General features: G+C 51.8%; 1 protein-coding gene across 2 annotated transcripts; it reads left to right on the top strand.

Moving 5' to 3' along the window:
• The first annotated feature begins 12,040 nt into the window (after nucleotides 1–12,040).
• On the top strand, nucleotides 12,041–60,138 carry RAMP1 (receptor activity modifying protein 1). 2 transcript variants are annotated; one of them, XM_030862314.3, is made up of 3 exons: nucleotides 12,041–12,409; nucleotides 28,652–28,790; nucleotides 59,525–60,138. In XM_030862314.3, the coding sequence occupies exons 1-3, from the start codon at nucleotides 12,358–12,360 to the stop codon at nucleotides 59,778–59,780; spliced, it is 447 nt and encodes a 148-aa protein (XP_030718174.1). In that variant the 5' UTR covers nucleotides 12,041–12,357; the 3' UTR covers nucleotides 59,781–60,138. The 2 variants fall into 2 exon arrangements, with proteins under 2 accessions (XP_030718174.1, XP_060157412.1); XM_060301429.1 differs by lacking the exon at nucleotides 12,041–12,409 and adding an exon at nucleotides 25,563–25,651.
• The last annotated feature ends 10,162 nt before the right edge of the window (nucleotides 60,139–70,300 follow it).

The raw sequence follows: 70,300 nt of genomic DNA, 5'->3' as shown, positions 1-70,300 counted from the left end.
CTTTTATTTTTAATAAATTTAATTATTTTATTTACTTAGTTTTGGCCATGTTGGGTCTTCGTTGCTGCGCGTGGGCTTTCTTTTGTCGCGGTGCGCAGGCTTCTCATTGCGGTGGCTTCTCATTGTGGCGCACGGGCTTCAGTAGCTGTGGCGCACGGGCTTAGTTGCTCCATAGCACGTGGGATCTTCCCGGACCAGGGCTCGAACTCGTGTCCCCTGCATTGGCAGGCGGATTCTTAAACTGTGCCACCAGGGAATCCCCCAGACACACTTTTAAAAACCATACTTGTATGTGATAGATTGTTTGCAAAAACAGCCACAATTATTCCTTTCCCTATAACCATGCCCCTTTGCAGTGTGACTTGGAAGCTCCTCTGATCAAGAAGTGGAGTCTGTTTTCCCACCCCCTGAATCTGGGCTGACCTTTTCACTTGCTTTGACAAGTTATGCCATTCCCAAGCCTGGTCCTCAAGAGCCCTTGATCATTCTACTCTCTCGGAAATTTGCTGCAGCCACATAGAGACACCCAGGGTGCCTGCTAGAGGATAAGAGGCTACAGTCACCCCTCAGCATCCGTGGGGGATTGGTTTCAGGACCTCCCCCCACACCCACCCACCGCGGGTACCAAAATTTGAGGTTGCCCAAATATCTTATGTAGTATGGCTTAATATTTGCATATAACCCACACACATCCTCCCGTATACTTCAGATCATCTCTAGGTTATTTGTAATACCTAATACAATTGTAAATACTATGTGAATAGTTGTAAATACAATATAAATGCTGTAAACAGTTGCCAGAACACAGCAAATTCAAGTTTTGCCTTTTGGAATTTTTTTTTTTCAAATATTTTCAATCCAAGGTTGGTTGAATCTGCAGATGCAGAACTCACGGATATGGAGGACCAGCTGTACATGGAGGATAGCTAAGACACTCCAGCCTACAGCCAGCTGCCCTTAAATATGGGACAGAATCTAGCATAGATCAGCAGATAACATACCCAACCTGGCAGCTGCCCACAGATGCATGAGTGAGCCCAACCAAGATAAGACAAATCACCAAAATGAGTCCAGCCCATTGCTAACTGGCAGAACTAGAGGCTAAATAGTAGGTGGTCATTGTTTCAAGCTACTAAGTTTTGAAGGTGATTTGTTACACAGCAAAAGCTAATTAATTCAGATGTATTATGCTCAAGGAGACAAAAGACAGGCTTGAGAATTCTAGTATAGAACTGGAAATATTTTTAAAATGGAAATTCCATTAATAAAAAATAGAATTACTTAAATGAATAACTCAGTTAATAGGTTCTACAGCATATTAGACAAATTAGAGAATTAGAAAGGTCAGAAAAATTATGGAATGACACACAGAGGTAAAAGGATGGAAAACACAAAAGAGAATGCAAGAAACATAAAGACATACCAAGAAAGCCTAATTATTTGTGCAACTGGAGTTTTAACCAAAAAAAGAAGAGGGAGAAAATTGGTCAGATACAATATTTGAAAAAAAATTTTTAATGATGAAAAAAATTAAGCCAGAAATGTAGTAAAGCCCTTTCAAATCCCAAGCAGGGAAAGTAAGACTTCAGTGCATCAGGAAAACTGCCTGAATATGGTCCTTGTGACCACCATGCACAGCTGCTGAAAGTCAATCAAAACCATGTATTGAGCCCCAAAGCTTTATGAATAAGGGATACACAAGAGAAATAAAAGGCAATACACACACACACACACACACACACACACACACACACTTCTTGAAAACGCAAAGCAAAAAGAAAATCTATAAAGCAGCTAGAGGGAAAAAATTACGTTAAGAGTGCAACAATTAAACTGACATCTGATTCTCAACAGAAGCCACCAAATAATTCTACCAACTAGGATTCTATACTCAGGAAAAGAGCCTTCAAGAATAAATGAAATAAATACATTTTTACCCAATTAAAAACTAAGATAATTTGTTACTTAGAAGACCCATTGTATTAAAGAAGATACTAAACAGTGTTTTCTAGGAAGAAGGAAAGTGATTTTAGATGAAAGGTCAGAGATGCAGATGTACTGAAGATCAAAATGTTTATATCAACTAATACTGTATAAAACAAGAATAATGGTATTTTATAGGGTCTAATATAATTAACATGTATGACAATAGTAGCATATAAATTGACCACCCCCTAGGCTTAGTGATTCATTAGGAGAACTCACATGACTCAGTATATAGTTGTACTCATGGCTATGACTTATGGCAATGAAAGGATACAGAGCAAAACCAGCAAAGGGAAGAGGCACATAGGGTGATGTCTGGAGGAAATCAGGCACAAGCTTCGAAGAGTCCTCCCCCGAGTAGAGTCACATAAGACCTGCTTGTTTCCTCAAGTAATGAGTTATGACAACTCATAAGAAATGTTGTCTACCCTCATTAGAGATTCAGTGCCTAATATTTTTGTTGGAGGCTGGGCACATAGGTACCCAACATCTAGCATGTACCAAAGGTTCCAGACTCTCAGAAGGAAAGCAGCTGTTCAGCACAAACTACACTGTTTCTACATTTTGGCACAGTGAGCCACTCTTGTCACTACTAGGATTGGTGGGAACTAAGTTCCTAGACACCAGGGCCAGCCTTGCAAGCAGGGCTTTCTACGGATGACTGTCATCTCAGGCCTGCTATGTTAATTCTTTTCTACACATACCAGTTGATATCAGACTATGATAAATATAGTTGTAATCTCTGGGGTAGAGTTGGGCCCTTATCTTACACCAGGGTTCCCCAACCCCCGGGGACCAGTATCGGTCCATGGCCTGTTAGGAGCCAGGCCGCACAGCAGGAGGTGAGCCTCTTGCTAGCTTAGCAGAACTTCGTCTGCTGCTCCCCATTGCTTGCATTACTCCCTAAACCATCACTCACATTACCGCCTAAACCATCCCACTCCCTCCCCCACCCCACCCCCGTGGGAAAACTGTCTTCCATGAAACCAATCCCTGGTGCCAGAAAGGTTGGGGACTCCTGCCTTACACTGTATACAAAAACTAACTCAAAATGGATCAAATTACCTAAACGTAAGACCTAAAACTGTAAAACTCTTAGAAGAAAACACAGGAAAAACTTCACAACATTGGATTTGGCATTGATTTCTTGGATATGACACCAAAAACAGACAACAAAAGAAAAGATAGATAAATTAAACTTCATCAAAATTTAAAACTTTTGTGCATTAAAGGACATTATCAGCAGTGAAAAGGCAACCCACAGAATAAGAGGAAATATTTGTAAACCATATTATCTGATAAGGATACTAAGAATATAGCTATATATCTATCATGTATCTGTATCTACCTATCTATATATCTTATCTGTACAGATATATAAAGAATACCTACAACTCAACAACGAAAGCCCAATTTAAAAATGGACAAAGGATTTGAATAGACATTTCTCCAAAGAAGATATGCAAATGGCCAATAAGCACATGAAAATAGGCGCATTATCACTAGTCACTAAGGAAATGCAATCAGAACCACAATGGGGGGGACTTCCCTGGTGGCGCAGTGGTTGAAAATCCGCCTGCCAATGCAGGGGACATGGGTTCGAGCCCAGGTCCGGGAAGATCCCACATGCTGTGGAGGAACTAGGCCTGTACGCCACAACTACTCAGTCTGCGCTCTAGAGCCTGCGAGCCACAACTACTGAGCCCACATGCCACAACTACTGAAGCCTGTGTGCCTCGCAACAAGAGAAGCCACTGCAATGAGAAACCCGCGCACCGCAACAAAGAGTAGCCCCTGCTCGCCGCAACTAGAGAAAGCCCACACGTGACAACGAAGACCCAACACAGCCAAAAATAAATTTATTAAAAAAAAAAACAAAAAAACCCCAATGGGATACCCACTTCATACCCATTAGGATGGCTGGTATCCCCGCAAAAAACCAGAAAATAATAAATGTTGGTGAGGATGTGGAGAAATTGGGAACTTTGTGCATTGCTGATGGGAATGTAAAATAGTGCAGCCACTGTGGAAAATGGTATGACACTTCCTCAAAATATTAAACTACAATTATCACATGATCCAACAGTTCCACTTCTGAGTATTTACTGAGTTTAGTGATACGCTTAGTCAAGGGGTAGAACTTAATGGTAAATAAGTATATATGATGTTTGTTTATATATAAATCAGTTTAATTACAATGGTTGGTTTAGTAGTAGAATGTACTGATAACTATATACTTTTCTGGAATTTTAGATTTAGCATAGCACATTCTATTGTTGATTTCTTCCTTCTTTTCTTCACCTATAGAATTTCTTTGGAAAGCATGAGTTCCCTCCTGCAGAGAATGTTCTACAGCACTTAGGGAAAAATTGTGGTAACAGCAAAATTATGCAATTAAATAGGCTTGGTAAATGGGTTTAGCTGTTTATAATATTCTACTTTATATAGCCCTCTCTTAAAATCTAGCAACTGTTGTTTCTACAATATAAAGATCTCTCTATATATAATTAAAAGATAATTTTTAATGTTTATAAACTTTGTATTTCAAACTTGTTACTTAGAGACTTAAAGCAGTATGTTTTGGATCAGAAACAGAAATGGTGTCATTTTTAAAACTCTGTGTTAAATCAGTTTTTTAAGTATTGACCAAGAAAAGGTTTATTATTATTTCATACATGAAAAATATAATTTACCTGAAGTTCTTAGTTCCACTTTTCAGTTGTCTTAAGACTCTTATATTGGACCGTAGGATAGCAAATACACTGAGTCTACAGGTGTACATTTTGGAATATGTATATTTTTAAGTTTCCAAAATGATTAAATTACTGTTGTGATACATTTAATGCATTTTTATGACTTTAGTATTAAACATTTAGATGTATTTTCCCTGCTTTCACTAGGAAGAGTGAACTTTGGTAAAGTACTTAAATTTAAATGGTCACCATGTTATGTTCATTTTGTAATAAGTTCTGTTATATTAGGTTAGAGTGTAAATTGGAACACTTTTCAAGACCTAATTTTATGCTTTCTCTGTTAACAAATTTCTTTAATTGCTTACTTTTAAAAGTAACATACTGTTTAAAGTTGCAGTTTTACTAGTAGTAAGATGAACAAATGTGCATTTTCTTCTTCAGATGTTTACAATGTTTAGAGCATTCAATATTTAGTTGGTATTGCTTGATTAAAAGTTACCCATTTAACATTTATATTTGGTGTACTTATATTTAATAAAGGTAGAATCTATAGTAAAATTTAATACTTTCTGCAGGTTTGGTGGCATTTTCTAAGTGTAAATTACCTACCAGTGTTTATATGGAATACGAATGGACAGTAAGGCTATAGATCAAACTATTGCATTTCAAATTTTTCCTCTTTCATGGACTTTTTAGGCTTATTTCGTATATTAATTTGTCTCCGGTTATTACCAGACCCAGTCCAAACGTCTACCAGAAATTGGGTTCCAGGATGTTAAAAAAAAATTGAGGGGGGACTTCCCTGGTGGCACAGTGGTTAAGAATCCACCTGCCAATGCAGGGAACATGGGTTCAAGCCCTGGTCCTGGAAGATCCCACATGCCGCGGAGCAACTAAGTCCATGCACCACAACTACTGAGCACACGCGCCTAGAGCCTGTGCTCCGCAACAAGAGAAGCCACCGCAATGAGAAGCCCGGGCACCACAACGAAGAGTAGCCCCCGCTCACCACAACTAGGGAAAGCCCGTGTGCAGCAACAAAGACTCAGGGCAGCCAAAAATTAATTAATTAATTAAAAAAAGTTTTTTTAAAGGACTCGATTAAATGAAACTTGAAAATCATCAAGTTAGTAGATGATTCTCTAGTTTTGGCCATACATGAAGTTAGTAGAATCCTAGACTTATGGAGGTTGCTTCCTATCTGTTCAATCATACGCTTATTTATATTAAAAGGCTACATTCAGAGTAACCTTTTTTAATAAAGTTGAAACATGGATTAGACATTATTTTTAACATACTAGCAGCCATGAGAAGTATACCTCTAGTCGTTTGTTTCTAAAAGGATTTTAATTCAATGGAATTCTCCTTTAGAATACATGGAGACCAAATTACTGAATTCAATTTAGTAATTGAAAATATAGAAAGGATCATTTGAAATTATAACTGAGGTTTTTTGAAATAAAGGTGTCCTCTTCAAAACCTAAAGGTATGTAAAGATCAGGCAACTTTTAGATCAAAAGGCTTTTAGCCATGACCATGTAAATGGATCACTGTTATTAAGCTTCCCAAGTAAAATGTAGAAACTGGAGAAATTCATGAATCTTTGGAACTGCAAGTGAAAAAGCAATATTTATCTTATTCTCTAAGATCTCTAATTTGACATTGGTTAATTATATTAAATCGTTAGAGAATTTAAAAGACTGGTCAAATTATCCAGGTTTCCAAATATCTTCAACCAGCAAAGTTTCAGATAATTTTAGCAGACTTAATTATTGCTCAGAAGCATTTTTCTATCATACTGTATTACTAGGACACCAAAGAGCACTTTAGCTGTACCAAATAGAATATACAGGTAATTGTGTTTGCAGATAACCAGAGACCTGGAATGTTGTAGAATACCCTGAGACTATCACCAAAAAAGTGGGACTAAAAATTCCCAGTTGGCTCTGCCTAATGCCAATGTTAATTCTAGTCCAAAGAGATAAATATGTGTAACTGAGAAGCTCAATATTACAGGTAGTTTCTTTTTTAAAAAAATAGTTCTTCAGCCAGAGTTCTGCATATATTGACTTAACTTTTTTTCATTATTGATCATTGTTACTTATTGCAAAGTATCTATCTGGCATATAGTAAAATGTTTAATAAGTGTTAGCTCCTGTGGTCAGCAAAGCAGTGGCCCTCCAAGCTGACCAGTCTTCATGCCCACACCTGTGAATGCGTCACATGGCAAAAGGGAGTTAAGGGTACAGAAGCAAGTAAGGTTGCTAATCAGCTGACCTTGAGATGGGAAGATGATCCTGGATTATCTGGGTGGGCAGAAGACAGAACCAGAGAAATGGCATTTCGAGAAGGGCTTCACCCACTGTTACTGGCTTTGAAGATGGAGGAAGGTGGCTAGGAGCCAAGGATTGCAAGTGGACTCTAGCAGCTGGAAAAGGCAAGGGAACATTGTCCCCTAGAGCTACCAGCAGCAGTGCAGCCCTGCCGACATGTTGATTTTAGCCTGGTGAAACCTGTCTCTGACTTCTGACTTACAGAAGTATGAGATAATAAATCTGTATTGTTTAAGCCGCCAAGCTAGTGGTGATCTGTTACATCAGCAATAGAAAACTAATAAAGCTATAATTGTTACCTCTAGAGAACTGCTAGGAACAGTATAAGACTGCTTATAGGTTCAGTGTATCTTTGCCTGAATTTTGATTCTTGGGGATAAGGTAGGTGTGAGCTATGAGTATTAAATAAACCACCACCTCTTCGTATTTATATAGAACTTTTATCTTAATAACATCGTGATACTTAGGGTTGATAGCGATAGTCCCCTGACAGATCAGAGAATGTCATTGTTATGTATATTATGGACATCGTTATAAACAACTTCGGTGTTCCTGCGAGGAAGCTGAGAGTCAGACTTGCGCATCATTTCTAACAGTTTACTGTTTAAGAAGGCAGGTTCTGACGCCAGATTTTCTTGATTCAGATTCCTGCCCCAAGTTTGTCTGCTGTGTTTAGCCTTGGACAAGTTATATAATTTCCCTGTGCCTCAGTTGTCTGGTGTGTAAAATGGAGATACAAGAAGTATCTGCCCTCCTGGGCATGGAGTAAAGTAAAGCGTTTGCCACAGTACTTGTTACAATATAAGAGCGTGTCAAGGGTTGCTGCTTCCGGCAGCGCGGTCATCAAGCAGTGTGCAGCGATGCATCTTTCTGTGTTGTAACTTTACCCTGACTTTGTTGTAGTATCTTGCTGTTTTGCTTTCATTCTCCTTTCTTGATTATCTTTTTTTTCTCTTCTATGAACGTCTATAACCTGCCTGAAAATTTCTTAGAATGAAGCAGGCCGTAAGTTGCTGTGTTAGGGGGTACTTGATTACAAATGATAGAAACAGAAATCAAACTAGCCAAAGCACAAAAAAAGTAAACTTAACTCACATAAGTGACACTTCCAGAAATTAATTCAGATATAACTGGATCAAGAGCCTTTTCTTCTTTTTCTCTTTCTCTCTTTTTTTTCTCTCTTCCTACCTCTCCCTCCCTGATTCCCTCCCCCGCCAAACACACACACACACACACACACACACACACTGCTAAGTAGGGATGGTTACAGTGTTCACTGAACTTCTGGGAAATAGGCACACAAGCAGTGTTCAAATTAAGTGTTTGTTATACGCTCTTAACTTTTTACTTAGCAACAATTTTAGATTTACAGAAAAGTTGCAAAAATAGTACAGAGAGTTCTTGTATGCCCTTGGTTGGGCTTCCTGTAATGTTAACAGTTTACATAACCACAGTAAAATGATCAAAACTGGGAAATTAACATGGGTGCGATACTACTCACCACAGATCTTATTAAGATTTCACCAATTTTAACCCCTAATGTTCCTTTTCTGCTTCAGGACCCACTCCAGTGTCCCACATTGTATTTAGTTATTGTGTTTTCTCCATCCCCTCCAGTCTGGGACAGTTCCTAAGTTATTTTCCTGTCTTCCATGACCTTGACACTTCTGATGAGTATTTGATTAGCTATTTTTATAAAATGCCTGTCAATTTTGATTTATCAGCTGTTTTCTCCTGATGAGATTGAGGTTATGCATTTTTTGATAAAGAAGACCACAGAAGAGGCCTTCAGTACTTCATATCTGGGGGACATGATCCGTCTCCTGCAGGTGATACTATCCTTCATCACTTGGTTATGGCGGCCTCTGTTGGGTTCCTCCACTGTATTTTGTTTGTATTACTATTTTTCCTTCGTAATTGAGAGAGATCTTTGATGGTATGTAAGTATCTGTTTCTCCTAAAACTTTTGCTCACTGGTTTAGCATCCATCAGCCAATCTTGCCTGAAACAGTTATTCTTGTGGTGTTTGTCTAATGATGATTTTGTATGTCTTTCTTTCCTTCTACATTTATTACTTAGAATTGTTCCGTAAGGAAAACCTGTCCTTTCTCCCCCATGTATTTATTCAGTTATTTATTTCAATATGGACTCAGTGATGTTCATTTTGTTCTGTGAGTTATAACACTATCATTGCTTATTTTGTCGCTCAGATGATTCCAGCTGTAGGCATTAGGAGCTTCTTTGGGTTGGGTTCTTTGTCTTTGAAAATCACCATCCTTTTCCAAGTACTTGCTTATTTTCTGGCACCACAGAATATTTTAGGCTCATCTTATATGTTCCCTGCCCCAGCCCTGGAATCAGCCACTTCTCCAACAAGCTGTGTTTCCTTTTCTTTGAGAATGATGTTTAGAAACCAAGATCTGGTCAGTAGATGTGCTCACTGCTGTTGGAGTTGGTCGTAGGCCCTCTCAGCAGAGAGAACTAGGAAATGTATGCATTTCTGTCAATCTGTGCACCCAGACACACCTGTAGTTGTTTATTCAGACCTAGCATACACACCAAGTCATGACAGCATTGCTAAATCAGACCCTGGGAGAAACATTTACTACCTGGAGTACAGCATTTGTGTGAAGTTCTTTTTGTCTTTATCCTTAGAGTGTGCAGTCAGAATATCATTCTCTAAACTTACTTAGGTTCTGTCTTTTATTCCTGATCCCCTTCAGTGTGGTTGTGTTATGTATTTGTAATAGAGCTGTTTCCCATCTCTTAGGGATCCCTCTCCTGTGGTCCAGTGTGACGATCGGTTTGGTCCAGTTTTTTAGTTGAAGTGGGGAGGGTAGATCCAGTCCCTCTTGTTTCATCATGGCTGGAAACAGAAGCCTTCTTTTAATTTTGAATTTTTAGTGAAGTTGACCAGGTCTTTTTGAACTATCTAGATTGTGTCCTTATTAACCCTACTGTGCATACAGTAAAGCACTTGGCCGTTTTCTCAACTCTTCCATTGTTTAACCTAACATCCATATAGATGGAGGTGCCCAGGGAGAGGAATGATTTTCCATGCTACCAGCTAGAAATACAGATACATCAGACAAAATCTAGCCAGGGCAAAATTGTCAACTCCTAGATATGTGTCACAGCTACAGGAACAAGTGTTGAAGAGTTTGTCCCACTTTCCTACCTCTGCAGAAGGGAAAACCCATCGTAATTACTGGGGCATCTCTTACCCAGACCCGAGGTACAGAAAAGAAAACCATTAGGGGAGAAAGTGCCATGGTGTGCATACCTCTTGGCTTTGGCATTCCCAAGAGAACTGTGAACTTCCTAAGTACATGAACTTGAGAAATAACACTTTGTCTTGCTAGGCACATGTGTCTGTTAGGGTGGTGAGTGTGAGAAAATGGAGGAGAAAAGGCAGAGGGCTTCCCCTGCTCAGCCCATGCCTCCTGTTGCAGTTGAGCCTCAAAGAACATGTTGCAAAGAATGGTTCCTGCTGACCCCAGTGGGGTCCCAGGTTAATGAAGGTACCTGGGGTAATGAAGAAGGAGCTGACCAGAAGATGATGCAAGGAGGCCCGCAGGCCAAGGGTGGAAAGGGTGACTCAAAAGGGTGAGCGGAGGGCGAGTCTGAGAGCAGCAGAGACGCCCGCTCTTTTCCCTAACCAGCGACTGGCTGTCCCCAGTATAGGGTTCACAGGCTTGGGCCGGGCCCCACTCATCTCCCGTAACAGTGCCTTTCCCACCTGGCCTGGTCCCCGGTCACTGGCTCTTTACTCTGGCCTGCAGCCCCTCACACACTCCTCCACCCAGCCCTCAAGGCTCCTTACACTGCAGCTGAGCCAGGCGCACCAGGCCCCATACGTGTGGTTCCTGTGTCACAGCATTCATGTTACTTAGATCTGGACGTTCCTCACTAGATCCACCATCTGAAGTGCAGGACCTGCCTTGTTTATGCAGCACAGTCTTGCACACAGTTGGGGCTCAGATGTTTCTTAAATGAATAAAGAGAGGCCAGGCCACCCGCTGGGGTGTATCTTCCTAAGGTCTGGGAAGAGGGGCTACTCAAGAGCGCATGTGGCCTCCGCCACCATCTGACACAGACCCCTATCAGGACACTTGGGACCCCCAGGTTGTAGGCATGCTGGCCCTGAGTGCCCTCCCAACCACCTGGCTGTCAGCTGCTGCCTGTTCTCTGAGCCGACAGCAGGTGGCCCTGTTCGCTTTCATTCAGCAGAGGGAAGTGTTGAGTCAGCCCACATGGACTGACCGCAGAATCCTGCTCGAGGCACTCTGCTACGTGTATGAGGCTTCAGCCACAAAGATGTGAGTTGCTCTCGGGCTAGTGATTCTTCCTCCTCCCTAGGGCAGTGGCTGATTCCTTAGCGTGAGCGTAAGTTTACTCAATTGCTCAGAGTTCTTGGAAGAGTTTGTTACAAGAAGGAACCACTGCAAGGTGAATTCCAGCCACCAGAAGAGCTTAGAGAGCCCAGGTGAGCTCAGCTATGCTGGGCCGATGCCTCCCAGTTCAGGTGTGAGCAAGCAAGCTGGGGAAGTCTGCGCTCCCTCAGGCTTCCCGGGGCCCTCATGTGCCCTTTCTTTCTACACAAGTTCAGAGTCAGAATGAGGCCTTCGCAGCCGCCTCTGCCTCTCGCCACCCATTCTCGGCAGCAAGTCCACCAGGGCCACCTTTCTGTCCCCTCAAACAGCCCTCTTCCCTCCAGTCCCAGGACCTTCGTGCACCTCCTCCCCTGCGCCCGCACCCTGTTCCTCGTCTTGTCTTTCCAGTTCCTCATTGGACCTATGGGTCCTTTTTTGGTTGCTGAGTCTCCTCAGGCCCCGGGACTGGTTTTGTCCTCTCAGGATCCCCAGTGCCTGCACCTTGGCCTTTTGCAGAGCACACCCCCGAGGTAGGAGTGGGCGGTTGTAACCCAGGGAGAGGAGGAGGGATGGTGCCCGGGTTGACATGGAGATGCCCTGTCTAGAAGAGCCGCCCTAGTTAAACAAGCGTCTGTTTGTCAAACACTTCAGGAGCGTTCCCCGGAGCCCGAGTGTGCGCTCGCCCGGGAAGGGTCCCGGCCCCGCGCTCGCTCCGCGCGCTCAGGGCTACTCGCCGAGGGCCGGGCCGCCTCGCAGGTTCAGCCTCTGCCCCGGCGCCCCGCTGGCAGGTGCTGGCCAGCACGGCTCCGCCGCTGTCGGCCTTCCCTTTGGGTCCCGGCGCCCCCGCGCCATCCCCGGCGGGCCGCACTGCCGCCGCCTCCCGCCCGCTCCGCTCCCGCCCCCGCCCTCGGCGCGCCGCCCGGCGGGCTCACTCCTCGGCGGGGCGCGCGACGGGCGGACTCGGCTGCGGACATGGCCCGGGGCCTGCGCGGCCTCCCGCGGCGCGGCCTCTGGCTGCTCCTGGGTGAGTAGGGCGGGGGTCCCGGTCACCCCGGGTCCGGCTCGGGACGGGGCCGCGGGCGGCGCCTCCCTCAGGGGAAGGGGCGGCTTCGGAGGCGTCGCGGGCTCTGGAGGGGCGGGCGCTTCCCCTCCCACCCCGGCCCCACGGGAGCTCTCGGCTCAGGAGGAAACAGCGGCCGCGCGGCCCCCCTTCCCGCACCTCTGCTCCCGGCTCTGCCCTGCGGGTGCGGCCGTTTCAGGGTTTCGGAATCAGACCACGGGCCATTTACCTAGAAACTTAGTTAAAACTGAGAATCTGACTGTCACAGGCAGCAGTTGCTGATTTGCCAGTAAAGCCTCCTTTGCAGATGTTCTCTGTCCTCTTCGGGGACATCGCCACAGCTTGTTGTTGTTTGTCGTTGACTTGTCACTTCTGGCTAATAGAAGTTCAAAGAGGGACCCTTGGTGAGGGGGCGGGACGCGCTCGGCTTTCTGTTTTGAGGGACTAGATGGAAACCCAGTGGTGACAGGAACCTGCACCAGCCTTAGCAAAATTTCACAAGAAATTGTCATCTTCACTTCCCTGTCCAAAATGTTCTCACAAAATGCTAAGAAACCTTCCTAAACTGCTTTAACTGCTGGACTCATTTCGTGTATTTAGTTAGTTACCTTTTAATAAAAACTAAATAGATCTTTTAAAGTGAAAGAATCCAGTGGCCCTGGGAAACCTGTGTCCTGGCTGCCGAACAGATGATGCTGGTCTGAAGCACCTGCTGCGAGGTGCCTCTCGGTGAAGGGGTGACACCACACTGCCTTGTAGCTGCTGGAGAAGCAGCTTGGGGCCGTGGGGCTTGGCTGGGACGAGAGGGGCTGCAATTCCAATCTCTCTATTCGCACACCTCGCCAAGGCGTGTTGGATCTGCCTAAAACCCTTAGTATCTGCTTTAGTAGAGTGTAATCTGAAAGCTGATCTTGCCACCTAAGTGTTTTGGCTGAAGCTATGTGAAAAGCCCAGTCTTATAATAATATTATTCTCTTCTTTTGCATTAGGCTCTATGGGCTTGATGTGGAACTCACTGTTTTAGTTTCCTAAGAAATGAACATTTCTGTTTTAGCAAGTTAGAGAGCCGGGTTGGCTCATTTCTTAAACATAAATAAATAAATGTTCTTTACAGCTGTCCAGAAACTGCACCCTCTAAAGCTTGTATAAATAAAACACTATTTCACGGTCACATATAAAGACCTTCCTTGCTTACCAAGAAAATAATACATGTTCTGGTGGAAGTTTAAAATCCTAGAATCTTAACATTATTCTGAGAGGTCTGGCTAATGTTACATCTTGGAAAAAGAAACACAGGCTTTATGAGGTTATCCGTTAATTAGTGTCATTGGAGCCCAGCGGTAATTAGAAGAATTACAGGAGCACACAGTTTTCTTCCCGAGTGGTGACGTGAGCTAGATCTCCATGGTGATGAAGATTTTGCTACCCAGAAAAGCAAGGTGGCATTTCTTGTTTTTCATCAATCTGAAAAGAAGGGCGTTTCCAGAGGACCCAGAGTTAGTCTATGATGACTTCATTGTAAGCTCCTGTTTTTATGAGTCCACCTTTACTCAGGAGGGCTGGCTGACACTGTCCTCTATGAACTCATCTGTCGTCTGTCCTGGGAAACACGCAACTTCCCTGGCATGCTGGGGGCGGTTGGGGGTTTTCTTGCAAGGCTGCTATATTTATTGAAATATGTGACTCTGTATAAATGCAAGTATAACTGTTGGGAACCGACCGGGGCGTCACAGGAAATGCAGTCAATGTGACAACTGCAGATTACCGTGCTGTTTGACGTCTGGAGGCGGTTCTAATCCTGGAGTCCAAATCGGAAGGATTCTTTTTTGCTAATCGACCTGGTGTGTTTGTTTATTACCCTCTCTATTCTATTTAGGTGCAGGGAGAAGTTTCTGGGTTTTGTCTTCCTTCCATAGGTGCATGCCAGTCGGTGTGCGTAGTGTCAGTCCCAGGCCAGGGCTGTTGAGAGATGTTTATGCCCTCATTGGAAGTGGTGATAGCAACACGTCAAGGAAATGTTGTAGGTGGAATCCTTACTTAAGGCAAATAGCTAATTCGGAAAGTCTGTTCCTCCTGATTTTTTTCTCCCGGGATGAAGCAGTTTCACAGCTTCTACTCAGACGTGCTGTCTGGCAGAGTGTGCGATGTGGGCGCCCCATGCGGTGTGAATTCCAGTGAAGATGCTGAGCTGCCGACCGTGCAGCCCCGCGGGTTTGCCCACCAGCATCCCACTCCTTTGGGCACAGAGCCCGTCTTTCCCAAGGTCCACCTGGCACGGAGGGCTCCCCACTCAGAGGGCACCGGCCCCAGCCCGCCCCCCCAGGCTCATCTCAGGGAGGAGCACGGGACCCAGACTGAGCGATCCGTCTTCTCCTGGAGCCTTCTGACTCTCTCCTCTTGGCTGGATGTGAGTGCCGGGTGCCAGATCGCATCCCAGGAACCTCGGGGGGACTGGGCGTAGGGCACCTGTCCAAGCTGACAGACGCAGGCAGGACCTCTCCTCATTGAGCCTAGATTGAGCCCCGAGAGGTGAACTTTTCAATCCTGTAACCCCATCACATCTGAGCCAGCCGTGTCCCTTGCAGAACAGTGCCTGATATGTGGCAGAGGCTCACGGGGCTCTAAGAAGGGCACACGCCTGAGGGCTGCGGGATCCCTGCCCAAGAGCCTCTTGCTCTGCTGGGGACTCCGGGAAGACCCGAGGAGGAGACGCTGCAGCCTTAGGAGGGGTGAAGGGGAGATGGGGCGGCTGCTCTGGCCTTAGCGCCTACCCTGGCCCTGTGCCCGCCCGCCCCTGGCTCTTCACTTTCTTCCTGGCAGATGGAGAAAAACACGATGCTGCTGGGGCTCTGTCCTGTCCCCAGGCCCAGCCACCAGCCCTCCACACACACACACACACACACACACACAACACACACGGAGCCCCTACAGGGATGTCCTTGGCACCAGCCCTCCCTGCTCCAGGATGGATGACCTTGGGTCTGGGTAACATTTCTAGAGAATGCGTTTGTTCTTAGCGAGGAGGGTTATGTCAACACAGCGGCAGGAGGAGGCTCCCAACCTAAACAAGACCTTATTCTTTGTAACATAATGACGGTATTGTTGTCGGTGGAGAAGGAAGTTTTTTCCCTAAGATTGTTCTATTTTAGTGTTTTCTAAGACATCACTTCAGTCATCATTCAAAACACAGACGCTAAGCAGCTTCATTCACGCAGGATCAACTGCCAAGTCCCGGCAGGGGAGCAGGGGACCCCGTGGGCCCGAGCGGCGCATCACAGCCAAGCCGTTCTTATTTATTCCTCGTTAGGCCTCACAGTGTCTCCTTTATTTCCCTCCACGATGGCGCCCTCCCTCCCGGGTGCAGTTCCCACGGTCGATTCTGTGGGACCAGAGACCTGGCCCGCATCCCTCTGCCCTCCACGGCCCAGCCGGGCAGTGCCCACCCTGCTCCCTGGGGCTCTGCACCCCGACACCCGACAGGCTCACCAGGAAGGGTTCTCCTGAGCCAGACCTCACCTGAGAGGCCCAAGGGCAGCAGTTTACCCAGCAAATGACTGAATGATAACGCTTGCCTTACTGTCACAGACTCAGGCCAGTTGTCGGCTGGAATGAAAGCAGTTCATGTATCACATAGCAAATCCATGTTACGGGGGAAGAGGCCTGAACGGCGTAGTCAGGTAACAGAAACTTGGTGACACTGACACCCCAGGTTGGTGCTCTCTGCATATGCCTGTATTGCCTCCAGAAGATTCCAGGGTCCATTTGCGAGAGGAAGGATGGCTGCGGGCTGGGTGGAGGGACAGATAAGGGAGCATCGGGGAAGCACCAATTTCTCCTGGTAACTTCTACCTGGTGCAGAACACAAGTGGGCCCCAGGGTGTCAGGCCTGGAAGGGGCTTCTAGTAGGTAGAAGCCAGGGGTGCTGCTACACAGCCTACTGCTGGGGGCTGCCTGCTGCAGCCCCACACGAAGAAACGTCCAGCACAAAACACCGACGGTGCCAAGGCTGAGAAGCCGCGCGCCCGTTGAGCCACGTACGCGAAGGTGCCATCTGTGCAGGAAGAAGTAAAAGCCGCGGGCGGTGGGGCCCCAGATCTCCAGCCCCCGGGAGTCGGGAAGAGCGCTCCAGAGCACAGGGACAGTTATGCAAAGGCCTTGGAACTTTCCAGAAGCCTTTGTGATGGAAGCATGAGGGGAAGAGGGCTTTGAGCCAAGCTACAGGAGGACCCGATCCTCCAGGCCAAGGGGAGCAGTTCAGATTTCGTTGCGAGGGCAATGGGCAGACCTGGAGGATATTAAATGCGGTGACGAGATGGAACAAATGGTTTAAAGAGCCCTGGGCTGCTGTGCCGGAGCCCAGCGGGAGCTGGGCGGGGGCTGGAGGTGGGAGACAGGGCGCGGGAAGGTGGGGCTGAGCTGGAAGGAGTGGAGAGGCTCCAGAGGGTTCCACAGGTGGACAGAGGGCTCGGCTGTGGGAAGGGAGGGAGCAGCGAGGAATGCAGAAGAGCTGGGCACCTAGCAGGCAGCGGCCAGAGAGCTGGCGTATCACAGCTGAGGCTTCCAGGAAGTCATAAGGCCCCCGCTTAAATTCAGTGTCAGTGAAGCGACAAATTGTTTTAGTATAAGAGTGTCTCAAGCAATATTTGGGACATACTTATACTAAAAAGAACTCGTTTACCTGCCATTCCAGTTTAACTGGGCGTCCTGTAGTTTTATTTGCTAAAGCTGGCGGCCCTATCCACAGCAGCCACATTGGGTGACACGTCCCCTTGGACACTCAGGGATGGTGGCAAGTAGGCAGGTGTCTGCAGGGCACAGAAGAAGTGTGGCTGGGAGAGACGCCTGGGGCGGCATCCGTGTCAAGATGGTGTGAGAGCCTCGGATAGAAGGGATGGCCCCGGGGGTGTGGATGCAGGTGGGGCGCAGGCTCCCGATGGAGGCCGGGGAGGGGAGGCCGAGGCCGAGGAGAGGCTGAGACAGAGACTGGGGAAGGCAGTTGGCAGGGGCGAGTGTGGAAGAGGTGACAGCTAGTGCAGCCCGGAGAAGGTCAGGTCCTCTGAGAAGGTGCAGAGAGGGCTCACCCGGAGTGCTGCCTACTGAGGGTGTCCTCCCGTGCCGGGGGTTTTAGACATGCAGATCTCTGATTCATCTGGAATGTCTGCTGGTTTTCTAGCTAAGTGGCTGTTGGGATTTGAATGGTGATTGCCCTGATTTGTTGACTGATCTGGGAGGATTTTAACAAGACCACCTGTTCAGGAAACAGCAGTCTGTCCTCCACCCCACCCACAGGATTCCTTTTCTCCTGCAGATTACTTCTTCAATTTCTAGAAATCTTGTGGTTTCTGGCTGCTCTATGACTGGGATATCTCCCCCAATTTATCTTCTATCTGGTCTTTGCTGGGACATAAGCTCCTTTTTTGTGCGGTTGTTGTACACTTGGCGGTCTTTGTGCACGTGGTTTCTAACAGTGCCAGCTTCTTGTTTTGTTTTCGTTCTTCTCCCCCTTGGCTTTTTCAGATAGATCATTAGATCATCTGTAAGGAAGGGTGTCACCTCCTCCCCACGTTGACACTCTTGGTTCCCCGCTCCACCTGGGTTGGAGGGTGACTCTGCTGAGTAGGGGGTGTGGCCGCAGCTGCCTTCCTTCATTCCTGACTGAGGGCAACAGTGCCTCAAACCTTCAGTCTTTCTCCTTTGGGCAAGATGCTTTTTTAATTTTATTTTATGTTTGCTAGAGACAGGGAGGGGAAGGGATAGAGAATGAGTCTTCTTTCCATGTGTGAAATACTCTTTTATGACGTTAAGGAAGAATCATTTCTTCCTTGGCAGTGTGCAGAGCTCTGAGTTCCCTCCTTGAGGGGCGGGCTGCTGGCACTGGTGAAATGAGGCCCCAGGTGGAGAAGGGGTTCACCAGTGTGAACCTTCCTGCATTTCTGGGATGAATGGAATGTTCCTTGGGTCCCTGTGCTGGCTTTCAGCAGACTTGGGAGTCTGCTGCCCACTGCTTATTCTGAGTTATGCTTTGCTATTCCTAAGTGAGAGTGCTCTGCACTTTCTTTGGTGGGTTTTATTAGCAGCACTGGGGTTTCTTCCCAGAAGAGGTTTGTGAACGTTCACTCTTTCTGTCTGCGTCAGGGCAGTTGGGATGATGTGAATGACCAGCTCCTCCAGGACCTGAAGGACCTTCATTTTCACTTGCAAAACCATCGAGTGGGGCCCTGTTTGGCAGGAAAGATAACCGAGAACGTTTTCAGTGTCTTTCGTGGGTCTTGGTCCTCTTGGGTTTCCTATTTCTTATAGTGATGATGTTTCACATTTTCCTGTGAACTTGTCCATTTTATCCAATATATCATTAATATAGGCATCTTATTTTTCTATTTCCCACTGTATCTGTGGACATATGTTTGCCATGTCTGGTCTGAATTGGCATTTTCCTGTCATATCTCGATCAGAAGAGACAGTGATTTATCTCTGTTATTAGACCCCTCCCGTCCCCCCAGAAGAACCAGTTCATTTCCCTTGAATGCCAAATCCATTTGTTTTTGTTCTGTCTTTTTCAGGAATGAAACTTGTTCTTTGGCATCATGGCTGCAGCCCCTGAATTTCTTTCTGTCTTGTGCCCGTTGCTAACGTTTTCTTGATTTTCTGTCTTTGTGGGTTTTATATCTTCTTAAAATATGACTTATTTGGAAGCAAGTTTTGAACAATCCCAGTGACTCAGCCTTTTGGTTTCTCCCCCGACACTCCGTGGTCAGGAAGCCGTCGTAGACCACCGCCACGGCTTAGTGCGAGTGAAGGCATCGTTCTGGGCCTTGCAGAATTTCCCTTTTGTAAAAGGCCCCTAAACCCACAAAAAGAGTGTGGAGTTTTGTTTGTTTGTTTGTTTTTTGGCCGTGCTGAGCAGCTTGCAGGATCCTAGTTCCTCAACCAGGGATCAAACCCCGGGACCTCAGCAGTGCAAGCACCGAGTCCTAACTACTGGACGGCCAGGGAATTTCCGAGTGTGGAGTTTTTATGTGTTGATTCTAGTCATCATCTTAAACTATGTTACTTACGTATCCTTACTTATTGTAGTCCCCCAGCTGTGTCAGGGCTGTGAGAACTGTGTTTCAACCCCACGCTGCTTCTCTGATTCACTTTTCTGTCGCTGAGTTCCTGCACGTCTGTGCCACTGGGACAGTGGGGAATTCACACACCTAATCTCTGCCAGTCACATCCACGTGAGGAGTTCTTATAGCGTAACCTTCTGTGTCCTCTTTATTGTTGTTTTGTTTTGTTTTGTTTTGTTTTTGCGGTACGCGGGCCTCTCACTGTTGTGGCCTCTCCCGTTGCGGAGCACAGGCTCCGGACGCACAGGCTCAGCAGCCATGGCTCACGGGCCCAGCTGCTCTGCGGCATGTGGGATCTTCCCGGACCGGGACATGAACCTGCGTCCCCCACATCGGCAGGCGTACTCTCAACCACTGCGCCACCAGGGAAGCCCCTCTTTATTGTTTTTTCATTTTATTTTTTTTTACTTTTAATTGTGGTAGAATACATATAAAATTTACCATCTTAACCATTTTAAGATGGTTACAGTTCTGTGGCATTGAGGCTATTCACATTGTCCTGCAATCATTGTCACCACCCACCTCCAGAACTTTTGCATCTTCCCAAAATGTTACTCTACCCACGAAGCACTAACTCCCCATCCCCTTCCCCCAGCCCCTGGCAACCACCTTTCCACTTTCTGTCTCTTTGATTCTGACTACTGTAGGTACCTCACATGAATTGGAATCATATAGTGTTTGTCTTTTTGTGAGTGGCTTATTTCAGTTAGCATTATGTCTTCATTCATGCTATGGCATGTGTCACAATTTCCTTCTTTTTTAAGGCTGAATAATGTTCCCTCCTATGTATATACCACATTCTGTTTATCCATTCATCTATCGATGACACTGGATTGCGTCCACCTTCTGGCGATTGTGAATAACGCTGCTATGAACACAGGTGTGCAAGTTATCTCTTAGAGACCCTGTTTTCAATTTTCTTGAGTAAATACCCAGAAGTGGAATTGCTGGATCGTATGGTAGTTCTATGTTTACTATTTTGAGGAACTGCTCTACTGTTTTCCACAGTAGCTGCACCATTTTCCATTCCCACCAGCAGTGCACAAGGGTTCCGATGTCACCACATCCTCAGCAGCACTGTTCTTTCCTGGTTTTTTGACGGTAGCTGTCCTGCTGGGTGTAGGATGCCCTTTCTTTCTTTCCAGGTGGAATTTGACTTCGTCAGGGATGATACTGTGCTTTATTATTTTTTGGTCTTACCTTTGTCTGACTCCACTGCCCACGTTTTGGGTGTTACTCTGCATCACTTAGGCGTTTGATCTCATTTAGCATCCTATTTTCTTGTGGATTCAGGGCACACATCGACAGGTCCTCCCACAACCAGCACAGAGCAGGCACTTCAAGGAGGGGAGGGAGAAGGGGAAGCAGCATCGCTGGGCCAGAGCAAGGGGACGGTGGGTCTGCAGGCTGACGGCAAGGATGAAAATCAGGTGACAGGAGAATCTTCTAGGTGAGGGCTTCATTGGAGCAAGTTGCTGCTTGAGGGGGAAGTGGAAGGGCCCCTGGGCCGGGAGGAGGGGACTCTTCCTGCGCTCTCTCAGACCTTGACTAGCTGCTCAGAGGGTGGCAAGGGCGGAAATTCCTCTTGCCAGGCATGGAGAGCATCCTGGGACAGGGGGCGAGCTGGACCAGCTGACCTCCTGCAGAGAGAGGGCATTAGATGGAACAGAGACGGGAGAGGAAGAGCTCAGGGGAAGCCGAGGGGCTTTTGCCCTAGAGGAAGTTCAGTCTGACGGAGCCTGGCAGTGGGGAGATGCCCAGGGGCCACGTGGGGAATGCTGGAGGGACCATGGCACCCACTCAGGGGCTGGCACAGGGACCCTCTGGCCCACCAACGACGGAGCGTGGTGACCGATGGAGCCAGTTCAGGAGACCCCGACTCGCGGGCGGCAGGAATGGGCACTCAGATGGGCTGGGGAGCTCCTCCCTTGGGCCCCAGGCTCTCCATCCTCTGGAGAGGTCGTCTCCAGGCTCTCTTGGCCCAGCCCCTGTCAGTAAGTTCGCTGGGATGTGCTTCTCCAGTCGCTGTGCAGTGATTCATCTGCGTGTCAGAAAAGCATGCAAAGATAGACTCCCTTAACAAGTGAGACGTTGAAATTAGTTCCTAAAACCATGAAAATCCTTTTGCTTTCCTCTGAGGGCACCACGTGTTCCTTAAGGACACCAGTGATTTTAGTGGGAGCAATGGGCTTGAGTCGGCTGTACCTGCTCAGGTGGAAAATGCTGGTCCCCTGGGATTAGGTGGACCCGGTGCCGGGAGGAGGCAGCTCGGCCGCTGGCTCTTGGCTTGACCTCATGTCCTTCGGGGCGCCTGCATGCGGCCAGGCATCCATCTCATGGGACTCCCACCTCTCCAGTGAGACCCCTCCAGGCCGCTCATGGGGAGGTGGCCCTGGGGAAGCCCACCTGCAGAGGTGACTTGGTTCGAGGCCCTCAAAGCCTCAGCAGACATGGATCATCTATAGCCTTTGGGGCTGCTTTCAGGGTCCCTGGCGTCGAGGTGGCCGCCCTCAGCCTCTCTCCCACGTGGTCTGAGATGAGCATGCCAGGGGTTGCACCCCAGCTCCACCACTCCTGGGCTGTGTGGCTCTGAGCAGGTTACCTAGCCTCTCAGGGCCCCTCTGTCCCCATGTGTAAAATGAGAGAATAATACCTGCCCTGTTTGTTACTTGCAAGGATTTAATAAGCTGATGCCCGTAGAGGGCTTAGGACAGGAGCTGGCCACGTGAACTGCAGCTGTCACCACCTTCGATGGGGCCTTCCCAGCATGTGGCAGTGGGAGGGGAAGTAGCAGGCCTTTTGCAGTTGATGTGTAACCCATCTAGAGCCTGATCTGCATTCTATCCGTTTATACCAACTCGCTTCCAAAGAGAAGACGGACAGTGGCTCTTGACAGACACACAGGCACCTTGAGGCACGAAGTATGACCTGGTATCACATTGCGCAGTCCCCGGAACCCTCCAGAAGGGGGTGAAATCAACAGAGTATTTAAGCAGGGAGGAGAGAGAAGCATCTCACAAGTTGCTGGCTGAGGACAGGTTGAGGCCCAAACCGCTCTGCGCTTTCTAGAAGCCAGAACAGACCGTGAAAGTTAAGAGAGCTGCCCCTGGCCAGCAGTGCGGTGTGCCCCAGCACATCTGCTCCTTCAGTGAGTGTGCCGTCAGCCAGAAGCCTGCTGAGGGCCGGCGCTGGGTGTGCAGGAGACGCAGTCTCCGAGGCCCCTCGGTGGCTAACCAAGGGTTAGAAGACGGCGCGATGCACGGTCAGAGAGGGCTCTGTGCTGAGCAGGGCAGAGGAGGTGATGGTTCACTGGGCCTTGAGGGTTGAGTAGGAGTTTTTACTGGACACACAGAGTTCCTGTTTTTTCATTTTGTCGTTTGGGTTTTTGTTTTCTTTTTCCAGAGTAGACTGAGAAAGGCTGAAGGTAACATGTTCAAACCAAGTTCTGTTTACATCGTCCTCTGGGGCATTCAGTGACAGGCCAGGCATGTAGCTGCCTGGGCATTTGGCTCCCAAGTGGCTGTACCCAGGAGAGTCCTGGAAGTGGGTGTTTTTCACCTTGCTGGCCCTAGCTGGGTGAGCAAAAAGTGATTCAGCAAGAACATGCCTAGCAAGGATTTTTCCGATAGCTATTAGGAAAAGGTCTGGACAGAATACAGGGAGAATGTTTTAGAAATTATACTCTTAACCTGTGGAAAACGTAGAAGAGCATAAAGCAGAAAATAAAGGTCATCTGTGATTACACCACTCAGAGGTAACCCACTCGGCATGCCCTTCAGATTTACTGTTTTTATTGAGGTGTAACTGACGGAGAATAAACTGAATGTTTAAAGTGTAGCATTTGGAAGGTTCTGGCATAGGTACCCACCCACGTGGACCCAAGACCGTGAGCATGTATATCCGTCACCTCCAGAAGTGTCCCGTGCCTTTGTCCCCTCCCCCTCCTGCCCCCTCCCATCACCCCTGCTGGGCCCTGGGGTCAGGCTCGCACTTCCTGTGAGTCGCTAAGGGCCACTCAGTTTGCAAATCCACAGGGAGGGCCACTCGTCTTGAGGTGGGGTTGGTTCTGTGAACATGTCTTCTGGAAGCCAGGCCTGTTTGCCCACCTGGTGTGGGACGTTCCCATTTCACAGAGAAAGAAACTGTGGCCGAGAGGTGGTGAGGCCTCCTCTGGGCCTGGCCTGGGGGTGGGGGTGGGCAGTGTGCTGGGGGCCCTGGAGGCTCACGGGCTCTGAATTCAGCCCCCAGCCGGTCACTCTGACGAGCAGGCCCCCCAGCAGGTGCCCTTCCCTCGGCTCACCTCCCACCAGTCACCCCAGCCCTGGGAGGACCGTGTGAGTCTGCGGCTCCATCTCTACAAACGTGGGGTGGGACGAGTGGCAGCAGGATGGGGCCGTCCTGCAGACGTGCGGCCACAGGCCAAGGGCACAGGCATGAAACAACACCTATCAGGTCCTCACTTCTGAGCCCTCATCTCTCGTTAGAAAACCCAAATGCCCCAGAGCCCCGAGGTCCCCCGTGGGGAGGCTGCCGCCCCATCTTTCTGGCCCCAGGCACGTGGCCGTAGGGATCTCACTGCCATTTCTCCTCGCGTCGGGGACATTTTCCAGCTGTTTCTCGAGGCGCCGCCAGGCTCGCTGGACTGAACGATGCAGACACCAGGGAAAGTCCTGCCTCGACTCGCTGCTGTCCGCCCGGCAGCCTTGCACTCGGCCTTTTAAAGACATGAGTTATGAATGATTAAATTTGCAGTGACACAGGATTGGAACCCATCTGGCCCCAAACAGCTGGTTTTAAAACTTTGGGCAATTTTATTCCATGTTAAAACCATAACGTTTCCTCTCTTCCCAATGAAAGAAACCACATCAGGCTCTTTTAGTTTATAAATCTAAGTGTCATTCTCCTCTACTTAAAAATGAAACTGGTTTCCAGATTCACACAAACAGCTTGCCCAGCCTCATCCCAGGTGTAGGAACGACGGCAAAGAGAACAGCGGCTCTGGGCTCCCCCAGGGCAGGAGAGAAGGGGCAGCGGGGTAGGGGTGTCTGTTTCCAGGGAGCAGAGGTCCCACCCTCGGGAGACAGACAGTGGCTCACAGAGAGGTGGGAGCTGCCGCCCAGGGACCAGCCCAGAGCCAGGCCGGGTCAAGGCCACAGGGCAGGCCCTGCAGCCAGCCCAGGGCAGGGCGGCGCACAGACAGTGCGGGCTAGAGTGTGACCACTGAGGCCGAAGGGCAGGGTGGCCACCCAGGCCCTGAGCCGGCCGGGCGGCGGCAGGGGGCTGCTGGATGTGTGCAGCCCAGAGGAGGGGGCAGCAGGAAGAGGCCGACCCGAGCGTCAGGGAGGGACCCCCTCACAGGGGGGACTGTGGCCTGAGGACACGTCCCTCGGAACCCATTCCAACCAGGCCCTCGGCCTCTGGCCCCCCACCCACCCCCCACACTAACTCTGGGGCTTGTGGGCCCCTGCTTCCCTGACATTCCAGGGACTCGGGAGCCACCCAGCACCCTTAGATCAGATCCCTCCAGCGCTCACATCAGCCCATGGCTTTCTGTCGTGAGCACCCAGTGCCCTGAGATGCGCGTTCATCTTCATTCGCCGTAAACCAGCCCTTGCAGAGCAGAAGGGGAGCCCGCCGCACTTCCTGAACCTCCTTGAGACAGTCCGAGACACCATGCTCCACTCCCACGTAGAATGTCCACTGGTAAACTGGGCGTCACCATCTGGTTCACCTGACAAATATTAACATGCAGAGCCGCTGGGTACCAGGGAGGACATCCGCGTGAGTCAGAAAGAGTGGGCGAGGAGAGGACAGCAAAGCGGTTCTGAGAAAAGAAAGAACCGTCCGCCCGCCCTAAACAAGGCACTAGATGTAGAGGTGGGGCGGGGGGTGCTGGGACCTTAGGGAGGAGGACGGGCGACATTTGAGCCTGAGCTTTGCCAGGAAGGGCGGTCCAGGTGGGGAGTGCAGAGCGGATGCCACGAGCAGTGAGGAGCGGGGGACACATGGAGGGGCGACCGACCTTCAGAATGAGGCTGCAGCTCCTCCCTGAGTCTGTGTCTAAGACTTCCTGAGCTCCCTGCGACCCCCGGCGCAGGTGGGCTTTCTCGGGGTGTGCTGAGAGGGCAGGGGTGGGGAGCTGCCCCGTCCCCACGGCTGGCCCTCGGGCGCACGTGCGCGCCGTGTGGACCCTGAGGGGGCCACACCTGGGCTGTTGGGAAGCAGCGTGAACTCGGGCTTTCAGAGGCTCCCGCGTCTCCCTCCCCGGCCCCCTGAGCGCCCCGGGGGCCTCACTCCTTCACACCCAGCCGGGCGCCCCTTCCCAGGGTGTCGAGAGCAGGTCAGCCCTGCGCCCGCCCCCCCGTCCTCTCCTGGGGGCTCCTCCGAAGGGCTTTCCCTCTTGCCAGCCTTTCATCTTCCCCGTTCCCCCCCCATTACTCCCGGCTTCTCGAGCTAAAACCCCCGGGGGTCCTCCCCATCTGAGCGGCTTCCAGGCCCCCGGCCTGCCTGTCCAGACCTGGGGGACAGTGGGACCCTCCAGGCGGCGGGTGCGGAAGCAGGCACCTCAGCGTGCAGGCAGGTGCAGCCCAAGGCTGCTTCCAGCTCCTGCCACTGGCCTCATCTCCACTTCCATGTGCCGTGGGTTCCCTGCGTTTGCGGTTTTATTTGTAATTAATCACAGAGTTGTACTTTTACTGCTAGGAAATGTCACTTTGTTAGCTTGGCCCCCTTGCCGAGATGTGTCCAGCCTGGAGTCTGTCACTTAAATTAGGTAAATGGGCTCGTTAGCCTCCCACCCCGTCACATGTCGGGGGACGTGGAATCCAGGGACGCGGGGTCGTCATAGGGATCCTGGGGAGGCGTGTGGAGCCCCCGCCATCGCGTCCCCCGGGAGAGCGGAGAGGCCTTGTCGCGGCTCCCTCTGACCACAGCCCTCCCCGACCCCAAGTCTCCGACCCTGCCGGACACGGCGTGCTTGTCACTGGCCACCAGTCCCCGCCGTGCTGAGAACCAGCCGTGCCGGGAGGGGACGGCTCTTGTGCACTTTGGCCCGGCTTCCAGGCGCACAGGCTCTGGCAGGAGGTCAGTGCCCTGCACAGGCTCCGGGGCCCCCCGCCAGCTCCCTCGCCTCAGACTCTCGGCGGGGCAGGGACGGAGCATGCTCTTCCTGCCTGTGTGGGGCCCCTGTGCCCGGCCTGCCCTTCACTTCTGTTTAAGGCAGCCCGTCGCTGTTACCTGTAACCAGCACCACTGTCCACCTGCCCCTCTCCCAAGTCCACAGGCTTCCTCTGAGAACCTGTCCTCCCCTCTGCCCCGGCCGGGCCTTCAGCTTCCCGTTCGTCTCTCCGTTCTGCCCACCGTGGGCCGGTCAGAGCCCCGTCTGTGGTGTGTGAACTCCTTCATCTACCCTCCTGTCCACCTGCCCAGCCGCTCAGCCATCCACCCACCCAGCCATTTACCCATCCCCCCACCCGCCTACCTACCCATCCCCCCGCCTCGTCCCCCCCACGCAGTAACTCTTGAGCCCCCAGAGTCGCACACTAGAATGGCTCTTCCCAGCCCCCTGCCGTCACCACCCCTCTGGCCACGCCCCACCTTCCTCACCTACCCCCTCCCCGAGATCTGCAGCAGAGGACAGGTCAGGCCTGCTGCCCCACTTCCTGCTTCCGGCCCGAGCCTCGAGGTCTGGGAGTCGGCTGGGTGCAGGCCCCGACGGGGGCAGGGCTGGTTCAGTCTAGTCTACACCGCTTCCAGTGCTCGGACCTTGGGCCTGCTTCTGAGCCCCGAATCCCCAGTTCCCATCTGTAAGGCGATGATCACCATAGGACCCCACCTCAGGGTAGTCGTAAAGAGCTTTGAGCAGCGCCCGAATATTGTAGGGGCTGGAGAACCAGCTCCTCTGCATTTTACTCTGGGAAGACAGAGGTGGAGGGTGAGGAGTCCGAGGGGCCAGGGGCTCCCACCTGAGCGCACACCCCTACCAGGCCCGAGTGCCTCAAGTGACAGCTTGCCGTCCACCCATGTCCCTGAGTCCAAGAATTCCCAGCGCAGCCCCTCCCCCCAGGGATTTGGAAGGGCCTGCCGGCGGGGCCGGGCGGGTGGGTGCCTGCAGGCAGAGGACGCAGCATGGCCTGGGGGCGGGTGGGTGCCCTGCAGGCAGAGCCCAAGCAGGGAATGCAAGGACCCCGACCCCACCCCAAAGAGCAGCAAGAAGGTGGACAGTGGACGTTCAGCCTGAAGAGGGGAGGGGGAGGAGGCCTGGCGGGGGGAGGACCCAGTGGAGAAGCTTCCTCACCTGCCTGGCGTCCACGGGAGCCAGGCTTGGGCTTGGGGGAAATGAGTGAAGTTTGCTTCGTGCAGGGCACTGCTTGGCCGTTTGTAATTTCTGACTGTACCTTCATCAAGGCGGGAGGGTAGAAACATTTCACGTGACAGTGTGTCTGCTTGGTGGTTTCTAATTGGTGAACATCCAGACACAGAGGATGTGAGCTCGGTGCTGGGTGCTGCAGCGCAGCCCACAGGTGCCGCAGGAAGAGGGGCGGGCGGCGGGCTCCAGGACCCTGTGCCTCTGGCCCTCCCTGGGGCGGGCTGATTCCTCCTCACTCCCCGGCAGGGGCCTGGTGGCCTCGCGGGTGATGAACCAGGGTCCCGTCCCAGCAAGCTGTTCTCGCAGCTGCAGTTTCCATGTCAGTGAAGGGCAGGCCTTGGGAACCATGTCGGGAGTGGTGTGAGGATGAAACAGTATGTGAGAGTCAGACTCTGTGCCCCGGACAAGAGGAAGTGCGGTCCCCATTCTGTCGCTGTCGCCCAGGGAGACCTCATCATCAGACCCGCTATTAGCAGGCAGGGCCTTTGCTGGGCCCAGAAACAACTGACGAAGAAAAGATCCAGTTGGAGCCTAGACGCCCCCTCCAGGGATCACGGGGACCCCAGGGCATCCTGGTGGCCTCAGAGTCAGACGGGGCTCCCCGGCGGGCCCTGGGCTGGGAGCCCCGATGGATGTGGGCTGTGGACATAAGAGTCCCTGACCCACAGTGGGGGCAGGCGGGCCCGGCGAGGCCGGAGGGTGACAGTCGTCTGGGGGCTGTCGTTGCAGTGAGCCACCTCTTCATGGCCACCGCCTGCCAGGACGCCACCTTCAGCACCCTCCTCCACGAGCTCTGCCTCGCCCAGTTCCAGGTGGACATGGAGGCCGTCGGGAGGCCGCTGTGGTGCGACTGGGGCAAGACCATCGGGTGAGTCCGCGTCTCCGGCGTGGGGGCGTGTCGGGGGCGTGTCGGGGGCGGGGCCGCGGGGCCGGTGAGAGGGTTTCCCTCAAGGCCGCGGTTGCGGTTCTTCACCAAAGTCCAGGGTGTGGATGCGCCACGGCCTGGGTCCAGGGTGAGGGCGAAGGAGGGCGCCCCTGCCAGGTGAGCGTGGACGGTGGGGTGGAGGAGGCCTGAGCGCGGCGACCTGGGGTCACGGTGGGTGGCGGGCGCCAGCGTGGCAGGCGGCGGGCGGAGGGTTCTGTTTGGTCCTTGTCCGGTCTGGGAGGCCGGGAGCCGGGAGCAAAGGTCTAGCGGCCGGGCCGAGTCCCTGTGACAGGAGCCCCCGAGTGCAGGGCTGTCCCCGCAGCTTCCCTCCATCCCCGTGGTCCGGCCAGGGCTGTCCTTCCTGCCTGCTCGGGCCTCGGAGCTTCCTGGAACCATGGGCGGCCCAGCTCGAGCTGAGCCCCTTCCCCTTCCTGACTCAGTCCTTCTGCCAAGACGTCCTTCTTCCTGCCCCACAGGGCTCATCCCTGGCCCCTCGGCCGCTCAGCGGGGTCGGCGTCTCTCCCTGCCCAGGCCCCGTCCCCTCCGTCTTCTGGAGCAAAGGTCATAACTTGGTGTGTCTGCAGGCGCTATCCCAGGTTGTGTTTCTGCTTCAGCGTTCAGGGCCCGGGAGCATCAGAGGGCTCCAGTGGGCGAGGAAAGGCAAAGAGAAATACCCCCCAGATGCCGAGATCACAGGCGGGCGGCCGACCTACCAGGCGAGCAGGGTCCGCAGAGTGTCTGTGGCTTTCCAACCTGGGCTCCGATGTCCTCTGTACAAAGACCTGCACCTTGGTTTACAGCAGAGCGCAGGACACACAGGAGCTGGGCGCGGGGGTGCTGGCTTCCTGCCCCTGCAATTAACATGGAACCCGCACGGCCCTCCAGGGTCTGAGCAGAGGCCGAGCGGGCGCCGGGCCAGGTGGGGTTTCCTCACCCTCCTCCTTCTCCGCTGCCTCTTCCCAGACTTCAGGGTCTCCTTTTCTGAGCTGAGAAATCAGTCATGAGTTAGAAATCAAAGGGGGGCGGGGTTAGAAATCAAAGCGGGGCCGGGGTGGTGGGGGGCAGGATGTTAAAAATCAGCAGAGCCTGTTCTTGAGGCTAATTGGCTTTCTGCCTCCGCTGAGTGATTCGTGTTTAAATTAAAGAGTGCACATTATTATGACGCAGAGAAAACACCACGAGGGTCCCTGGGGAACAACATGCCCCCGCCCCCGACCCCAGCTCTGGGCAAGTGATTTGTGTAGACAGATTCCAAACAGGTGGCCTCGCAGAAGAGGTAACTCAATTGGCAAGTGACGTTCTGAACGAAGCAGTGGTGACGTGTTACTGGAAACGAAGCCACCGCAGACGGTTTCCGACTCCGCTTAGAGTGCAGACAGGAGTCATTATCACCCGGGCCCCAGAGTTTGCCATCATCCGAGCTGAGCCGTGTGGTGATACAGCTGAAAATAGAAGCCGGGGGTGGAGGTGAGGTTGCTAGGAAATGTCTTTATTTAAAAAGAAAATCAAGATAATTGTGGGAGGAAGAAGCAGAAGTCCTCATCCTGAGAGCATCTCGGCAAATCGGCTGGGGCCAGCCAGCCCCGGGGTCTGTGGTCAGCAGAATAACAGCCCCTAGAGGTGACCACATCCTAATCCTGGGACCTGGGAATATGTTACAGTACACGGTGACGGGGAGGTAAGTTGCAGATGGAACTAAGGCTGCTGACCACGTGCCCCTGAGATGGGGTGATTATGTGGATTATCTGGGTGGGTCCAGCACCATCACAAGGGTCCTTAAATTGTCCCAGCTTTGGCAGTTGCAGCACCTTCAAATTGGCTTTTGTGTTCTCTTGACATCCCCCCCGCACCCCGCATCCTTTGGGGGCCGTTCCTTACTTTCTGGCACCATGAGATTCTCCAGGCTCGTTTTGTGCATTTTCTGCCCCAGCCCTGGAATCAGCCATATTTCCGAGGAGCCCCGGTTCCTTTGATTAAAGAATGAGGCTCAAAAGCCAAGATAAACATACACATATGTTCCTACCAGGGATTCAGATGTGACCAGTGAGACCACCCAAGCACAAGAAGAAAAATAACGCGGGAGAGCCCCCCTTTAACCTTGGGGTAGGGAAAAGCTATATATAACGATACTTATTTCAAGGAACTGGCTTACGATCATGGGTGTGTCAAGTTCAAATCTGCGGAGCAGGCTGAGGCTGGAGACGCTTGGGCGGGGCCAAGGCTGCAGCCTTGAGGCAGAGTTTCTTAACTTGCTCTTAAGGCCTTTCAACTGGAGGCTGAAGCCCACCCACATGATCAGGGAGCATCTCTCTACTTAAAGCCAACCAGTTGTAGAGGTGAACCACATCGCAGAACTGCCCCAGCAACACCTGGGTTGGTGTTTGGTTGAGTAACTGGGAACTAAAGCTTGGGCAGGTTGAGGCAGAGAACTGCCCATCACGCTGGGGCTCTGAGTCAGAGCTGTCCTCAATGGTAGCTTCCGAGAAGTGTCATTTCCCCCCACCGCATTTCTCCATCCTTTTCACCCCATTCCCACCCACTCCCTGTGGGTGCCAGTCTCATTAGCTTCCGGTTTTTCCCCCTTGTATTCCTTTGTACAAATGGGCAGGTGGACATATTTTTTTCCTTATATCCTCTTCTTTCTTACATGAAGTATTGGGTTGGCCAAAAAGTGCCTTCAGTTTTTAAGTAAAAATAAAAGCCACATTTTTCATTTTCACCAAGAACTGTATTGAACAACGTATTCACCCTTTTGTTCCACTACCTTCTGCCATTTTTCAGGCAACTTCATAATTCCGTCTTCCCAAAACTTTTTATCTTTTTGGACAAAGAACTGTTCCAGGTGCCTTTTACAGTCTTCCAGGGAATTGACATTTTTTCCATTAAGAGAATTTTGTAAAGACTGAAATAAATGGAAATCTGAAGGTGCGACGTGTGGTGAATATGCTGGATGAAGTAGAACTTCCCAGCCAAGCTGGAACAGCTTTTGCCTGGTCATCAAAGAAACATGCGGTCTTGTGTTATCCTGCTGGAAGATTATGCGTTTTCTGTTGACTAATTCCGGATGCTTTTCGTGAGTACTGTGTCCAGTTGGTCTAATTGGGAGCAGTACTTGTTGGAATTAATCGTTTGGTTTTCCAGAAGGAGCTCATAATAGCGGACTCCCTTCCAATTCCACCATATACACAACATCACCTTCTTTGGATGAAGACCGGCCTTTGGTGTGGTTGGTGGTGGTTCATTTCGCTTGCCCCACGATCTCTTCCGTTCCACGTTATTGTATGGTATCCACTTTTCATCGCCCATCACAATTTGTTTTAAAAACAACGTTTTCGTTACATTTAAGCAGAGAATCGCATGCGGAAATACGGTCAAGAAGGTCTTTTTCGCTTAACTTATGTGGAACCCAAACATCAAAGCGATGAACATAACCAAGCTGGTGCAGGTGATTTTCAGCGCTTGATTTGTATATTTCGAGTGTGTCGGCTGTCTCCAGCGTGGTATAACGCTGATTGTTCTCAACGAATGTTTCAATTTGATCGCTATCAACTTCAGTTGGTCTACCCGACCGTGAAGCATTGTCCGGTGAGAAATCTCCAGAACGAAACTTCGCAGACCACTTTTGACACGTTCAATCAGTCACAGCACCTTCTCCATACACTGCACAAATCTTTTTGTGCATTTCAGTCGCATTTTTACCTTTTTTGCCGAAAATGTTGCTGTTTTCTTCCATCTTCGATATTAAAATGGCTACACAAAAATTCACCAATTTGACGGCTTTTTTTAAATGCACGCTGATATGACAGCTGTCACATACAATCTAACACAGTTGTTTCCAATGACGTTAAAGACAACTAAGTGCTACTAGAGCCATCTTACAGAAGAAAAACCGAAAGAACCTTTTGGCCAACCTGATATACTATATACTGTACTACAGCTATTCCTATCCTATACTATTCCATAGATTGTCTTCTACTATGCTGTACTGTACTATACTCTAGATAGTCTTTTACTATAGATATTCTTATACTACACTATGCTATCAATACTCTTATGCTGTACTATACCATAATATAGATATTCTTATACTATACTATAGATATCTTTATACCATACTGTACGATAAGATACTATAGATATTCTCATACTATACTATAAATATACTATACTATACTATAGCTATTCTTATACTACACTATAGATATTCTTTTTGCACTTGGGGTTTTCTTTTTTCACTGAGAAGTATATCCTGGACATCAGTCCTTATCAGTGCACAGAGAATGTTCCCATTCATTTTTACAGCTGGATAATATACTCCACCATGCACAGTGTTTCCATCGCTTTCCTGTGAAGAGGCTTTTAGGTTTTCCCAGTAGTCTCCAATTTCAGATAGCGTTGAAGTGAATGACCTTGTGCAGATGCATTTTCATGTTGTTGGAGCTGTATCTTCAGGTCAACGGTAAGGGCACACATGGTTTTATTAAGTACTGCCCATGGCTCTCCTGAGGGTGCGGCGGTTTGCACCCCGCCAGCAGTGGAGGGCCCGTTTCCCCAAGCCTCGCCAGCAGACTGTCATCAGACGTTGAACGTTCCCCGTTGGATGAATGAGAACTGGTGTCTGAGTGGAGTGTTAATTTGCAGTCTCCAGTTACAAGTGAATCTGAACATCTTTCCTACGTTTAACGGCCATCCTCAAATCAAGTTGTTTGTTCATGTCTTTTCCCATTTTCTGTCAAGACCATTTCTGGTCCTTTTTCGAGAGTTCTTTGTAAGTCAGAACAGAGAGTAGCCCTTTGTGTGTGATACATGTTAGATATTTTCTCCTAGTTTGTTAGTTGTCTTTCGACTTGTTTTCAGCATTTTTGGGGCCACGTAATTTTTTTTTTAAGTAGTCACGTGAGAGTTGATCTTTTATCGCCTCTGGATCTGAGTCATAGTTGGAAAGCCTTTCCCTATACCAAGATTCAAGAGGAATCCAGCCATGTTTTCTTCTCGAGCTCGCGTCTGGTTTCAGTGGCGACATCTAAACCCCTGGTCTACCTGCAGTTAATTGTGGTTTGCGGTGTGAACTATGAAGCAGATTTTGTCTTCTTCCAGATGAGCTGCCCGTTGTCCTGTTTATTCATGAACCCATCTTTGCCCCCAGTGATTGGAGACGCCACTTCGCCCTTTACTAAGTTTCCCTGTGCATTTTGCTCATACTTTTATAAATGGTCCCTTTTCAAGCCTTCCCCATGTTGCATCGACAGCATTAATTTCTCCTCCAGAACCATCAGTGGGTGCTCACTGCCTACTGAACACTTACTTAGCTGTCAGTTCCCTCCGTCCAAGAAAAGAGTTTATTATTATAGCTCGCATTTACTGAGCACCTACTGTGAGCTGGGCATCATGCTAAGCCCTGAACATTCACTATCTCAGTTAAGTAGGCAGCGACTCAGGAAGAGGCAGAACTGTTGTAATTCCCACTGTATCTGCCCAGGGTCACAGCTAGTAAGGAAGGTCTCTTTGAGTCAAAGTCCCAGCTCTTGACACTCCCCAAGGGCACTAGGTGGCCGCTTCCTGAACCTCAGGGGGCAGTGTGGGGCTGCTCTCTGTATAAGCGTGGCTCCCCGGGAGGTGGATGCTGGCCTCCAGTGGCCATCTCTGCCCCCCGCCAACATCCAGTGGGCCTGGTGAAGTTCATTTGCATTGGATAATGATGCCGAAAGCTTGGCCTCTGTGCACAGGTGCCAAATAGAATCTCGGAGACAGAGTTTTGGGTGAAGTAGAATAGCTTTATTGCTTTGCCAGGCAGAGGGGGACACAGCGGGCTTGTGCCCTGAAATACTGCGTGTCCCAGCCCGGGAGGATCTGGTGAGGGGTTTTATAGCCAAGGATCAGGGGTGCAGTAGCTGATAAGGATCAGGGTGCTTGCGAGGCTGCCCTCCTTTCTGGTCTCAGGTGCTCTCCTCCTAATGAGCTGCTCTGGTTCCTTTAATCTGGCCTCAGGTGGTCCCTTGATGAGGTTATCAAACTGTGATGTTCTCTGGAATGAAGAATGCCAACATCTTCCATTTGTTGGGGGTTATAGTTCTGTAAAGATCTCAAATACATTGTTATATGTGTCCCTTGAGGAGGGACCAGGACCCTGGCCCAAGGCTGCTCTACTGCTTCCTGGCCGCTCCTCCCTTGTCTCTGCATCCCCTCCCTTCCCTGATTAGCAACTGTTTGAATCTGCGCCTTAGAACTCAGGGAAGGTTATGGAGGCTGGAGTCTTGTCCCTACAAACAAGAACAGGGGACATGGAAAGGCATCCGTGCCCTGGAGCCCCACAGGGTCCTGCTCGGCTTCAATACCAAGCCTGGTGCTCGAGCCAAGGGCAGACTTTCCAGGGTCTCCTGGAACAGTGGAGGTCTGGGGGGTCTTGGGGGTGGACAAACTTGTCCAAAGGATTGGGTGGAAGGAGAACGGAAGAGGGACCCAGAGAGAAGGCTAGGCGTCGTGAGGATGTAAGCAGGAGGGCCATCACCACAACCAGAGCGCAGTGACCAGCGGGAGAGCAGGGACCCAAGGTGGGGACCAGCAGGCAGAGAGCCAGACAGCGGCGGTGGCTCAGGGGGTTCTCCTGGAGCCGGAGGGCCACAAGCCAGGTGGGCGTCTGGCAAAGGGCACGGGTGTTGGGAAGGACGCCTGTCCAAGCCAAGTGCAGCGAAGGCCTGTGGGTGAGGCAAAGGCCACAGCCCAGCAAGCAGTACTGGGCCGTTGTTGGGGTCTGGGGTTCAGGGCCAGGCTGCAGCTGAGGGTGGGAAGCCCCTAGAGCAAGCGCAGCTAGGGCCAGAGCCTCCTGGTGCCTGCCCCCTGACGTCAGTGCGGCTCTGCTCTGTCAGAGGGAACCTTCTGGGCTCTCCCGAAATCAGAAAAGACTCCAGTTCAAAACAGCTGCAAGTCAGAGGAGATCACCTTCGCACTAAGTGACACAGACGAACGCGAGCCAGACAGTCTTGCATAGAACGCACACTCCAGAACACCTGGGGATAAAGCCCGCCATGGCTACGTCGGGGCCTCTGCCCCTGCTGGCCGGCTCTCACAGTGCTGTGCACCGCTGCTCACGGATAGGAATTTCTCGAGGGAGAGCAGAGGGCTGATGACTTGTTCTAACAAGAGGACAGTGGACATTCTTGAGTGACCTGCCCTGGCATGTGGGCCTGCTTCGTTTTTGCGTTTCAAGGTTTGCAACAGTTAGAGCTCACCCTGCGACCAGAGCTGCGCAGCGAGATTCTGTGTTTGAGCCAATGCAGGCCCCTCTCTCCAGCAGCCCTGGACCGGGACCCCTGGCTCCTCCGTCGTGAGAATGGCTCGGGGGTTACTCCTGAGTCCTTCCGTGTGAGGATGCTTTGGGGGGGCCTCAGATTCCGCAGGTGTCTGACCCATCCCCACTCTGGGTCCCTGTAGGGCCAGTGAGCCCAGCAGGGCAGGCTCCCCACTGTGCGCCAGGCCAAGTCCACCATGTCCCAGAGGTCAGCTCGTTAAAGTACAGCCCTGGTTCACTAACGGAAATTTAACATAATTTAACATATTAACTGGGAACGTAATCTAATTGGGGAAGCTATAGAGGACTTGGGGAAATGTGTCATCAGAAACTCTCATTTCCAGAGACCTTCCTGTTGGTGTTGTTTGGGGAGGGAGAGGAATCTGGAACGTGCAGAACTCAACCAGGGAAGGGCTGGTTTTAAAGTGACTGCATATCGATTTTCCCCCCCAGACAAGAGATGCCGGGTGGATTTAGGAGACCAGGGGGCAGCCCTGCTCCCCCACTTCCTGCCCAGCTTCAGGCTTTAAGGTGTCACCTGGGCTGGGGAAGTATCCAAGGAGATCAGAGGTGGCCCAGGGGCACGGGGCACCGCCTTCCGAGGCTGGTCATCAGAGAGCCCAACTTCACCTTCATCCCAGTCTCTCTGCCCCAAAGCATCCAGGTCTGTAAACCCTGTGTCCGCCTCAGCGCATGTCAGCTTCGGGGTCCAAGGGACCCGGGTCCCCGTAGCCTGCTCCCGGGAACCCCTCCCTGCCACGCTGGCCCCATGCTGGGCCATGAGAGTCCTCCAGCCTGGCGCGAGCCGCGGCCCAGCGATGAGTCTGGGTCTCTGGCCTGCGAGTGGAGGAACAGCCCAGTGAGTTAAGTGAAGGACCCAGAGCAGCGCAGAGGGCTTGCAGACCTGCTCCTGCAGCCGTGGGCTGCAGGCCTAGCCCCCCAGTTCCAGGCGCCTGTTGGTTTAGGCCTGGTGCGCTGACCCACCGCGGGGTCTTTCCTGGGCCTGCCGTGATCCCCGGCCTGCTGTTGGAACAAAGGGCCTTCTTTGTGTGTCCCGTGAAAAGGGTCAAGTCAGGAAGTTCTTCCGGCTCAACGGCAGCGTTGGAACAGCTGCTTTGGTTTTGATCCCAATGGGAACTGAGAGCGGGCATCTTCCTTAACCACGGAGGTCTCTCTGGGGCAGCGGCCGTCACCCTCCTGGGGTTCCTGCTGTGCTCGGCCCATCCGCCCGGGGCTCAGGGAGGCCCACGCCCAGGGTGCTGGGCAAGCCTCTCACCGGAGCCCTGCAGGACGCCTGGCCTGGAGGCTGGCCCACCTGCGCACCCCTCACAGCCGGGAGCGTTCGGATCTGGGCCCCGGGCCCTCGTCAAGGATCTGCCCTGATACTCACCCGTGCTCGGGCCACATGCTCGTCGGGACGACCTGGCACAGACGCCCCTCCCACACCCTCTGCCCACCTGCGTGCCGGGGACCCTCCAGGTGTCCCGCAGCACAGCCGCCCCCTCAAGCCCAGGAGTGCGGACAGCTGGCGGCCGATCTTGGACCTCTGGGGGCCTTCGGGGAGGGACCGTGCCAGGAACACCCCCCAGCTCACCCTGAGAAGCCAAGCCGGCTCTGCTCAGGCCTCGGTCCCGTCCCCTGGCCCGGCCTCAGCAGGGGCTCCTGCCCTCGGGGAAGAGGTGGAGACACGGCTTTCCAGAAGCGGGGGGCGAGGTCATGCAGGCGGCTGAGGACGGGGCCGCGGGCCTCCCCAGCTCTCCCCGGCCCTTTGCTGCTTCATTTCACCTCCCGCTGGCTCTTCGGGTGTGTGGAGACGCCGCTACCTGCTGCTGCCTGTGGGCCGTGGGGCGGGAGACCCCGGGCTCCCCGCAGCCACCCCGGGTGCGTCAGGCCCCAGCTGTGACAAGGAGGCAGCACGTGCTCAGGCTTGCTGGGCGGGCAGAAGAAAGGGGCGCCCTTTGCCCCGCGCTCTCCAAGGCGGCTTCCTGAAGCCTGCACCCAGATGGCATCGCGACAGAGCCTTCGGGAATGCCAGCTCACGGGGGAGGAGTGCGCTGTGCGCCCTGAGACCCTGCGGCGCCAACACGGGCCTGTCTGTTGCTGGCGGGCCGGAGGCTCTCAGGAGGCCTGCCAGGCCCCTCCGCCCTGGCCAGGGAGCTCAGCCGCAGCTGGCCTGGGGGACGGATCCAGGGCTGGGACGATGGGACCGATGTCAGGGGCGAGGCATGCTGGAGAAGGCAGGCAGGCGCCGTCTGGGGCTTCGAGCACCCCGAGCTGGGCTCCTGGAGATGGGGGTGAGCGGCAGGAGGGTCTCAGGAAGCTCCCAGACGATGCGCCTGCGGGCCCACAACCGAGGAGCCCGAAGCTGGGGAGGAGGGCCCGGCCCTCACCGTCCACGCCTGGGGCTGCCCCGTCGACCTCAGCTTCCCTTCTTCTCCACTGCTCCCCTGGGAGGGGACGAACGCATGTCCCCAGATGCGAGGCCAACTGACCGCTGGGCCCTGGCACCCGGCCTGCTGTGACGTCTTTTTCCATCAAACCATTAACCGCCCTGTTTCACAATCTCCACAGCTTGGGTATCAAATCAGGCCAGTGTCAGAACATATAAGGTCATAAGGAGATGACACTCAGCAGATCCTGGCCTGAGCGGAGGGACAGGCAGATGGAACCCATCCGCTGACGGGGCCTCCCTGCTCTGCGCGTTCATCCCCACCTCCCACAGGATACACTGCGGCACCCCCTTCCCCCCAGCCCGGGAAACCCAGGACCGTCCAGGCAGATGGGGCTTCTCTGTCAGGGGAGCTGCGCACACACGGAAGGGGGCAGGGCGGGCTCGTGATGGGAGACGAGGATGGGGTGTGCTCTGGTGGGCAGGGGAGGCTGGGCGGGGGGATCCTAGCAGACGTCGCTTCGTAATGCTGTCTTTACCCCAGCGCTCCCCCTGCCCACCAGGGCCCCCGCCCCAAGCCCGGTGACAGGGTCTCCCGGGACCCATCCGCTCGTCAGTCACCCAGGTGGCGGTCCCCTGTCCCCAGCACACTCAGAGTCTTCTGTGGGAGGGGTCCGGGAGCCGAGGCGCGGCACAGCAGCCACGCCCCAGGCATCTTTGGAGGTCACCTTTCTCCCCAAGCGTCGTACAGGACTTAAGCCCTGGACACGTGTGCGCAGGGGGCCCTGCAGGACATGCTCGGGACAGGCCTTAGGTCTGAGATCCCTCTTCTTCAGCGCCTTGTCTTAGAAATGGAGACCACACTTTGTTCAAAACACGCTCCTTTGGGGTAGCAGGGAGGTGAGTTGACCCTCACTGCCAGGGCAGGGGAGGCAGCCTAGGTCGATGGCAGGAAGGCCAAATTAACATGTCCTGATATTTCCAGTCCTACTTGTGTTGAGCCATTTCCAGGGTTTTGATATTATAAATGATGCTGCTATAAGAACTTTTGTACGCCGAGCCTTACTTCCTTTTTGACTAATTTCTTTAAGAATTCTTGCATGTGGGCTTGCTACAACACATGCCATGAACATTCTGTGGTTCTTGATAGGTTTGGCCCAGTCGCCCTTTTAAAGAATTTCACTAATTTACATTACCAGCAACATATGGGAAAATATGTATTTCCATATAGGTTCCTGAGTATTGAGTTTGTAGAGACTATTTTTGCACGTTTAAATGAGATTTCCTTTTGGTTTCAATTTGCCCATCTTTGGCCCCTAGGAGGATTGAGCTGTTCTCCCTCAGTTGTTTGCAATTTGCTTTTTCTCAAACACAGATTATCTGACCTTAACCTTTGCTATTTATACTTGAGTCATTGGGGGTATTTTTTTTTTTCTTTTTTTTTGGCAGTACGCAGGCCTCTCACTGTTGTGGCCTCTCCCGTTGCGGAGCCCAGGCTCCGGACGCGCAGGCTCAGCGGCCATGACTCACGGGCCCAGCCTCTCCGCGGCATGTGGGATCTTCCCGGACCGGGGCACGAACCCATGTCCCCTGCATCGGCAGGCGGACTCTCAACCACTGCGCCACCAGGGAAGCCCCGCTGGGGGTATTTTTAATTTGCTTTTACAAACTCTTGACTATGGTAGAGATTAGCTCTCTGTCATTTTGTTCTAAATAGCTTCATGTTCCATTTGTGTTTATTCTGGTGATGTTAATTTTCTATGTTTCAGTTAGTTATTCAGTTAAGCGTGTGCCCCCGCTCTCTCCCCAGAGCTCTGTGATTTGGGCGGGGTCCTATCTGTTCCACAAATTCAGTCGAGTCACGTGGCCATACATTTTACGTTCTCTTTCTATTCAGTTGTTCTGTATTGTGAAATAATGTTTATCTTCTTAACACAGTGGGTAGTTACATTAAGCCATGAATTAAAATTTATATCCTTCCTATCTCGATTATCCTAACATAATTTGTTAAACAGTTTTTCCTACCTCAGTCGTTCAGTTCTTCTTAGTTTAACACATTTAATACCTTCTTGTACACATTAGAGTCTATTTCAGTTAATTTTAACCTATGTTTTGGGGGCATATTCCACCACTTAAATTATCATGGCTTTATGATATTTTCTACAATTTAGGAGAGGTCCTCCGAGACGAGTGTGTTCATTTTTGTTATATTTCACATTGTGTTGTGCTCTCTTTGATATATTTTCCACCTATTTTGCTGAAACAACTGGAGAACCATTTTGCCAAATTCCATTAAAAGTCCTATTGAGATCTTAATTGAGCCGGCCAGTATCAATCAGTCAACTCAGGAAGCGTCACCTGTTTGCAAGAGTCCTTCCCATGGGGATCCCTGCAGCCCCCCCCCCCCCCGCCCCCCGCCCAAGCATCCTGAGGATTGGCAGCTGGCCTAGTTGGATTGACCACTTGTTACCTTTGGGTGCTGTCTTTTAGCAATCAGTAGAAAAAACAAGTGTGGGGAAAGAAGAAGTGTGGAGCTCCGATAGGACCACCTGGGCACGAATCCTGCTGATTCTTTCACTGCTTACACTCTCTGTGGGCCTCTGTTTTCTCCCCAGTGAAAATAGTATAACAGCTTTTTCTTTTTCTTTATTTTTTTGGCTGCACAGTGCGGCACGCGGGATCTCAGTTCCCCGACCAGGGATGGAACCGGCGCGTCCCTGCAATGGAAGCGCCAAGTCCTAACCACTGGACCTCGGGGAAGTCCCATAATGGCATTTTCTTGATTGACAGTTCCTGATTTCCCTCTGTTCGAGTTTCCTTAATCGGGTTTTAGGATCAGACTCCTATTGGCCTAATGGAATATATGTGTTTAGCTGACGATTGGGGTCAAGGGTAGGAAATAACTGATGTTCCCTCGGAAGTTTGAATGAACTCATCATCGAAGCCATCAGCGCTGGGTGGTTTGGGGAATTCCTTTCTCCAGTTTCTTCCTCCACTATTGATGAATTTTGGCTGTTTCTTATTTCCTATTTGTATTTCAGCTATATTTATTTGGGCCGTATCCTCCAGATTTCTCACTAAAACACAAGGATGCGTAGTATCCCTTTAAATGTTTACTATCCTCTATATCCAAGTTTTGTTTTATCTTCGTGTTTCTCTCCCCCTTTTTTCCTTTGGGTGGATGCCACCTCAATCATCAAAGGGAAATCAGGAGGCCCACTTCCTCATTAATTGTGCCCATTTTTATAGTCTTTACAGAATAGGCTAGGCTTTACGTAACAATGGCTCTTTTAAATTTTTGGCATTAACTCAGCATTCACTCTCACCTCTTTTAAAAAATATGTACTTCTTTCCTAAGATATCATTTAGATGCTTAGTTCGTCATTTTTTCTCACTTTTTTAAACATAATAAAGGCATTTAAACCTGATGATTCTTCCTAAGGACCTCCTTCCTCACTTTCTGTAGATTTTATGTCCGTTTTTCCATCCTTTTTTCTTAATAGACAGGTATTTTCTTCTTCAGACAGCTTTTTCTTTTCTTTTTATAAAAATTTTTTATTGGATTATAGCTGATTTACAATGTTGTGTTAGTTTCAGGTGTACAGCAAAGTGAATCAGTTATACATATACATGTATCCACTCTTTTTTAGATCCTTTTCCCATATAGGTCATTACAGAGTATTGAGTAGAGTTCCCTGTGCTGTACAGTAGGTCCTTATTAATTATCCATTTTATATATAGTAGTGTGTAAATGTCAATCCCAATCTCCCAGTTTATCCCTCCCCCCTCTTTCCCTTCTGGTAACCATAAGTTTGTTTTCTACATCTGTGACTCTATTTCTGTTTTGTAAATAAGTTCATTTGTGTCATTTTTTAGATTCCACATATAAGCAGTATCATATGATATTTGTCTGTCTGACTTACTTCACTCAGTGTGACAATCTCTAGGTCCATCCATGTTGCTGCAAATGGCATCATTTCATTCTTTTTTATGGCTGAGTAATGTTGCATTGCATATATATACCACATCTTCTTTATCCACTCTTCTGTCGATGGACATTTAGGTTGCTTCCATGTCTTGGCTATTGTATAAAGTGCTGCAGTGAACACTGGGGTGCATGTATCTTTTCAAATTATAATTTTTCCAGATATAAGCCCAGGAGTGGGATTGCTGGATTACATGGTAAGTCTATATTTAGTTTTTTAAGGAACCTCCGTGCTGTTCTCCATAATGGTTGTATCAATTTACATTCCCTCCAACAGTGCAGGAGGGTTCCCTTTTCTCCACACCCTCTCCAGCATTTATTGTTTGTAGATTTTTTGATGATGGCCATTCTGACCTGTGTGATGTGATACCTCATTGCAGTTTTGATTTGCATTTCTCTAATAATTAGTGATGTTGAGCATCTTTTCATGTGCTTTTTGGCCATCTGTGTGTCTTCTTAGGAGAAATGTCTGTTTAGATCTTCTGCCCATTTTTTGATTGGGTTGTTTGGGTTTTTTTGATATTGAGCTGAATGAGCTCTTTGTATAGAGATTAAACCCTTGTTGGTCCCTTCGTTTGGAAATATTTTCTCCCATTGTGAGGGCTGTCTTTTCGTTTTGTTTACAGCTTTTTCTTTAGGCAAGTGTATTTTCTTTCTTTTATTTTTTGAATTTTATTTTATTTATTTTTTATACAGCACGTTCTTATTAGTCATCTATTTTATACATATTAGTGTATACATGTCAATCCCAATCTCCCAATTCATCCCACCACCACCCCCCCACCACTTTCCCCCCTTGGTGTCCATACATTTGTTCTCTGCATCTGTGTCTCTATTTCTAGGCAAGTGTGTTTTAATTATCATATGTTTTATTTCTATTTGGTTCTTAATCTCTTCTTGATGTAGTGAGAGAACATAGCTCAAATCATTTCTGCTCTTGTATTTTTATTGAGGTTTTCTTTGAGATCTGGTATATGATGACCTTTCTCTGAACATACCATGAATACTCAAAAATGAAGCATGTTCTGTTCATTCTGTTTAACTCCCACCAAAACAATCATGAATTCTGCGTTGTTGTGTTATCCAGCCCTTTGTGTGTTTCTGAATTTTTTGTGTGCTTGACGATGATTCAGTTCTTCCATTCTAATCATATTGTTATTGTTTCTATTTTTCTAGCGGGTCTTATGTCTATATTTTGCTCTGTTTTTATAACATTGAGATTCCATGTTATCATGTGGCCGTTACCAACCATGAAACATCATTATATGTCTCCTCATCATACTTAATACTTTTCGCTTTAATGATCTTTGGGTTCATATTGACATCAAAACCCTAGTGTTTCAGCTGCTTGGAGTTTACCGGTAGCTCTTCTCGGGCGTCCGTCTGATTCCGTCTTTATCGTCTCGCTTGCAGGCAGCTTATTGCTGGCTTTTATTTGTTCCATCTGGAGAGTGACAAGCCTTGAAGCAAAGAAGGTTACATCATATTTGTCCTTTCTGTTCTATTTTCAGGCACTCCACTTTTGGTTGCTGATTTCTTTCCTCTTCTCCCTATCGTTGAAACATGATGTATTTTCTTTTACCTTTTAAAGGAGGTGGAAATATTGGCAAAGCTATTTTTTCACTCAACCGGCCATGAAATGTGAAACACAGATGTGCTTATTCCTGTACTGATTTGCTTACGTTATCAAACGACATACTTTGGCTTCTACTTGATGAAAGAGCAGGAGTCTCTGGGGTTTTGGCTTCCTCCATATCTGTCTGTCAATCTGTCCATCTATCTATCTATCCAGCTATCTACTTATCTATCTACCCCTCTATCCATCTATCCCTCTATCTACTTATCTGTATCCATCTACCTACATACCTACCTATTCTATCTATCTATGTATCTATCCATTTATCTACTTATCTATCTACCCCTCTATCCCTCTATCTACTTATCTGTATCCATCTACCTACCTACCTATCCTATCTATCTACCTCTGTCTACCTACCTACCTGTCTATCTATCCATCCTGCAGTCCATCTATCTGTCTATCTACCTATCTCTTCCTCTCTGCCTCTCCTCATTGATGTCAGCTAATGTTCTAAACCCTACTTCTTTCTCTCTGCCTCTATTTCGTTTTTTTTTGTACTCTTTGTTGTTCTGAATTTTATCAGTAATAACTGTTGATCTGACAGGGCTCTTGGTTACTTATCTGTGCAAATAGACTGTTAACTCAAACATGTCATTATTTTTAACATCATCATTCCCTTTCACATGCCTCTTTTCAATTCACGCAACTATTTGAAGTAGACCCTAGAAATAAGCCATGTAATTAGTACTTTCTCAGACCTCAGAAATTTCCAAGGAGCTTTTCGCTGGCTTTGTAACTCGAGTGGCAGCTTGACAGGATAATAAACCTACGATGAACAGCCTTGCTTTCTGAAGTTCACGTAGCTGTTGTCCCATCGTCTCTGGGTTTTCATTATGTTATCAGAGGAGGCAGAAGAGATTTTGGTTTGTCTTTTAAATATGAACTCCTTTTTTCGGGCGTGGTTGCTCATGGGTTGCTAGAATTATGGGACCAGGAAGAGATGGCAGAGGCGTAGGGCAGGCACACAGGACGTGTGCCTGGAGCCCTCGTGACTGAGTCAGGGCTGCCTGGGGGCAGCTCTCAAGACACATGTCCTCATACCCTGGCAGCCAGGACCACTGGGGCCATGAGTCGATGGGCAGCACCAATGCCTGACACCCCCTCTCCACTTGGTCCCAGAGCAGGTGGGGGAGTTTTGAGACCTCCTCCCAGAAGCCAGCGTGGTCTGCAGGGTCCCCGTGACACTTACTTCCATGTGTCTTCATCCTCCCGGTGCGCTGGGGCTGCCTCTGGTCCAAGCTTGTGTCCCAGGGTGATTTGGGGTCACGAAGAAGCCCCTGAGGATGACTGGGAGCTTTGCCCTCGCTGGGGGTGACAGTGGCTTGCCCTCCTGCACGGGCACGTGTTCCTGGGGAGGTGGGACAGAGTGTCGCCAGGCCGGGGGGCCAGGGGTGGCCTGCTCCTACCCTACTTGGTTATGTTTCTTCTCCACTGGGCAGCAGCAGGGGCCGCAGGGAGCAGACTCCCTTTCCTGGAGCCACAGCCCTGTGGGTTTAGGCTTCGGGACCTGGACACACCTCCTCCCAGCACCCTGGCTGCTGGGGAGCCCCTCACGCTCCCTGGGGGTGAACCCCAGCAGTAGGAAGGGATGGCCCCCAGCTGCAACCCCCCACTGGGTGTCAAGGCCGCCCTGCAGGAGCCTGGTGAGGGGTCACCCTGCCAGCCGGCATGGCCTTCTGCCCAGGGCGAGGATAGGGCAAGAAGCTGTCGGGGTACAGAGAAGCCACGGCCACTGTCCCCTGTCCTGGTGGCGCAGTGACCTGGCCTGGGATAGTGCCACCCTGCCCGGAGGTCATCTTCATGGGACCCTGGGGGATGCAGGCTGCCGTGCCGTGCCAGCGTGACCGCTGATGCTACCCTGCATGCTTTCCTGGAAGCAGCCCAGGGTGGGGCATTTCTTTGTGTTCCCCTCCCGCCAGCCTGGCGTCTGCACGCCTGACCAGACAGGCGGGCCGTTTCACGTTTCCTGACAGCGTGTCCCATGCCAGGCCCATGCGGAGTTCCGCGTGAATGTCCCACCTGCTGGCAGGTCTCAGTGGCCCCATCGAGTTAGGAGAGGCCACGCTCCCTTCCTTCCCCCACCTGCAGTGCCCACTCGGGGCTGGACTGGGAGACAAACGGTGCCTGCCCTCAGGGGGCTTTCCTTCAGAGACAGAGGCTCCTCCACAGCTGTGAGGTCAGGGATGGCCAGGTACCCGTGTGCGGGGTGTGGTGGGCACCTCAGTGGGGGCTTCTTAGCCTCATGACTGCCTCCTACTGGGGCGGGGAGGGGGGACTCACACCCCCTTGCTGTGAGCCCAGGACCACTGTTTCCATTTTAAAGGGGGAAGCACCGAGGCTCAGTACTGAGTCCACCACTGGTCGATGTTCCGTGGTGTGGAATGTTCCACGGCCCTTCCCCGACACTCAGTGTTGCCCTGAGCTCTGAACAAGGGGGTGGGGGGTGGGGCAGGAGGGGCACAGAGGGAAGGGGGCCACCTTGACAGAGGCAGCAAGCTAGTGGGATATGTGGGTCGGTCCTTCAAGGCTTTGGGAAGCTCCCTCAGGAGAATCCAGTGCATCAGGGAGACAAAGGGCCTCTTGGGCAGGGCGGGCAGAGAGCAGTGCTCCACAGGGCCCTGGGGGCAGGGCTGAGTGGGGACTGGAGGGGGAAGCCCTACCCTCCAGCCGCCAGCGTTGTTTCACAAGGATAATGTCCCCGGGGTGTTAGTATCCAAATATAGCGCCCGGCTGTCCTGCCTAATGCGCCCGGACACGTGTGTTCACCCCTGTCCCGGGCGGGGGGGGTGGGGGCGCGGGAGCCCTGAGGTCCTGGCAGGCCCGGGTGCGGCCGGCCGGTGGCTTCACCTTGCTAGACCCGGGTGTCCGCCCAGGGGTCCCAGGAGGTCCCAGGGTTGCAGCGAGTCAGAGCGCAGGGGTCCCAGGAGGTCCCAGGGTTGCAGCGAGTCAGAGCGGGTCACGTGCGGCTGGGCCCACGGTGGGCATAGCCCCCAGCGTTCTCAGAGCCCAGGGCGGGATCACTGCGGGCCCAGTCTCGCCCCACCTGCCAGGCCTCGGAGGACACCCACTGAATTTCAAAACTGTGGCTTTGTCTCCATGAGCCTGGAGCCTGGTTCCCGCGGCGGCCTGTTCTCCGAGGAGGCATCGTGCCCCGCCACCCGTGGAGAGCCTGGTGCCCAGGCGAGCTGCATGCGGAGCCGGGGATGGATTTAGAGACCTCTCGCTTCCTGCCGGCCTGAGCAGAGGTGCCCAGATTCCTTCCTGCCCGGAGCAGGGCCCACAGAACAGGCGCAGGGGAGGAGGCCGAGAGGCCAGGGTGCCCCTCCCCAGGAGGGGCTTCAGCGGGGAGCAGGGGACAGCGGCCTACGTGGCGGAGCCACGCAGAGCCGACGCGGGCCCCGGGGCCACCACCTCGCTGCCACCTGGGGCCCGTCGCTCGGGCCCCTCCCCAGCTCCCCGGTCTGTAAGTGGGGGAGCAGCTGTGAGGGGTCTCCACGTAAATAGCCGTAGTGTGTCCTGTCCTCTGGACGGCAGCGGGCCAGGCCTTCCGCTGTCACGGGGGTGCGGCGTGTTGCCATCGGGGGTCACGGCCGGCTGCGGGGGGTCTGTGGGCTGCATAGCCCAGTCTGAGCGGGTCCGCATTCTGCATGCCCACAGCTCCCTCTTAGTTACGGGTCATCTATCGCCCGGGGCATGAGAACTGGGCCTGGCCTGTCCCAGGGCCCAGCGTGCACGTGCTCCCAGCAGGAGACCAGAACCCCTTGTGGATGTCCGACCAGCCCCACAACTGCAGTAGGGCGTCTGGAGACGCGGAAGGGTGAGCACCACCCGCCCCGTCCAGGTACCTGCCTCGCTCGGTCTCTGCAGCCTTGGGTCCCTAGAACCTGATCTCCCAGCCCGGTGCCCAGCAGCCCCTTCGCCCCCTCTAGGCCTTCCTGCTCCTGCCCCGTGGGCGCGTCTCGCAGGCTGGGCCCGGCTGAGGAAGCCTGGGGGCCAGCAAGGAGCTGATGCTCTGTCTGCAGACCCTGGAGAGGGAACAGGTGCCGTGGCCTGACCGGGGCCAAGCTCAGGACACCAGGGCTGGGTCACGAGCTGCCCCGTGCGGTGGCAGAGCTCTGGGTTATCCACCAAACTCTGTTGAAATCTTCCAGAAACATAGGAAAGCACTGGCGTCCTCAGTTGACAGCAGTTGCCTTGGTTGGGCGCTTCTCCCCACGGGGGTCGGGGAGTGGGGACTACTCCCACGTGCATTGGTTCCCTGGCCTCCATCTCAGCCCTGGGCTGTCTGCCCGGATGGAGAGTCCACAGCTCAGAGACCCTGAGTCTCTTGCCCAAGGACGTACAGCAGCTTCACGGGGCAGCTAGCCGAGGTAGAAGCTGAAATCTAGCTTGCGCTCCTCTACCCAAGCCACGTGCACTGCCTGGAGGAGGGGGCACCCTTCCCACTCCACACAGGGCCCCACACGGCCCCTCCCACAGCCCAGCCCCCACGTGACTGCCCTCACTGCTTCCAGGTGGCCTGGCCTGCCGGTCTGGATGCCGAGCTGAAGAATCTGCTCAGGGCATTCGCCCGCTCCTTCCCCGGAGTCCGAGGGCCCGGTTGTGTGGCTGCCATGGGAACTGACAGCTCTGAACGTAGGGGCTGCAGCCTGTGCTTCTGAGAGGTGTGTGTACTGGGGGCCTTGGACTCCCCACGGCAGACCCCATATCCAGGCAAGAACCCCAGATGCCCCCAGGGCTCCTCTGCCCACATTGGGGCCCCAGGGCAGCCCAGGCTGGAAGGGGCGGTGACCCCCAACACCCCCTCCCTCCCAGCCCAGGCTCGGGGAACAAGGGCTCCGAGCGGCTCCTGGAGTTGCAGACACAGCATCCGTTGACCATCGTGCACTGAGCCTTACGGTGCGCCTGTCCGGGGGCCCGGAGTACAGCAGGGAGCTGAGCTCTGCCCTCCCTGAGGTCTCAGTCCAGGGAGGACGGACAGTAAGTGGGCAGCTGCAGCACGAGCAGAGGGATGGGCGAGATACGGGGAGGGGAGCCGCGGGGCGCAGAGGTGGCGTTCAGGAGGTGTATCCCCAAAGTACTGGGTTGGAGGTTGGAGAACGGGATGTCGGCAGGCGGGGGTGGGAGGACCGGAGCAGCAGCGAGAGGACTCTCCCGCCTCCCTGCTGTAGAAGCAGGGCTGGGAGAACCACACCCCTCCGGAAGAGGAGGCGTGAAATCCCTTCCGGCCTGAGGGTCAGGGAGCAGGTCGTTCCTAAGTGAGCCCTGAGAAGCAGCCAGAAAGAAGACCGTGAGAGAGGAGACAGGCTCGCACTCCTCCGTGTCCGCAGGGTGGGGGGTCCTGGGGGAGCAGGTGGAGAAGGACTCGGTTCTAGGGGAATCGAGGACTGGGTTCCCGAAGCCCCTCAGGGCCTGTCTGTACTGTGGGGGGGGGGGGGGAACCTGTCTGTGCAGCATCTCCCAAACTCCACTGACACATTTTCCTTGGTGGAACGTCTCAGGGGTGGGACAGCCAGGCTGGCTCCAGGCCAGGAGAAGAGAGACTGAGAGAGCGAAAGACAGAAGGGGTGAAGCCAAAGGCCCGGGGTGGGAGGGGACATGGCGAGGATGGGGCCAAAGAGAGCTTGTTCAACAGTGGGGTCCCACCGTCTTCCCCGACCACCTTGCTTCCACCATTGTTCCGCTGACGGTACCTCCAGATGGGCTGGGAGTGTTTCCGGAGGGATTGTTGTCTCCTACCCAGCGGAGAAAAAACCAGCCCATTTCCATTTGTCTTCCTCTTCTTGCCTTGGAAAACCCCTCCAAGGTTCTTTATTCTCCGCTTTATTCGTATCGTTCATTTTCCGAGAGGATGGCGTCCGTCCACCTCGCTCAGCAAATGCCCGCAGTCGGGGTGGTACAGGTTAGCCAGGGAGCTGGTCACGAAGATGGGAGATGGGATTCACCTCCGCCGTCCAGCAGGCTTTGTATGAAGCCTGTAGCGTTGTTCTGTTCATTTACTGATCCGAGAGTCTTAGTGGACACCTCCTAGCGCGGGCTCACCAGTGCTGTCATTCCTGGCAATTCCCAGTGCTCCCAGGGAGAACGGGGTGGCCCAGATGCCAGGAGTCCCTGTGCTACAACGTAGTCAGAACCTTGGAAACATTCCTCTGCAAGTGTGAGTTTGCACGCTGTGCTCACACTGATTTCAAAACGTTCCTGGCGAGGTGTCCTGTAGGTCAGCCCTGGGCCGGCGGAAATGCATGACAACTCCTGTCACTTGGTCTCGTTGGACTCTCCCAGCTTGATGGGACCTCTCTGATCTGCCTGGTTTAGGAAGGCCTTCGTTGTACAGACCGACCCCCACTGCAAGTCCCAGAGGTGCGGGCGGGCTCCAGGTGCACCGCCGGCTTGGGTCCTGCCGGCCCAGCACGCGTTCCCAGATGACACCAGGGTTGGAAGTGAAATGTTTTGAATCAAACCATTAACAGGACTTCCTTATATGCTCCCTGCAGCGTCAAGAAAAACAAAAGATGCCCTGTCCTGCACTGCCTCCGGGCAGCTCCCGTGCGCCCACCGTGGGTTGTGGGAGAAGTACCCCACGTGGGCTTGGTTACCCACCCTGAAGGCCACTCGGCCCTCCTGTCTGTGGTCAGAGGCCCTTTGCAGAGATGAGCTGGCGGGCAGGCTCGCTCCAAGCCTAGCATAGGCCAGGCCCCTCTGTGGCTTTCTGTCGCCAGAGGAAGTAGCCCGATGCGCGGGCAGCCCCTCCCCGCCTTGGAAGGGCTCTGTGGTGACTATGAAGCCTTGGGTGGGAGCCCTGACGCCAAAGGTGGAAACCACAAGGGAGAAGACAGACCTGGCCACCTACAAATTAACTAAATGGATTCCTGACAGTGATGAAAATGCCTCAGTAGCAAATGTGGTGTTTGCTACTGGCTTGAGAGAGATTTTTTTTTATCACATTAAGAAGAACTTCTTGGTGCTTTACAAGGTTGGGGTCTTTTAAAATCAGAAACGAATGTTCAGTTTTATCAAATGCCTTCTCAACGTGTATTGAAATGATTATATGTTATTTTCCTTTGACAGATCGAAGTGTGATTTTATCATAATAGCATTAAAGCATTCCTGAAATAAACCTACTTTATTCTATGGTATACGGCTAGCTTAAAATTGCCAGCCGCTTAAACAGGACTTCTATGTCTATTTATAAGTGAAAGTGAACATCTGTTGCTTGTTCGCGAGTGTTCTGAGGCACATGGGAAGTCATCTTAAGAGGTTTGGGATCAGGGTTTTGTTAACTTTTTCAAAGAACTGGGAAGCTTGACATCTTTTTCTGTGATCTTAAGAATTTTTTTTTAACATCTTTATTGGAGTATAATTGCTTTACAATGGTGTGTTAGTTTCTGCTTTATAACAAAGTGAATCAGTTATACATACACATATATCCCCATATCTCTTCCCTCTTGCGTCTCCTTCCCTCTCACCCTCCCTATCCCACCCCTCTAGGGGGCCACAAAGTACCAAGCTGAACTCCCTGCGCTATGCAGCTGCTTCCCACTAGCTATCTGTTCTACATTTGGTAGTGTATATATGTCCATGCCACTCTCTCACTTCGTCCCAGCTTACCCTTCCCCCTCCCTGTGTCCTCAAGTCCGTTCTCTACATCTGGGTCTTTATTCCTGTCCTGCCCCTAGGTGTGATCTTAAGAATTTGAAAGAACTACCCGGGCCTAGCACCTTCTGTGAAAGTAATTCTTTAACAACTTTTTCTGTTTTTTCTTCTCAGATTTTCTACTTTTTAAATCAAGATTTGATAATTTATTGTTTCCCCAAAAAGCATCCCAATTCCTCAAGGATTTTCCGATTTTTAACACACATGTTTTGTACGTTCATCTCATACTTGTTCTAATCTTTCATCTGAGGTTTTGTACAGTGGTGTTTTCTCTGCTTTTTTTCTGGATTAGACTATCCAGAAATGTGATTTCATTGTAGCTATTTTTCTAAAGAATCAACTGTTGAATTTACTTTTTCAGTTTTATGTTTTTTAAAATATCAATAAATATTAGTTTTCAATAATTATTAATGCATTTAAATTATGTGCCCTTTGCAGAGATTTATTTTGTGCTTCTTTGTTTAAATGTCTCGATTTGGATTCTTCATTTATTTTCATTTATTTTTGGTTGGTAATAAGACAATTTACAGCTGCAGATTTTTCTCAGAATTCAGTTTTGCCTATATTTCACTGATGTTCACGTGCAGTATTGCCATTAGTTTTTCTTAACAGCCTATCCTTGAATTTTTAAATCTTTGTTTGACCCTAAAATTATATGAGTGATCTTCCGTTTCTAGGGATTCCATTTTTTTTTTAATTTATCCTTTTCTTACTAATTTCTAGTTTCTAATATTATAGTCAAAGAATACTGACTTAAAATCTCCACTTTGAGAATTTGTCAAGTTTTTCTTTGAGCCTAAGTAGGATCCAGGGACTTTTGAAAAGATTGTTGATTCTCTGGAGGATAGAAACTTCCTCATATAGTCACTGAGTCAGGCTTATTAACTTTATTTTTCACTTTTATACTAGTTTCTATTCACCTAACCTGAAGATTTTGTTGAATGCGTCGCGATTACTCTCAGCGGTAGGCTGTCTTTGTCCTATGAAGCTACGATAATAACGCTCTTCTCAGTGTGAAACGCCCCCTCTTCCCGTTTACTGTCTTTTGCACTGGAATGTGCTGTGTTTGCTAAGACCACCACTCCTGCTGTCCTACTCACATCTCCAGGCAGATCTGTCTCATTCTGTTCCTTCTGCCTTTGTTTCTCTTGCCTTTGAGATGACTGCTGTGAACAGGATGAGTGGGACTTTTTTTCCCTACACTCTCTCTGCCCTCATGGTGTTTGCAGTCAAGTTGTTGAGACCAACAGCGAGTGAATAATCAAGAGTGAAAGCACAGGTACAAAGTAAGACACAACTATGATGGAAAACCCCACTTTGCCGGGGATCCAAGTGAGGTTGAAGCATAAGAAAGCACCTGTTTGAGGAGGTGACGTTTGAGGGATACACAGATGTCGACCTTTAAAGATGGGGTTAAGAGCCTTACAAGTAGAAAGTGCAGCTTGTGCAAAGGTCCTGAGGCAGAAGTATCAGCCAGGGTGGCCAGTGAAAGGGAGAGGGTACAGTTGAGAGTGGAGAGGTGGGGGCCACATGAGGGCTTTTGAATCCAGCACTGGTGCAGCAGGGAGCGTTGAAGGCCTGAAGCAAGGGTGAGTCTGTGTGGACAGTGGGCTGGGGGAGGCAGAAGTCAGAGGCCAGGGCTGTGGCCCCAAGAGCCAATGGTGAATGGAGCCCAGGGCTTCAGAGAGGAGGAAAGCAGGGGAGGGTGTTGATGGCTGCCCTGACTAAGCGGGTTGGGGGAGGAGAAGGGGAGCAGAGATGCCCAGGCCCCAGCCCATGCTCAGTGCAGAGAAGTGGAAGCTGGTATTAGAAATGTGGTTGTAATAACCCACCAAGGCTAGTCACTCTGCCCTACTCCTGGGCACAGTGACAGGGCTGGAGGAGGGGAGGGGACCCCCGGAAATGGGGGATCCATGACAACTCAGAGGGGGCAAGGCTTCCCAGGCATGAGAGATGGGGCTGGGGTGGGGGGCATCCCGGGAGTCAGGTGTGGACGCCCGTTGTGCACTGGACCAAGGCTTCAGATGGGGGTGGGGATGTCACGGGTGTCGGATGTTGCAGTCTGGGCGCCGGCGGAGGAGGGAAGGAGCGAGGGCTGCAGAGCGTCAAGGCCCCTCACCTGGCGGGAAGAGCGGAGGCAGGTGCGCCGGGCTGCTGATGAGGGAGAAGCCTCGAGAGCCAGGGGCGAGGGAGGGAGCGAGCGGGGTGCTGACGGCGAGGGGCGAGGTGAGGCGGAGGAGGGAGGGTCCCTAGGAGAGGGATCAGGGGAGGAGGGACCAAGGAGCGGAGGTCCCCGGGAAGGGGGCGCCATCTGGTAGCCTCGCCCTTCCTACAAGGAGGCCGGGAGGCCGGGCCGCTCCTGGGAGCCGAGTGTCCTTGGGCGCCTGGGGCGGGGAGCCGGCGGGGATGGGTGCGAAAGGGGGTCCTGACCTCGGAGCCCACCCCTGCGTCCCCCCCCACCTACCCTCAGGGCCCTCCCTGCCCCCAGGTCCGCACGCCCCTCGGGACCCGGCGTCTAATCCCCGCAGCATCCGTGCGGGGACGGCAGGGAGGTCCGTTCCACCCCGGAGGCAACCCAGACCCTGGAGGAGGCGAGTGATGGAGCGAAGCCGCCGGCCCGCCCAGGCCCTGGGGACATTCGGGGAGTGAGCGGACATCCGGAGCTCTGCAGCCTTGAAGGTGTGCGAGGGCCCGCTGGCGGCTGAGCCACCGAGCTAACGCATTATGTCGCTCGGAGGGGCGCAGCCCCCAGCACTGCCGCCTGGAGCAGGGCTGCCAGCCAGGTGTCCCCTAGGCGGGGGTTCCCAGAGCTCCTTCCACTGGAGTGGCGGGGGGAGAACCCCTTGTGCTGGAAGCAGAGGGTGGGAGAGAGGGTGTCACCGTGGTAGGGACGCTGCCCTGCCTGGGACGGGGTTTACCCCACGCAGCTCGGGAGTTAGAACAGCACACGAGTCCCCTGCGCCGAAGGCCCCCCGCTGCCCCAGACACGAGGAGATGTGCACCCCACGGCTGCAGATTCGGGGACCTCGATGTCCAGTTTTCTCTAGGCCTTTTCCTCAGTGAGCTGTCTAAAATATAATTATAAAAATAATGTATGCTCACTGCGGAAAACTTGGAAAATGCCCCCGAAAGCGGAGATAGGAGAATAAAAGTCCTTCCTATCACTACCCTCTAGTGGTGACAAGTCCTCCTAACATTCTGAGGTCTTCCCCTCCTACATGGACCATTCATGCTGAAAGCACATTGTTTGTATAATTTGGTCTCAACTGCTTTTCCTTTTGTTCAACATTGTAACATAAATATTTTCCTCCTCCTAAATATCATCTTAATAGCTACATAGCCGAGGCTCTTATAAGCAATTTTTTCCTCACAGTCCTATTGTTTGCTCTTTTTCATAATTATAAATCTGTAATGTTCATTTTCTTACATTATTTTTATCTACATTTCATGTGATTGACTTAGGATAATTCCCAGAAATAGAGTTACCGGCTCAAAGGCTGTCTGTGATTTTGAAGTTCTCGATACATAATTGCCGAACTGCTTTTTGGAAAAATTTTACCCGTTTATCTTCTACCAGCAATGATGCGAGCACCTGCCTCATTTCACTATACCTTCACCAGCACCGAGTATTCTCATTTTTTAAATTACCTTGTTCTTTTATTATTATTATTATTGTTATTATATTTATTTACTTATTTTGGCTATGCCAGGTCTTAGTGGCGACGTGCGCACTCTTAGTTGTGGCATGCATGCAGGGTCCATTTCCCAGACCAGGGATGGAACCTGGGCCCCCTGCATCGGGAGTGCAGAGTCTTACCCGACAGACCACCAGGGAAGTCCTGAGTATATTCTTCATTTGAAAATGGATTCTATTTGGATGTTTGCTTCTTTTTTTCCTTAAAAGTGAGGTTAGACATTGTTTTCACCTGCTTATTAGTCAGGCTCCCCAGGCCGGCTTCAAATGGGCCCTGTTCACCTTCACCTGCCCCGGCTGCCAGGGTGCCGAGGGTGCCACCTCCCCTCCTCCCAGCAGGTATTTAAAGCTGCTGGAAGCCACCAGGTTGTGAATTGTCCTGAGTTGATGGAAGCAAATACTGGTCCAGAGAGAGTGAACCAAAATAGTGGTTCCTCCTCAGATATTCCGAGGGCTTAGACACACATTGCCTGGTCAACGTTTACTCGAGTTTATGGAATAAGAAATGGACTCTTAAGGGGCCACACACCAGTTGTCAGGAAGCTGTCCACTTACGGGGCACCTGTTATACATCAGGCCCTTGCCCTTGTTTAACTTGATCTGCCCAGTAACCCTGTCAGGTGGGTACCTGTCTCTTCATTGAATAAAGAGAACAAGGTTTGGATGGGTGAGACGCGGCCCTTGGGATCACTCAGCATAAGAGGTGGAGCTGGATTTGAACCCAGTTCTGTGGGGCACCAGGGCCCAGAGTCACATACTCCACGTCGGGGCCGGACAGGGCTAGTTGGTGTCCCCAGAGCAGACGACTCCCCTGTGGGCATCAGTGGGCACCTTCCTGTCAAGCAACCATGAAGCATGGCACCAGCAGCCTTGACTTGGGACCCAGATATATTGGAAACTACTCCCACCACAGTGTTCAGGGACATTCCAAGCAAAGTTCACTTAGGGGCCCACAACAGAAGGTCCTGGCCAAGAAAAAGGATAATCATTCCATTACATGAGAACTGAAAATAGAGGGTGAAAGCAAGCATACTTTTTCATGATTATTTTGGCCCCTTCAGTCAGCACAATGTTCTTTTGAACAGAAGAATGTCTGTCCTCTGGAGGAAATTCTTTTATCACATCCCTGCTGACAGGGCTCACAATATTTATTGAAAGTTTCAGCTGTTACTTCGGTATAAATAAACAGGATGAAGTGGGCAGCCGACTGCCCATTAGGGATATTTTTAGACGGGGATGGCTTTGCAGACTGGAAGGGTATTTCAAGGAGAGAGTGCCTCGTCCCAGAATAGCCCACCACGGGCTCAGCCTCAGCGTGGCCTCAGCGTGGGGTCCCCGGTGTCACAGGTCCCTGGGTCAGGGGTCCTTCCCATCCTGGCTGGCCAGCCTGGAGGTGGCAACACCTCCTTCTAGGGACATCCCAGCTTCACTCCTCAGGCAGAGCGTAGGGAACAACATTTAGGACTGACTGTGTGTCACTGCGTCTGCAGAACACCTAAAACTACACGTTGATTCAGTGGGTCTGAGGTGGGGAAAAAGACGACCATTCAAGCTAGTGTTTGTAACATGCAGCCCTGTGGTTGATGGACGACCAGCTCAAAAGTCTGGACTTTGGTTTTTAATAATACCTGACACACTTGCACTTACCTTGTGCCAGGCCCTTGACGTGTGCTAATTCATTTTTTTCACAATGAGACCCAGTCTGTCCTGACTTCCCGTGGCTTTTTCCACTTCTGTTTTCTACTTGGAACACGAGTCCTCATTCACTTAGAAAAACCACGCACCCCTGTGGGCACGGGGTCTGGGGAAGTAGGAAGGGCTTCAGGCCCGTTCAGCTGAAGCCACCGCTCATGAAGACCAGCTGCTCATGCCCCAGGGCCCCAAGCCTGTCGCTGCTTCTGTGAGAAGGTTTGGGAAATGTGTGGAGTTTGTGCCTGGCCCCAGACAGCCCCAGTCCCCTGCCGCCCCAACCTTTCTCACGAGCACCCCCTGGAGCCTCACGGGAGAGAGCAGATGGTCATGGGGGGGTCTGGGAACCCCCGCCTAGGGGACACCCCGCTCACCGCATCTGGGGCCCCAGAAATTCCAGAATGACTCTCCAGCCCACGCTAAGCCCTGGGCAGTTCAGCTGTTATGTAGCTGGTACAGCAGCTGCGTCCTTCTCCTCCTTGAGACTCGGGTTACTTTGCTGCCTTGCAGTCTCAGCTCTCCGAGGGACTCAAGAAAATGTATGATTTTGTAGTTTCTTCAGCTTTTTTGCTGTTCATATGGGATCAACACTCTGTGTTGCTTTCTCCATCCTGAGCAGAAGTGACACTTTCTGGAAACTACTGAATACATTTTAATTTCCCCCAACACTGGATCTTCATTTCTTAAAAAACAGGGGCTTCCTTGGTGGTGCAGTGGTTAAGAATCCGCCTGTCAATGCCGGGGACACGGATTCGAGCCCTGGTCCGGAAAGATCCCACATTGCTGTGGAGCACTAAGCCCGTGCACCACAAATACTGAGACCACGTGCCACAACTACTAAGCCTGTATGCCACAACTACTGAACCTGCACACCTAGAGCCCGCAAGCCACAACTGCTGAGCCCACATGCCACAACTACTGAAGCCCGTGCACCTAGAGCCCGTGCTCTGCAACAAGAGAAGCCACCGCAATGAGATGCCCGCGCATCACAACAAAGAGTAGCCCCCGCTCGCTGCAACTAGAGAAAGCCCGCACGCAGCAACAAAGACCCAATGCAGCCAAAAATAAATGTTTTTAAAAAATAAATAAATAAAATTAAATTAAAAAAACAATTTACTCAAAAAATTAAACACAGACTTAAGATATGATCCAGCAATTCCACTTCTGGATATACAGCCAAAAGAATTGAAAGCCGAGACTCGAGTAGATAATTGCATACCCATGTTCATAGCAGCAGCATTTGTCACAATAGCTAAAACACGGAAGCAACCTGAGTGTCCGTCAATGAATGGATAAACAAAATAAAGTATGTACGAGCAATGGAATATTATTCAGCCTTAAAGCGGAAGGAAATTCTGACCCAGGCTACAACATGGATGAACCTGGAGGACATTATGTTCAGTGAAACAAGCCAATCACAAAAGGACAAATATTGTAGAGCCAACTTTTATGAGGTGCCTGGAGTAGTCAGATTTCATAGAGACAGAAGACAGATGGGAATTGCCAGGGACTGAGGGAGAAACGGGGGTGAGTGTTCAGTGGGGACAGAGTTTCTATTTGGCAATAAAATAGTTCTGGAGACGGATGGTGGTGATGGTTGCACGACGATGGAATAGTATTTAATGCCACTGGACTGTACGGGTAAAAATGGTTGAAATGGTAAATTGTATGTTCTTTATATTTTACCACAATTTTTTTATAAAAAATTGACTGGTTCTTGCCATGTGCCAGGTACTCTTCTAGGTACTGGGATTACAGCGGTGAACAAAATAGACAAAATCCCTGACCTCACGGTGTTTCCACTCAATAAGCAAAATAAATCTGTAACCCGCTGCGGTGCGGGGCGACGGTGCTGTGGGAGACTCCTCAGCAGGCGCGGGAAGGCGGGGGGTGCGAGGCCAGGGTAGGCCTGGGAGGCTTCACAGCGAGTCCTGTGGGCACCTGGCGGGCTTTCAGGCTGGGGGGCGTCTGCTCGGGGTGATGCAGACTGCAAGGGGCTCAAGAGGCCCCATCTGCCCACGCCTGAGGGCTCGCCGTCCCAGGCTGCCTTCTGGAGACGCCTGGCTGGTCCATCTTCTCGTTTGCCCTTGGTGTGGCATCCCAGCTCCTGGAATCCCTTAGCCCCAGCTTGCCTTCTGGGGTGTGAGCACGTGCAGGACATCTAGGGAGCCCGCACAGGACCCGCGCAGGACCTGTGTCTCTCAAGCCAGGGCCACCGCCTCAGGGCTTGGACTTTGGGGGAGCTCGCCCCAGTGGGGAGTGAGGTGGGGAGCCCCTGGCTGGAGTCCCACCTTGATCCCCTGCCCACCAGGGACTGACGACCTGCTTCTCCATCTGCAGGAGCTACGAAGAGCTCTCGGACTGCACCAGGCACGTGGCGCAGAAGCTGGACTGCTTCTGGCCCAACGCGGCGGTGGACAGGTTCTTCCTCTCCGTCCACCGGCACTACTTCAGAGACTGCCCCGTCTCAGGCAGGGCCTTGCAGGACCCGCCCAGCAGTGTCCTCTGCCCCTTCATCGTGGTGCCCATCCTGGTGACCCTGCTCGTGACGGCACTGGTGGTCTGGAGGAGCAGGCGCCTGGAGGGCATCGTGTAGGCTGGGGGCTCCCGCACCCAGCAGGGGAGGGGGAGGGCTGTTGCTCATGGAGGCTGCCGGGCAGGCCAGAGTGTGGGCGTGGGGGCCGAGCCTGGCCAAGGCTTCTGGGACTCCAGTGGCAGAGCAGAGCCCCGGTCCCCTCTTCTTCTACCCGAGAAGAGCTCACAGCAGGATTCTGGCGTGGTCATGGCACAGGCATTGACCTAGAAGCCACCCTAGGAAGGGCAGCCCAGGTGCTGGGAGGGAGCAGAGCGTAGCTGTCAGTGTTTCTGGGGAGGGTTCTGAGCTGTCTCCCAAGGTGTTTATGAACCACCCCCTGGCTCGATCATGCATAAGTAGTTTGTGATTAAAGGATGTCCTTGAATTTGGGAAGCGTCATTCTTTCTGGATGTGGACCCTCGGGAGTAGAAGGATGGGAGAAACTAGCCCCTTTGGATTCTGTCTTTCTCTGACAGGAGGAGCACTCACAGGTACCTATATGGGGGACGATGATGGTGAGGCCCCATGGGGGCTGAGCGCTGTGCGTGCGCTGAAGCTGCTCCCCGGGATTCTGAGGCCCCGGCCCCTTCCCCGCCACTCTGTCTAGAACTACTGGCTTCATGGGCTGCGACTGGCAGACAGGAGGAGGCCAGGTCTGCTCAGTTTTTACTGAGGCCCCTCCCCAAAGATGCCTCGCCAGCCCCCGGTCCAGGCAACCACCTCCATTCTGTCCCCCAGGGTTTCGGGGGCTATTTCCTCTGCACCCATTCAGGCTGCTGCTGCGCCACATTCACCATGCTTCCCAAGCTCCACCTTCCAGAAGGTTCTGGATCTCCAAAGGGAGCTCCCTGCACCATCCCTCCCAGATGGCTCCTGAGCTCAGAACCCCCCTCTGAGGTCCCTACAGCCCCCAACTGGCTGCAGCGCCACCGGCCCAGGACCTGCCCCTTATCAGGCCCACTGCCCTCCGCGTCGGCCTCCCCTCCTCCCAGCTGGACAGCCACCCAGACACGGGGCCAAGGCCACGGCCCCCGAGCTCTTCAACATTAGCTGAACCCGCGCTGGGGCTGAACGGGCCGGACCCCCGCAAAGGCGCCCCAGTGGCGACGGGCCAGGGGCTGGGCCTCGCCGGCCCGAGAGCCCCGACCGTCCCCCTGGGCAGCCCCCTGCAGCGACGACGGGCCATCCCTCGGGTCGTCCCGCGTCCGTACTCCGGAGCCCAGGGCGGGCTGGCCCGGCTCCTCGGCCTCCCCACGGCGCGGACTCGGCGCCAGAGCAGCTGCCCCCGAGGACGCAGACGCCTTAGGGGGCGTAGATCCTCCTCCCGGAAAGGGGCCGGCAGAGGGGCGGCCGGGAGCAGGCGGGGCCGGCAGCGGGGTGCCACGGTCGGGGCGGGACCGGGGGCGGGACCGGGGGCGGGGCGGGTCCCGACGAGCCTCGTCCAGTGACAGCAGGGCGGCGGTGCGCACGCGGAAGGACCGCACCGCCGGGCTCGGGTGAATCACCCCGTGACTTGTGACACGTGCGTTTGCCGGAGGCGGCGCTTCGGAACCGCGGCCCCTGCTTCCCTCCTGCAAGTCCGGCCGCTCGCGGTGATTCGCGGGGACTCCTCCCCTTCGGCCCCGCGGGGCGCGCCCGACCCCTGACCACTGACCCCCGAACCCCGCAGGCCCTCGCCCGCAGGCCGCACGGCCCAAGGCCCAGCGCTGAGCAAGGGGTCCTTCCAGAGTCAGTTTTCCGACTGTGGCGTCTTCAGGGACCGGGCCGTCCCTCCCCACGTGCTTTGCTGGCCGGAGGTGCGTGGGGTGGGGTCGGGGTCGCCCTTGGTGGAAAGGCGTCTCCTGCCTCAGGTCTTCCTAAGTGGCCACTCTCTTCTGCACCACCGACGGCAGGTTAATGAGATTTTCCAGTTTTGACCAAGGAAAGTAACCTTCTGCGGGACAGCAGGCCGCTTGTTTCTCACATTTCAATATGTAGCCCCGTATGACCGTTTTCACTTGAAAGAAAACGGACTGAGGGGAGCTGGTCCCTACGAGGCAGAGGACGGTTTTATCGGAAGAATGTGTTTTCCGAGCGCTCTCGTCTGAAAGGTCTGCTCTGAAAGCTGTCCCCTAATTTCATGAAGTCAGAATGTCGCGTGTTCCGGAAAAACAGTTGGGTACCTGTTTTCAAACCTTTGGAAGTGTATTTCCTGCCATCATAGCCTATGAAGACTAATGGTGTTAAACCCGACAGAAAAGGCCAAGCTCAGCCACGCGACAGCCTTCCTACTGTCCCCCCCCCCCCATGGCTCTGTGCCCGCACCTCCTCGTCCATAAAGTGGGGAGGGTAATGGGGTCTCCCTCGAAGGGGGATGCGTTAATTAAGTAAAATGTCGTAGCCCCAGGTTTCCGCCCGCATGGGATTCTGGTGAGGCGGTTGTTGGCACGGCACCTATGAGCTGGGGAAGGTTCTAGATGCCGGAGGGTCTCAGGAGGGTCGGGGAAGCCATGGGGGTCCCTGCGCCAAAGCCCGCGGCCCGGAGCCCCGGCTAGCAGGCCTGCCTTGACCCGCCCGCTCCCCGCTCTCGCGAAGGGCCTCGTGGAGTGTGGCCTGCAGATAAAGGCCTGATGGGTAGCTGGGCTGGCAGGGGGCCGTGGGGCAGCCCCACTCCCGGTGATGGAGGGCCTGTCACGCTCCTCCTCAGAAACTACCCGCGCAGGGCGCAGGCACACGCTGCGCGCTCAATGGTAGCTGTTAGTATTAAAACGTTTTACAGCCCGTGTCACTAACGCTAAACAATATCATTATTTTAAAATTATCCAAGCTAACGGAAGAGAACAGTGATTGATCATTTTTAAGTATTTTTCAGGTTTATTAAATATGTTTTAAAGTACACAAAAATTGGGTCTTGTCTTTAGAGACAAAATTTTTTTTTATTGAAGTGTAGTTGATTTACAATGTTGTGCTTCTGGTGTATAGCAAAGTGATTCAGTTATAAATATGTATATATATTCTTTTTCACATGGTTTTCCATTATAGGTTATTACAAGATATTGAATATAGTTCTCGGTGCTATACGGTAAGACCTTGTTTACCTATTTTATATATAGTAGTTTGTATCTGCTAATCCCAGACTCCTAATTTATACCCCCCCTTCCCCTTTGGTAACCATAAGTTTGTTTTCCATGTCTGTGAGTCTGTTTCCGTCTTGCAAATAAGTTCATTTGTATAATTTTTTTTTAGATTCCACATATAAGTGCTGTCATATGATATTTGTCTTTGTCTATATGGCTTATTTCACTTAGTATGCTAATATCTAGGTCCCTCCATGTTGCTGCAAATGGCATTATTTCATTCTTTCTTGTGGCTGAGTAATATTCCCTCGTATATATGCACCACATGTTCCTTATCCATTCATCTGTCAGTGGACATTGAGGTTGCTTCCATGTCCTGGCTATTGTTAATAGAGCTGCAATGAACATTTTGGTACATGACTCTTTTTGAATTATGGTTTTCTCAGGGTATATGCCCAGTAGTGGGATTGCTGGGTCGTATGATAGTTCTATTTGTAGTTTTTAAGGAACCTCCATACTGTTCTCCATAGTGGCTGTATCAATTTACATTCCCACTAACAGTGCAGGAGGGTTCCCTTTTCTCCACACCCTCTCCAGCATTTGTTGTCTGTAGATTTTTTGATGATGGCCATTCTGACAGGTGTGAGGTGATACCTCAAGGTAGTTTTGATTTGCATTTCTCTAATGACTAGCGACGTTGAGCCTCTTTTCATGTGCCCGTTGGCCACCTGTGTGAGACAGAATCTTTTTTGCTAGATAGAGTTTCGCTAGATGTTGCGTTGTTGTATGCACACATGGCGTGCGGTCTCTACCCTCTCAGCACGGTTTCAGGCGTTCAGTGGCGTCTTGTTCACTGTCGGCACGATGCCGTGCACCAGGTCTCCAGAACTGATTGATGTTGCTTCCCTGAAATTCTGTGCCCCTTGATTAGCAGCTCCCATTTCCGTCTCCCCCCAGCCCATGGCAACCACCCTCCCACTCTTTGATTCTATGAACTTGACTATTTTCGGTACCTCTTGTAAATAGAGCTCTGCAGTATTTGTCTCTCTTTGACCGGCTTATCTCATTTAGCATAATGTCTTCAAGGTTCATCCATGTTGTCACATATGACAAGATTTCCTCCTTTTTAAGGCCGAGTAATATTCCGCTGTATGGATAGACCACACTTTGTTTATCCCTTCATCTCTTGATGGACATATAGGTTGTTTGCACAGCTTGGCTATTGTGGGTAATTTTTAAACATTTAGGTTGGACTTTGGAATGTGTGTTTGTAAGTACATTTGAGTATATGTGCACCTGATCTGGAACTTTCCTTCAAGTGAAATAGTTCTGCTGTAGAGGTTTAGGAGGACCCAGAGAGCATTCAGGTTTCCCTCTTCCTCGTCAGGTCACCAGTCTTGGCTGGCATGGAGGCCAGGTTCTGCTCGCCAGGGGCTTTCCGTCCGTCCGGGTTTGTGGTCAGGCATCTGCACATCACGGGGCTGAGGGCAAAGAACCCAACACCAGTGAATAAGGTGCTTAATGAGAATTAATAAGCCCAAGCAGAATTTTTGTATTATTAGTTTGTTTGAGATTTTATTATAAATAAACATACAAACAAACACAAATGACTTTCTTCTTACACTCAGCCCTTCTGCACCCTCGGATAGAGGGTCAGTTGCAAGGGGCTTGAGCCTCTGCAGATTTGGGTATGTATGGGGGTCCTGGACCCCATCCCCCGAGGATACCAAAGGACAGTTGTAGTTTCCTAGGCCTGCCTTTAACAAATTATCGCAAGCCAGGTGGCTTAAAAACGACAGAATGTGTTTTCCCTCACAGTTTTCTGGAGGCTAGACGTCCCGAGATCGAGGCCCTGTCAGGGCTCCGGGGGAGGGTCCCTCCCGCCTCTTCCAGCCTCTGCTCGTGTCGGCATTCCTCGGTGTTCCCCGGCTCCGAGCTGCGTCCCACCACTCCTTGCCACCTTCTGTCTGTGTGTCTTCGTGTCGTCCCTTCTTATAAGGTCACCAGTCACATTGGGTCGGGCCCACCCTAATCCAGCATGACCTCTTTTTAACTTAACTAATTACATCTGCAAAGACCCTATTTCCAAGGAAGGTCACACGCTGAGGTTCCACGTGAGCATGAATTTGGGGGGGGACACTGTTCAATCCGGCACACTCAAGAGCTGGTGCCACCTCGGCCCTCCCCTTTGTCTGGGCCATGAGAGGGGACAACATCTAATAACCTGCTGCAGAGGCTGTTTCCAAAGCCCAGCCAATCAGGTGATAGAACGAGACCGGGTGTCCCAGGAACTCCTGAGAAAATGCCTTGTCCCCAAGGCTAGGGTACAGGCCATTGCTCCCACAGACAGACCACTCTAACAGCTGCTTCAGGTTTGCCTTTGAGAGCCAGGGACCACTCCGTGCGTGTGTGTGTGTGTGCACGTGCATGCGTGTGTGCATGTGTGTATGTCTGGGTGTGTGTCTTTGCATGTGTGTGTGTGTGCACGTGCGTATGTCTGGGTGTGTGTCTGCACGTGGGTGGGTGTGTCCATGCATGTGCGTACATCTGAGTGTGTGTCTTTGCATGTGTGTGTGTGTCCGTGCAGTGCATATGTCTGGGTGTGTGTCTTTGCGTGTGTGTGTGTCCGTGAATGTGTGTATGTCTGGGTGTGTGCACACATGGGTGAGGTAAGCAGAGGCCTCTGGCAGCTCTGTCCTGGCCCCCAGCCCTAGTCCTCTGGGCAGAAGCCACCCTCAACCACTTCCATCCCACACCCCGGGCTGTGAGGGCCCCTCCCACGTTATCTCCTGGAGGGTCACTGAGTAGATGGTTGACTTTTCCAGGAAACGAGTTTCTAAGATGCCTTGAGAAGTGTTCCTGGAATTGCCGTGTGAGTCGCCCATCCTCTGAAGAGGTGCGGGCAGGGGGCAAGAGCTGCATGAGGCGTCCGACCTTGGCAGCAGAATGAGCACCTGCCAGGGTCACGTGGGATGATGCCAGACTCCCCAGGGCCACCTCAGGCAGGAGCTGTGGGGCTCCTCAGGGCCCCCCTGCTCAGGGGTCCGCCGTGGGGTGGGGTCAGGGAAGAAAGCGGGAGCTGTGGGCCCTCCCCACCGAGGGGCACTGCTCAGGCCCAGGGTGAGCCGGGGAGGCAAGGGGTGATGTGCACAAGTGACATCACCACACCGGGCACTGCTCTCCCTCTGCCCACCTGTGTTCTGCACTCTTCTCGTGAGTCTTTCCCTGGGGCTGCCTGTAAAGTCAAAGAGGGACAGTGGTGGATTACACACCATCACAAACGATCACCCTCCTGTTTTCCCACCAGGAGCGCCCAGCCGAGCAGGTGGGCCCCTGGAGGGCTGCATGGAAGCAGCTAACCTTCTTTGGCTTCCCTGACAGGCCAACAGAGATTTCCGCTAAGCTGGCCAGGGAAGCTGAGGACAGTTTTAATTTGAAAAATAAGATGAACTAGCTTTCTTTGTGTCCCAAGCTAGGTAAATGGCCCCTTCTCCAGAGCTTTGTCATGGAAATCCCCAGAAAATAATTGGTTGGAAGTCAAAGAACCCAAAAAAACAAAGGGAAAGGATTTGGGAAGTGGACTTGGCCAGGTATGTATTGTTCCCAAATTGCTCACATTAATGAGCTCCCAGGGATACAGTTGCTCTGGAGACAGGGCTTCCTGCAAGCCAAGAAGCAGCTCTGAACTGAGATCATCTTCACAGAAAGGACATCCCTGGTGGAGACGGCAGCTCGGGAGGGTGCAACAGCCTGGGGCCAAGAGAACTAAGATCCAGCAGAATCAGAGTGAGCCTCAGGCTGGACACGTGGATTCCCTCCGGAGAAAAACCCTGAGTCTCCTGGAGATGAAATTCCCTCTCGTGCATCAAATATGAAAATCAGCACAGTCTTCGTGGAGGACAGATTAGATATATGTACCCAAAGTCTCGAAATGTTTGTTCCCAGTAATTTCCTTCCTAGGAATGTATTCCAAGGTCATAATTAGAGACGTGCTAAAGGACTTGTGTGGAATGACCTGCCCCCAGGGTTATTTATATGAGAGTGAGTGGAACCGTCTTGAGTGCCCGCACTAGATGGCTGTTCAGGTAGATTAAATCCAGATGATGGTGAAAAACTTGAAAAATTAAGTACATGGGAAATTTTTCTCACAGTATAGAGTTAATTGGAAAGGGCAGATTACAGAACAAGGAAACAAGATGATCTCCATTTGGGGTACGTGTATGATTGTTTGTGTGAGAGAGTGTGCGTCCCCAGGCCGTATCTAACCAGGAAAAGGCGGTATAACACGACTCACAGAAACGGTAACGACGCGCTACAGTTTGGATCTAGCCGCCGTGTTTAGTTGCTGGGATGGAAGGCCATTTAGAGCCGTGCTCAGGGGTCCCAGGGCTAGACTCGAGCTCGCTGGGATCTGGCTGGACCCCTGTCCACCTGTGTGGCTTTGAGCGGCTTCTTCATCCCTCTGGTGAGTTTATGTGCTTGTTGGCTTGATGGCCTGTCATCCGTCATCAGCCCCATCCCACGGACTGTGTTTAAACACCGAAGAGCAGGCTCCTGGCCAGAGGATCCGTATGTCTGTGGGGTAGGGGTGGAGGTGGGGTGTGGAGAACAAGCAGTAGGCTGGGGGCTTTGAGAGAGTGAGAGGAAAGAGGTTTTAAGACAACTTTTCTCTCTTTCATGAGCGTAACTGCCCTTTGGTTCCTTGTAAAACAGATTTAGGAAGGATCTGCAGTATTTCTCAAGGCTATTTTTGGAATTGAACTTGGATCTGACTTTGGTTTCTTCTCCATGGGAACAGGGTGAGATGGGCCGTGAGGTTGCCCATCTTTACTCGGTTTCATAAATGTGCTACAGGGAGAGAGGACACCAGAGTGATGGCAGCTTCAAGCATAGTTTGCGTATGGCCCTCAAAAGCACCCCTCCTGGCTAGCGCCCCCCAGCCACAGTCCCTGGGCTGTGGTGGCTACCCAGGAGCTCCTTCCCTCCAATGGGCCGTCTTCCCAACAGACACGCTCGCAGGAGGCCGGGCAGGTCGCTCCCCGACTGTTTTCTGAGTGGGGGCGGAGACAGGCAGGGGCGCCTGCAGGTCAGTGCAGCCCATCATCGTGATGGCAGCTCCATCCCAGCGCCTGCCCAGGCTGCCCAAGGTCACACCAGGCGCCTACTCAGCCTCTCACCCTAGCACCTTCTCCTCACGAGAAACAGTCCACATTAAGAAGGAAAAAACGGGTAGCACGGAGGCGACGGCACCGAACTGCCTGCGATCGAATCGAATCCCAGCTCTGCACAGCGAACACGGGCCTGTTTCCTCACCTGTGAAGGGGTGGCCGTAGGTGCTTTGGGGCGTCGCTGTAGAAAGCCCCTGGCGCTGTGCCCAGCACAGCATAAACCCTCTTTCACTTGGCCGTGGTGATGCACTTTCACGAAGGATCTGGGGCCTGGTGGCTGCGGAATGCACTTGCCTGGGCATCCATTTCTGTCTCTCAGTGTGGTCCCAGCCCCACTGCGCAGAGGGCGGGAGGTGTGTAAAGGGACAAGAATCATGATAATTCAAGTGGCGACATTTGGGGATTCTCTCCCACTCCTGGGGTCCATCCCATGCGGTGCAGGCAGAGGTGTTAGTCAGCTGTAGCGAAGGACCACAGGTGGGGCCGCTTAAACAACAGAAATTTATTTTCTCACGGTTCTGGAGACTGGAAATCCAAGATCAAGGTGTCATCGGGGTGGGTTTCTTGTGAGGCCTCCCTCCTTGGCTCGTAGACGGCCATCTTGCCCCGTATCTTCACATGGTCATCCCTCTGTGCATCTCTGTGTCCTAATCTCCTCTTCTTACGAGGACACCAGTCATATGGGATATGGGATTAGGGCCTACCCCAGTGACCTCTTTTCACCTTATTACCTCTTTAAAGACCTCATCTCCGGGGACTTCCCTGGTGGCGCAGTGGTTAAGAATCCGCCTGCCAATGCAGGGGTCACAGGTTCGAGCCCTGGTCTGGGGAGATCCCACATGCTGTGGAGAAACTAAGCCCACGCGCCACAACTACTGAGCCTGCGCTCTAGAGCCCACGTGCCACAACTACTGAGACTGTGTGCCGCAACTGCTGAAGCCCACGCGCCTAGAGCCCATGCTCCGCAACAAGAGAAGCCACCGCAATGAGTAGCCCATGCACCGCAATGAAGAGTAGCTCCCGCTTGCCGCAACTAGAGAAAGCCCGCACGCAGCAACGAAGACCCAATGCAGCCAAAAATAAATAAATAAATTTATCTAAAAAAGAAAAAAAAAAAGGTCCTATCTCCGGGACTTCCCTGGTGGCACAGTAGTTAAGACTCTGCGCTCCCAATGCAGGGGGCCCGGGTTCGATCCCTGGTCAGGGAACTAGATCCCACATGCCACAACTAAGGAGCCCGCCTGCCGCAACTGAGACCCGGCACAACGAAATAAATAAATAATAAATAAATAAATAAAGACCCTATCTCCAAATATAGTCACATTCTGAAAAACTGGGAGTTAGGACTTCAACACATGAACTGGGGGTGAGGGGGACACAACTCAGCCCTAACAAGGGCCCAGCTTCCCCAGCCGTGGAACTGCCACTCAGGAGACGGTCAGCTTTTCCATTTGGCCTACAGCAGCCAATTTAAGCTGCAACGGAACGAAAGGGCTGTAATTCACCCTGAAAATTAGCAGAAAACAGCATTGTAGCAAGGTGATTGCTATAGAAATATCACAAGATCAAATAAAAAACCTGCTTTAAGATGCATTACACATTCTTTCTGGGAGGGAGCAAGGCTGCAGGGGCAGGGGAAGATCTCGGTGGTGATTCCTAAGAGGTTCCCAGAGACGGTGCATTCGAGGGCATTGGCAGTCTGGCAACATAGACTTTTCATCTTGTCTCATTTTTTGAAAAATGGACAGTTCTCCTCTTGCCTAGTGCCGGTGTTTCTGCACAATAATTTTTCTTCCTTTTCTTTTTTGGGCCCAGAAATGGAACAAAGAAATGAAGGGCTAAGGAGAGAGGAAGAAAAAGTACAGATGTTTTTCTTGAGTTAACCAGGTCAACCATCAGGAGAGCAGGGAAAAGAGGAAGACTGTTAGAGAATGTTAAAGAGATGCCTGCAGAATCAGCCTGCTGTGAGCTGTGGGGAAGGAGGGCGGGTGAGGGCAGCCTGGGCCTGCTTCCCGAGGGTGAGGGTGAGAGATGCCAGCCAGCCACCTACAGCAGGCCAGGCCGGGGAGAAGCACTGCGGTGAATGAAGGATGCTCTCGACTTATCTCTGCTCTCCTAGCCTCCATCAGACTGGGAAGTTAGGCCCATTTTGCAGATAAGGAGACTGAGGCACAGAAAGGTGACAACACACGCCCAGCTATCCCTGACCGTGGGTGCTGGAGCCAAGATTTGAAGCCGGAGCCCTCTGGCCCCCAGACCCCCGGTTCTCTCACCTGTGCCACCTCCCTTGGTTCAGGAGAACGGAGAACAGTCAGGA

The sequence above is a fragment of the Globicephala melas genome, chromosome 7 (assembly GCF_963455315.2).
Source record: "Globicephala melas chromosome 7, mGloMel1.2, whole genome shotgun sequence".
Classification (NCBI taxonomy): domain Eukaryota; kingdom Metazoa; phylum Chordata; class Mammalia; order Artiodactyla; family Delphinidae; genus Globicephala; species Globicephala melas.
Note: the sequence above shows the minus strand (reverse complement) of the source record. Positions and strands in the feature narration are given on the sequence as shown.

What these genes read in the sequence shown, in the direction of transcription:
- RAMP1 (XM_030862314.3), top strand. Translation starts at nt 12,358, where the DNA reads ATGGCCCGGGGCCTGCGCGGCCTCCCGCGGCGCGGCCTCTGGCTGCTC. An exon ending in CGGCCTCTGGCTGCTCCTGG is followed by an intron (nt 12,410 to 28,651) that starts GTGAGTAGGGCG and finishes CTGTCGTTGCAG; the next exon opens with TGAGCCACCTCTTCATGGCC. An exon ending in GACTGGGGCAAGACCATCGG is followed by an intron (nt 28,791 to 59,524) that starts GTGAGTCCGCGT and finishes CTCCATCTGCAG; the next exon opens with GAGCTACGAAGAGCTCTCGG.